Raw genomic sequence first — 72089 nt, 5'->3', positions numbered from 1 at the left:
GGGAACAGTTGAAATGTGGCTTTTGGTGGGAGGGAGGGGGTGGGGAGATAGATATTTCCGCAGTGGCAAAAAAGTTCGCTCGGTGCCGCGAGAAACTGGCACGCAAGTGTGGTTCAAGCGGGGGCGGTGGACTATAGACGACGAAGCTTCCTGCGTAAGCCAGACAAGACGGTGCACCAAGATATTTTATATCGCATCCCAGATGATTCTTTCTAGTAAACTGTTTGTGGTATACCTGATTTTTTTCATTATGTTTTGAAAGAGAAAATGGTGTTACGGAGGGAAAGGATGGTGTTTGAATTGCTAGAACATTTATGTATAATGAACATGCAACTAAATGAGTGTCGTGTTTAAATTTGGAATTATTCCAGGTTCGTTCAGCATTTTTATGGATTAATTGAGTTTCTCGGCATTTAATGTGCATAATTCAAATTTGAACTGCAAGCACATGCTCCAGTGCACCAAAGTTTGTTGAAAAATCACATGTGTGTCTTTGGGTGAATTTATAGGTCCCATGCAAGAAATGGGAATGAAATTCAAACATCTAAGCGTCGTGGCTCGGTCGGGAACATTGAGAAACTTGGTTTTTAAATTCCTGGAAATTCAAAACTCGCCTGAAAATCATGAAACCTGGCATGGTGTCATTTCATGCCACCAACATGCTGTGGTAAAAAAATTGGCCGCATTTCGACAAGTTTTTGGTATAAGCTTCTTGCAAACTGGAGCTTCTCTCGAGAAGACTCGTGGTTCCCTAGGGGGGACGTGTCACCTTTTGTCAGTGTACTACAGTAGGGGTACCCTAGTACCCCGAACTTGTGCACGGGCAGTTGCAGCGCCCCGCGGCAAGGGCTTGCCGGGTGACCGCCAAGATACTCCGTGGCTCCTTTGGAGCCATTCAAGAACAAAGTACTCAAGTAAATAAGACAAAACCCCGGCAAGAGGAGCTTGCCGGGAAGGCCAACCGAGGCATCTCAAGGAACTTGCCGTGACGCACCACGCGTCCCGGCAAGGCCCGGTGAGCGACAAGCTTCCGGGCGCGACAAGACCACGACCGCGGCAAGACGCTTGCCGCGGCAAGCGGCCACTCTGTGCCCACGCTCCAGCACATCCACCAACGTGTCGCCCTGGGGGCCTTTCCAGGCACGCGTGGCGGAAGGCTGTGCAGCCAGCGGTAAGCGGTGGCATGCGTTGCTGACAAGATCGCAATCGTGGCAGGCGGTGGCGCCCCTGGCGGTCCTTTTCTACACTGTTTGGGCGACACAGACGAGCATTTAATGCCCTTGTCCCCTGCCGTCAGAGTTAGGTAGAGTATACTGTACAGGTAGCTGTACCAACCACCTCTCTTTTTACATTTTTACCCTTCTCTGCATTGCCACCTGTCGGTGACCCCTTTAGCATATAAAAGGAGGCCCATGCGCAACATAGAGGGGGTTCGGAAGGTTGGAAAGGTTCGGATCATTTCGAGGCCAGAAAACACTTAGCTCTCTAGAGCAAGAACATAATACAATCAGACAAGCAGCAGTAGGAGTATTATCTCTCCGGAGAGCTCCGAAGCTGGGTAAACTGCTCGTGTGCTTCGCCTCGATCTGCTCTTCGTGCGACCTCCGCCCCCCGCCGAACCGAAAGGGGCTCGGTTCGCCGGTCCCATAGGTGTTCGTGGATCAGTTTCCCCGACATCTTTGGCGCGCCAGGTATGGGGCGTCGAGATTGTGTGAACCTGATCCGGCGTTCACATGAGCTAGATCTTCATTTTCTTCATCGACATGCCACCGAAGAAGAAGGCTTCGAAGGCAGTTGCTCCGTCCGCGTCGATCTCACTGCCACCGGAACAAACGGGTGGTGGGGTTGACATTGGTGGAAGAACAGACATCGACGAGGAAGCTCGCGGTGCTGCCAGGTCCAAGGACAAGGCTGCACAAACATTGGTGTCTTCGCATCCGCCGCGTCCCTCTCAGGAGGCGCAGGACCGACAGCGTCATGGTATTTGCAGTACCATACGCTTGTTGGACCAAGATCAAGCTGGTGGGTCTCGGGGCGCTCAAGACCAGCATGCACACCAACATGCTGGCACAAGTGAGGCACGGTCGCTCGAACGGGATACTGCTCCTTCTAACATAGTTAGGAGTCCGAGCACATCCCTCTCCTCGCGCCGTTCGCCACTGCCGCCCACCACTCCAGCGGAAGCTTTAGTGCGAGCTCAACTGCTCCTGGATTACCCCCCGACGTCGGACAAGATCGACGAATGGAGGGCCACCATTCAGAGCCTCATCGGCTATGCCAACGGCGACACTCCGCGGCAGCAGAATACATCGCTGCCACGGCAGGACTGCCAGGCACGAGCCGGTGGCGACGAAACTGGTGGGGGAGCAACCACCATGCACTCTCCACCCCGAAGGCCAAGATCGCCGACTCGCCGGATCCACCTCGACAACGACTCCACCGCATCGTCAGATCCACGAGCTCGTCGCGATCAGCGCCAAGTTCTTCACGAACGACAACAAGAAGATGCTCGAACCCGCATCGAGCGCCGAAGGGAAGTGCGACGTCAATCCGACAAGCGCGCTGGGCCCTCTGTTGACATGCATGCGCCAGGGGAACCAGGTGACTTGTCGTACGCGGTAGGTTGCCCTGCGTTCACTCGTGAGCTACGGCAAGTCCAGTGGCCCAGCACGAAGAATTTCAAACTAGACGTACTGGAGAAGTACGACGGCAAGACGCATCCGTCGGAGTTCCTCAGCATCTACACCATTGCGGTACAAGCTGCTGGGGGGCGAGACGACAAGATCCTTGCCAACTACTTCCCGCTGGTACTCAAACCCAACGTCAGATCCTGGCTCATGCACTTGCCGGACAACTCCATATCATCCTGGGCGGATCTATGCCATCAGTTTGTCGGCGCCTTCACAGGCGGCCACAAGCCTCATGGCCAAGAGAGTGACCTTCACCTGCTCGCCCAGAAGGAAGGAGAGCCCCTGCGCAAGTACATTCAGAGATTCAGCAATGTGTAGCACAACATCCCAGATATCCACCCTGTCGCGGTAATCAGCGCGTTCCATCAGAACGTGCGGAACCGCAGGATGCGGGAGGAGATGGCGATGTGCAAGATCAGAGACGTTAGTGAGCTATATGCCCTGGCCGACAAGTGTGCACGTGCTGAGGAAGGGAGGAGACTCCCCGGAGAGAATATAGGAGCAGGAGGATCTGACAGTGAGGATACTGCCCCGGCAAGGAAAAACCGGCGGCGGAATAACATAAAGAAGAAAGGTAAAGAGGTGCTAGTTGTCGAGCAGTCCGGCAGCGGAGGTGGCGCCAAGAAAGCCAAAGCTGGTGGCTCCGGCAAGGAGATTGCCGCAGAGGCTGTGGCGGTCGCCGACAAGCAGGACGGCACCAACAAGCAGTACTGCAAGATCCACCGCACCAAGGGCCATGACCTCCAGAGCTGCAAGAAAGTCAAGTAGCTTGTCGAGCAGCAAAAGGTTGAGTACAAGCGGCGCGACAAGGAGAAGGCCCAGGAAGGTGCTGGAGGATCCGGCAAGAAACGTCCCGGCCGAGGAGGACGCCGCGGCAAGGCCAAGCAGCGGCAAGGAGATAGACCTCCCCACGGCCGCGGCAAGGATGAAGATGACGAAGATGACGAAGACATGGATGATGATGAGACCGATGAGTAGGAGTTCCAGAAAGCCACCGAGGTCCTGTGCATTGACGGTGGTGCTTCTCTGCATACTTCACACCGCCAGCTCAAACAATGGGTGCGGGAAGTCAATGTTGCAGAACCACCCGTTGAGTCACGCAGGCCTCTGAAATGGTCCAGCACGCCTATCATCTTTGATATTGAGGACCACCCAGATCGCATAACTGCAGTCGGGTGCTTGCCGATGTTGGTTTCACCAACTATCCGCAACCTCAAGGTCACTAAGATGCTAGTTGACGGCGGGGCCGGCTTGAACCTGATCTCCTCCGCGCTGCTCCAGAAACTCCAGATCCCTGACAGCGAGCTCGAAGAGACCGGCGCATTTCAAGGAATCAATCCGGGAAGGAGCAAGCCGAAGGGAAAGATCACGTTGCCGGTAACATTTGGTAGCGAGCTGAACTTCAGGACTGAGAGGGTCACTTTTGACATTGCTGACTTTCCATTGCCTTACAATGGGATACTCAGCCATCCAGCACTCGCCAAATTCATGGCAGCCTCTCACTATGCATGCAACGTACTGAAGATGCCAGGCCCGATAAGCGTCATCTCTGTCCCTGGCGACAAGAAGGATGCTCTTATCTGCGCCGACAAGATCTACCGGGAGGCAACAGCTGCAACAGATCGCAAGTCACTTGCCGCTGAAGCTCCCGAGGGGAAGAAGAAGACCAAGTCCAGTAAGAGTTCTGATGCCCACTCCGGCAAGCGCACCTCTTCGGAGTGCTGCGCTATCGTCGAGGACGCACCATCGAGCTCCATCGGCAAGTGTAAGAAGGCAATGGCAGCTCCACCAGAGACTAAGAAGGTGTCCGCCAAGGAGGACGGCACTGGTGGTACCTTCACCATCAGTGCCACGCTCGACCCTAAATAGGAAAGCGCGCTCGTTGGTTTCCTGTGGGCGAATGTCGACGTGTTTTTGTGGCAACCGTCTGACATCCCCGGTGTTCCCAGGAAAGTAATTGAGCACCATCTTGTCGTTTGTCCTCATGCGCGGCCCGTCAAGCAAAAAGTCAGGAAACAAGCGGTGGAGCGCCAAGAATTCATTGCAGAAGAAATCAAGAAGTTGGAAGCAGCAGGCCTTGTCAGAGGAGTGCTCCATCCTATGTGGTTGGCCAATCCTGTTGTCGTACGCAAGGCCAATGGGAAATGGAGGTTTTGTATCGATTTTACAGATGTCAATAAAGCTTGTCCCAAAGACCCATTTCCCTTGCCGCGCATCAACCAGATTGTTGACTCCATAGCCGGATGTGACTTGCTTTCATTTCTTGATGCATACTCAGGATACCATCAGATCTTCATGGCAGAAGAGGATGAGGAGAAAACCGCGTTCATTACCCCGTGTGGCACGTACTATTTCGTACGGATGCCTTTCGGTTTAAAGAATGCTGGTTCAACATTTGCAAGGGTAGTCCATAACGCTTTTGAGCCGCAGATGCACAGAAATGTGGAAGCCTACATGGATGACATAGTGGTCAAGAGCGAGCACAAAGCGACCCTGATCCAAGATTTAGATGAAACATTTGCAAATCTGCGCAAGATCAACCTCAAGCTGAACCCCGAGAAGTGTGTGTTTGGAGTCCCCTCCGGCAACCTTCTCGGGTTCTTTGTGTCTCAGCGGGGAATTGAAGCCAATCCCGACAAGATCAAGGCCATTGAGCAGATTGAAGCACCAAAGCGCGTCAAGGATGTACGAAGACTTGTCGGTTGCGTGGCTGCTCTCAACATGTTTATCTCTAGATCTGCTGAGTGTGCCCTGCCGTTTTTCAAAATATTGAAAAAGGCAGGTCCAATGAAATGGACTCCGGAAGCGGAGGCTGCGCTGCAGGACTTGAAAAGATACCTGTCCTCCACTCCAACACTTGTCGCACCTAGGCCACAAGAGAAGTTGCTGCTGTATATAGCAGCAACCAATCAAGTGGTTAGTGCTGCGTTAGTGGCGGAGAGGGAGGCAGATGATGAGCCAGCAACCACGGCAGATGCATCCAGCGACAAGCAGGGGGCTTCACCGGCAAGCTCTGGTCCGGCAAGTTCTGGTTCGGCAAGCTCTGATCCGGCAATCTCTGGTCCCGACAAAGATGGATCTGCGCAGACGCATAAGGAGATGCAGAAGAGAATGGTGCAGCGCCCAGTTTACTTTGTCAGTTGCCTTTTGCAGGGGGCTAGGTCAAGGTACTCTGGTGTGCAAAAGTTGCTTTTCGTCCTTCTCATGGCCTCGAGAAAGCTGCGCCATTACTTCCAAGCACATGAGATCACAGTTGTCACTCGCTTTCCATTGAAGAGGATACTGCAAAATCCAAAAGCAACAGGCAGGATTGTCGAGTGGGCACTGGAACTGTCAAGCTTTGGCCTCAAGTCTGAAAGCACTTCAACTATCCAAAGCAGAGCATTGGCAGAGTTCATAGCAGAGTGGATGCCAACACCAGATGAAGAGATTCCAGAGACGAGCATCCCCGTCAAGGAAGCAAGTAAAGAGTGGCTGATGTACTTTGATGGTGCCTTCTCGCTGCAAGGCGCCGGTGCGGGCGTGCTGCTTGTCGCACCCACCGGAGAGCACCTCAAGTACGTAGTCTAGATGCACTTTCCCAAGGAGCAAGCAACGAACAATACTGAAGAGTATGAAGGTTTGCTTGTCGGTCTTAGGATCGCAGCAGACCTTGGGATTAAGAAGCTCATTGTCAGGGGTGACTCACAGCTTGTCGTCCGCCAAGTGAACAAGAATTATCAGAGTGTGTTGATGGAAGCTTATGTCGATGAAGTGAGAAAGCTAGAAGAGCACTTTGACGGCCTACAGATGGAACATGTTCCAAGAGCTCAGAATGACATTGCTGATGGCCTGTCAAAGTGCGCCGCACTTAAGTTACCTGTGGAACCAGGGGTCTTTGTGCTCAAGCTGACTCAACCATCCGTGACACCATCAACTGGACAGAGCAAGAATAGAAAGTTGATTTCTGGTGGCTACTTTCCGGCAGAGATCCCCGAAGCCGCCGCCAAGAAGGTCCCCAAGATCAACACCAAGAGTGCTGAGGAGCAGTTTGCTCCGGCAAGTCTTAGTGCTTGTTTCGTTGAAGCAGACGCTCCCGACAAGTTTTGCTCCGGCAAGCTTGCCGGGGAACATCAAGCTCCGGCAGAGCCACAAGTTCTCGCCGTAGAAGCGAATGTTCCCGCAGCAGCAGATGTGCCTTTAGTCCTTGTTGTCGAGCCGCAAGCTCCAGCATGGGCACAACAGATTGTCTGTTTCCTTCAGACAGGAGAACTTCCCGAAGAGCAAGAAGAAGCGGAAAAAGTAGCCCGGCAGTCAAGTATGTACCAGTTTCTCGACAACATACTGTACAGAAGAAGACTCAATGGTGTGAAATTGAAGTGTATTTGCCGGGAAGACGGACAGAAGCTGTTGGCAGAGATACATGGAGGCATATGTGGTCACCACACTGGCGCAAGAGCACTTGCCGGCAAAGCTTTCTGGCAAGGTTTCTTTTGGCCGACAGCCCTCCAGGATGCAACTGCACAAGTAACCAAGTGTGAAGCGTGCCAGTTCCATTCCAAGTAGATTCATCAGCCAGCTCAAGCTCTCCAGACGATCCCTTTATCCTGGCCATTCTTGGTCTGGGGGCTCGATATCCTCGGCCCTTTCCCCCGAGCTGTCAGGGGCTTCGAGTACTTCAGGCCAGAAGTGGCCGGATGTGGAACCAGTGAGGAAGGTGACAGCACAGTCAGCAGTCAAGTTCTTCAGGTCGATTGTTTGCCGTTTCGGGATCCCTAACAGGATCATCACCGACAACGGCACACAATTTACGAGCCGCACCTTCATGCAGTACGTCCAAGATCTTGGCACCAAGGTCTGCTTCGCTTCTGTTGCTCATCCGAGAAGCAACGGTCAAGCGGAGAGGGCGAACGCTGAAGTGCTGCGTGGGCTCAAGACCAGAACTTTCGACAGGCTGCGCAGGTGCGGAAGAAACTGGATCGAGGAGCTGCCGGTGGTTCTTTGGTCGATCAGGATGACGCCAAACCGAGCCACTGGCCAGATGCCTTTCGCTCTAGTCTACGGAGCAGAGGCAGTTCTCCCCACGGAACTCATATACGGGTCACCTCGAGTGCTCGCTTATGATGAGCTTGAGCAAGAGCAGCTGCGACAAGATGACGCGCTGCTCCTTGAGGAGGACCGTCTTCAGGCTGCTGTACGAGCTGCTCGATACCAGCAAGCTTTGCTCCGCTACCATAGCCGCAAAGTTAATGCCAGAAGCTTCGAGGAAGGCGACCTTGTTCTTCGGCGCGTTCAGTCCGCCAAGAATTCCAACAAGTTGACGCTGAAGTGGGAAGGCCCTTACCGGGTGAAACGAGTCACTAGGCCTGGCGCTGTCCGCCTTGAGACCGAAGATGGCTTTCCGGTGAGCAACTCCTGGAACATTGAGCATGTTCATAAGTTTTACCCATAGGGCGCGGTTGCCGGAACCTATTCCGGCAACCACCTTTTGTACAAGTCTTGCCGATGTTGCATGTAATCCTTTGTACAAAGCCGGGCGCAGATCCCGTGCATAAGTAAAGCTCATGTGCTCCGCACATCTTGTCAATTTCATGCTTTTTACTTTACATTTGCATGCTTTATCTGACACTTTGTGCAGCACTCACCCCCGGTAAGCAATAACGAGTCGAAAGGCTCCATGTCTTTATTTTCTCTTCTTTCTTTTTCTCAAACAAAGGAAAAGAAAGTTCCCTCGCACACAAGTTTGCCGGGGGGGAAGGAGAAGATACTGGTGTGGACCAGGCGTCGTTTAAGGAAGATTCGCCTTGCCGGGAAGCAAACGACAGAAAAGCTAAGTTGCCAAAGTTTGAGCAATTAGTTTTAATTTTTAAGTTATCTTCCTCGAACGACTGTGCTTTGTATGGAAAACCTATGCGCGGAGGAACCAACTCGTAGCTAGTTGCGCCCTTACTTTGTTTCAAGTCTGCTCAACAACTTAAGTGTGCTACAACTAGTCGCGACAAGGTTTCTTGTCGGAGCGGCACCGCCAGCAGGCTGCTGACGTCCCGCACTCAGCGCTCGCGGCTTGGGTGCCTGCGCCGACAAGTCCCCTAAAAGCGTAGGGTAAAACATACAAAGCAAGGGACCTAGTAAAGGAAATAACATAGCAATCACCATCCAAAATAAAGTTATATTACAAGATAACTTGTCGCAGCTGTAACACATTGTTCCCATGACATGACTAACAGCGACAAGGAAAAAGATAAAACGGGCGGCCTAGTCTACGCGATCGCCCTCAACCCTCTTGATCCCGCTCACCTTGTCCACAATGGGCGCGACAAGGGCCTTGAGCGCTTCTAGATCAGCGTTGGGCGGCAAGGACCTGAGCACGTTGGTAAGGTTGACGCCTGGGTTGCGGAAGGCCACCTTCACCAGCACCTTCTGAAGAACTCCCGGGCAAATCTTGCGTGACTCGTCGGCCAGCTGCTTTGGGATCCTCTCCCGAAGCCGCTGGAGGGCCGTCTCCACGCCCTTGAAGAACAAACTGAGCTTGGCGCTGGGTTGGAGATGCTCCTCGGAAGGATACCCGAAGTCCTCCATCCCCAGTTGCGCCAGCTCCCCGTCGATGACTGCGGCGATATTCACCAGACCCTCGGTCCAGTGCTCCACCGTCTCCCTGAACGAGTTCTGGGTGATGGCAATGCTCGCCAGCAGCGCCTCGTCGGCCTTGATCTTCACCGACAGGGTCACCTCTCGCTCCTTGGCGGCGTCCAGCGTTTGAGTCAGCGTGGCCAGCTTCAGTTCGAGATCTGTGTTGGAGTCCTTGGCGGCGCTGAGCTCCTTGCTCCTCTCAGCGAGAAGACCTTGCAACTCACCGTGGGCGGCAGCATCCTTATCGCGCTCGCGCTTGAGCGCGGCAAGCTCCTCGCCGCTCGTCCTGAGATTGGCCTCCAGCTGCGCCACTTTCGCCTCCAGTTCTTTCTTGGCGGCCTCGGTAGCCGCCGCAGCATCCCTTGTTTCTTTGAGAGCGCCGCCAATTGCTTGCTCCCGCGCGGCGATCTCTTCTTCGTGGCTATCAAAGTTCACCTTGCGCTGCGCCAAATCTCCCTCCCGCGCAGATAGCCTCTCGGCAGCAAGCCGCTGCTACTCTTCAACCTCAGCCTTCGCGAGGAGGAAGGCCTTCCTCTCCTCGGCGACTTGCTCCCGCTCCTCTGCCAAGCTCCGGAGAGTTTCCTGCTTGAGATCCCGGAGCTCCTCCACGCGCTTCTCGATGTCGACTCCCGCCTTCGCGACAAGCGCTTCTCGGGAGGCCAACTTGGCTTATCGGGCGTGGTAGAGCGACGTCAGCTTCCGCAGCAGCCGCTCCTCTTCAGGCTCGTCGATGCTGCTTGGCGCGTTAACCAACGTCAATCCGGCGGAAGCGAGCACCTCTCCGTCAAAAGTTTCTCCTTCGACCGGCGCCCTGGAGCTTGAAGCCCAGGGGAGCTTGATGAAGACGCCATCGCCGGCCTTCAAGTAGGCGCCGGGCTGGGGCTCCTCGGAGCCTGGCTCTGCGGCAGCGGCGGGGGGATCGGCGGTCGGTGCAGCGCCTGGCGCTCCTGCGGCCTCGGGGCCGTCAGTACGATCGCCGGATCCCTCGCCGGCTTCTGCGGCGGCAGCCTTGGCGGCCTCTTCACCGGCGGGTTCATCAACGCCGGCCTCTCCTCCAGCAGCCTCGGTTTCCATCGGCTCAGTGGCGGATGGATCTGAGGAACGAAGAAGGGAGAGAAGTCAAGCAAATGTGCAAAAAGAAAGTCAGAAGAAGAAAAACCCAAGGGCAAATTTTTAGGCAAGTGGATTACCTGTGCCGGGATCTGCGGTCGCGGTCTCAGCCGCCGGAGGATCACTGGTGTCATCCCTTGCCGGAGAATTGGCCCTTGCCGGAGAGTTCTCCCTTGCCGGAGAGCGCTCCCTTGCCGGGGATTCCTCCCTTGGCGGTGTAGTCGAAGCAGATGGCGCTTCGGGGGCGACTTCCGGGCCCTCCTGGTGGGGCTGCTTTGCTCCTACACAAATCCAACAATCAAGATATCAGTAAGAGAAAAGAGCACCCATGCACACCTGACGGCGGGAAGTGAATTATAAACTTACGCTGGGGGCTGCTTTGGGGAGTAGTTGCCAGGTCCGTCAAGGTGGGCTCAGAAACGCCCCCTGCTGACACGGTGGGATCGTCTTCGATGAAAATCACCGAGCCCTTGGCCCTTTTCGCCGCTCTCTGGGCCAGCGTCCTGAAAAGGAATGGATTCAGATCGAAGCAAGTCAGATACAGAATGAAAGCGACAAGATTGAACAACTACGAGGACAGCAAGAAAGCTTACTCTTCTTCTTCATCATCGGAGCTGAGCACGGAGAGATCGAAGTCCGGCTCGCCTCCGGTGCGACGAGGTGGAGGAGTAGGCTCCCTTGCCCGCTTGGCAGGAGCAGCAGCGGTGGACCGGGAAGGTCCCGCTCCAGTTGTTGCAGCGGCGTGAGGCGCTCCCGCGGCAACGGTGCTTGCCGCGGTAGAGCGTGTCGCGCGGCTCGGCGGCTGTTGACCCATCTGCCGCCCCGCTACGTCCCTGGCCCTGTGGAGGCGCCTTCTTGGTGCAGCCGGGGGCTCCGCTTGCGACAAGCTGTCTGAAGGTTCGGGCTCTTCCTCGCCGGGCTCGCTCGGCTCAGCTTCAGGGCCGGCAAGATCTTCCTTGCCGGCGAACTCCTCGCGCTCGGCAAGGCTTGCCGCCTCTGCTGCCTCTGCCTCCTCCTTGGTGAACCCGAACTCGCCCGCGGCAACTGCTGCCGCAGCCTCTTCCGTCCTAGTGGCGATGCGCTGCAGCTCCGCGTCGGTAGTGTCACGGGTGAGGCTCTTCTGCTTGTCGGCGCGGATCAGCACTTCCTCCAGGCTGTCAAAGAACGCCCGCACGACATCATCCGCAGGCTCTTGCCAAGTTGGGGCGATTCCGTGCGAATCGCACAACGGCATCATCACGCGGATCCGGTCGAGTGAAGAATTGTTTCACAACGGAACAACGCTCCTCAGCAACAGGAATGGATGCTGAGGATCGCGTTTGAACAGCTCCAGGAGCATCGCATCCAGCTCCAGGACGGTGAAATTGAAGTTGAGGCCCGGGCGCAGCCTCATGATGTCCGCCGAGTTCTTGAACTCCCAGGCAGGTCTCCCTCTCTCCTGCAGGGGGGCAATGCAGCGACGAAGGAAATCTGCGCCGACAGCGCCTACAGTGAGCCCGGCAAGCCTGAGGCGAAGGATTCAGGTGACTACGATCTTCAGCCTGTCATCTTCCGGGGCCACGTTGCTCCAATCGTTGCCGCGTACTATTGGGGCTTGGCGCACGGCAGTGAACGGCTGCGGGTTCTCCTCGACGATCCAGCACCACACCGCTCTCCACTCCTCCCATTTGCTGCGAAGCTCTCCCTCCAGATAGGCTTCTTTCTTGCCGACTCTCGAGATCCAGGCGATTCCTCCGGCAAGGGGCTCTCCTCTCTCGACTCGGGGCATGAAGAAGTGGCGGAAGAGGGCTACGTTTGGGTGGACTCCGACAAAGTTTTCGCACAGATGTGCGAAAACCGCCATGGTCAGAACAGCATTGGGGGTGAAATCCAGGAGGCGGAGCCCGTATGTGTTCATAATATCGCAGAAGAACTCCGAGAAGGGCGGGCAGAGCCCGCAATAGAAGAATAGCACGAAGAAGGGGTACCCGTTTGGAGCTAGCTCCGAGGCAGTGGCCGGGAGTACCCTCTTGCGCGGGTGCGCCCGCGTCTCCGTCGCCCAGAAGAGGTAGTAGTACTCCCTCAGCTCCTTGGCACCGAGGTGAGGGGGGAAGATGGCCCACTCCTTCCACAGCGCCGCGAGCCGCTGCGCCTCGGCCGACTTCACGCCCTTTCCCTTGTCGGCTTTCGGAGCCATGGCGGGAGTGGCGGGGGAGTTTGACGGCGTTGGTGTTGCTGGTGGCGACGGGGGGGGGGGCGGAGCGCTGCTCTCTGCGACAGAGATTTTTGGAGTTGAAGCAACAAATGGCGAGATGGGCAAACTGCCCCTGTTTCCCCTGCTTATAAAGAGGAAGGGGGCGGACGTTTCGCCCTTCCGAATAAAGAAACCCCCCATGATCTCTCCCACGATGCCGCATTCAACGCGTGCTGTTGGGGGAGGGCGCGGTGGATACGGAGTGAGATTCGGCGTTTCCCGGGCCGCGCGTGCCCGTGCCCTATTTTGGGCCTGGCCCAACAGCGCTCGGCACCGTGTGTGGCCCAGGCCCGGGGGCTCCTGTCGGTGTACTAGAGTAGGGGTACCCTAGTACCCCGAACTTGTGCACGGGCAGTTGCAGCGCCCCGCGGCAAGGGCTTGCCGGGTGACCGCCAAGATACTCCGTGGCTCCTTTGGAGCCATTCAAGAACAAAGTACTCAAGTAAAGAAGACAAAACCCCGGCAAGAGGAGCTTGCCAGGAAGGCCAACCGAGGCATCTCAAGGAACTTGCCGCGACGCACCACGTGTCCCGGCAAGGCCCGGTGAGCGACAAGCTTCCGGGCGCGACAAGACCACGACCGCGGCAAGACGCTTGCCGCGGCAAGCGTCCACTCTGTGCCCACGCTCCAGCGCATCCACCAACGTGTCGCCCTAGGGGCCTTTCCAGGCACGCGTGGCGGAAGGCTGTGCAGCCAGCGGTAAGCGGTGGCATGCGTTGCTGACAAGATCGCAATCGTGGCACTGTTTGGGCGACACAGACGAGCATTTAATGCCCTTGTCCCCTGCCGTCAGAGTTAGGTAGAGTATACTGTACAGGTAGGTGTACCAACCACCTCTCTTTTTACATTTTTACCCTTCTCTGCATTGCCACCTGTCGGTGACCCCTTTAGCATATAAAAGGAGGCCCATGCGCAACGTAGAGGGGGTTCGGAAGGTTGGGAAGGTTCGGATCATTTCGAGGCCAGAAAACACTTAGCTCTCTAGAGCAAGAACACAATACAATCAGACAAGCAGCAGTAGGAGTATTATCTCTCCGGAGAGCTCCGAAGCTGGGTAAACTGCTCGTGTGCTTCGCCTCGATCTGCTCTTCGTGCGACCTCCGCCCCCCGCCGAACCGAAAGGGGCTCGGTCCGCTGGTCCCATAGGTGTTCGTGGATCAGTTTCCCCGACACCTTTGTGTTCGAAACGATATACGCTGTCTCCCCCCTTGTTTTTTTACAAAGGCAACATAGAACTATATGAGTGACGTGTTAAAATTTGGAATTATTCCGGGTTTGTTTGGACTTTCTTATACATTAATTGAATTTCTGGTCAGTTAATGTGCATAATTCAAATTTGAACTACAAGCACATGCTCCAATGCATCAAAGTTGGTTGAAAAATCAGATGTGTGTCCTTGGGTGAACTTCTAGGTCCTATGCAAGAAATGGGAATGAAATTCAAACATCTGTGCATCGTGGCTCGGCCGGAAAGATTGAGAAACTTGGTTTTTTAATTCATGTAAATCCAAAACATGCCTGAAAATCATGAAACTTGGCATGGAGTCATGACATGGCACCAACATGCTGCGGTAATTTTTTGGGCCGAATTGGGACATACTTTGGTATAAGCTTCTTGCAAACTGGAGCTTCAATCAAGAAGGCTCGTGGTTCCTAGAAGAACGTGTCACATCCCTGTGCAAAACGACATAGTACACTGCCTTCTCCCGCCTTAATTTTTTTCACAGGCAGATTAGACCAAATAGAAGTATCATGCTAAAATTTGAAATTATTCTGGGTTCGTTTGGCCTTTTTATACATTAATTGAATTTCTGGTCATTTAATGTGCATAATTCAAATTTGAACTACAAGCCAAAGTTGGTTGAAAAATCATATGTGTGTCCTTGGGTGAATTTCTAGGTCACATGCAAGAAATGAGAATAAAATTCAAACAATTAGGCATCGTGGCTCGGCCGGAAAGATTGAGAAACTTGGTTTTTTAATTCATGTAAATACAAAACACGCCTGAAAATCATGAAATTTGGCATGGTGTCATGACATGGCACCAACATGTCACGGTAATTTTTTTGGCCGAATTGGGACAAGCTTTGGTACAAGCTTCTTGCAAATCGAAGCTTCTCTCAAGAAGGCTCGTGGTTCCGAGAGGGAATGTGTCACCTCCTGCTACCTCTTGAGCATGCGTTGGTTTTTCCCTTGAAGAGGAAAGGGTGATGCAGCAAAGTAGCGTTAGTACTTCCCTCAGTTTTGAGAACCAAGGTATCAATCCAGTAGGAGGCTCCTCAAAAGTCCCACGCACCTACACAAACAAACAAGAACCTCGCAACCAACACGATAAAGAGGTTCTCAATCCCTTCACAGTAACTTGCGAAAGTGAGATCTGATAGAGATAATAAGATAAGATAAATATTTTTGGTATTTTTATGATATAGATTGGAAAATAAAATATACAAATAAAAGTAGATGGAAAACTTATATGATAAAAGATAGACCCGGGGGCCATAGGTTTAGCTAGTTGCTTCTCTCAAGATAGCATAAGTATTACGGTGGGTGAACAAATTACTGTCGAGCAATTGATAGAAAAGTGCATAGTTGTGAGAATATCTAGGCATGATCATGTATATAGGCATCACATCCGCAACAAGTAGATCGAAACGATTCTGCATCTACTACTATTACTACACACATCGACCGACTCCTGCCTGCATCTAGAGTATTAAGTTCATAAGAACAGAGTAACGCATTAAGCAAGATGACATGATGTAGAGGGATAAACTCATGCAATATGATATAAACCCCATCTTTTTATCCTCGATGGCAACAATACAATACGTGCCTTGCTGCCCCTGCTGTCATTGGGAAAGGACACCGCAAGATTGAACCCAAAGCTAAGCACTTCTCCCATTACAAGAAAGATCAATATAGTAGGCCAAACCAAACTAATAATTCGAAGAGACTTGCAAAGATAACCAATCATACATAAAAGAATTCAGAAGAGATTCAAATATTTCTCATAGATAAACTTGATCATAAACCCACAATTCATCGGATCTCAACAAACACACAGCAAAAAAGAGTTACATTGAATAGATCTCCAAGAAGAGGAAGGAGAACTTTGTATTGAGAATCAACGAGAGAAAAGAAGCCATCTAGATAATAACTATGGACCCGAAGGTCTGTGGTAAACTACTCACAACTCATCGGAGAGGCCTTGGAGATGATGGAGAGGCCCTCCATGGTCAATTCCCCCTCCGACGAAGCGTCGACGAAGGCTCCAAGATGGGATCTCACGGATACAGAAGGTTGCGGCGGTGGAATTAGGTTTTTGTGGTGCTCCTGGATGGTTTCATGGTACGTAGATATATATAGGAGGAAGAAGTAGGTCGGTGGACGCTCGAGGGGCCCACGAGGGTGGGGGTGCGCCCACCCTTACAGGGCACGCCGGGCACCCGCGTGGCCGCCTCGTCCGCTTCTTGATGTCCACTCCAAGTCTCCTGGTTTGCATTTGTTCCAAAAAGATTGCTCCCGAAGGTTTCATCCCGTTTGGACTCCGTTTGATATTCCTTTTCTTCGAAACACTGAAATAGGCAAAAAACAGCAATTTAGGCTGGGCCTCCGGTTAGTAGGTTAGTCCCAAAAATGGTATAAAAGTGTAAAGTAAAGCCCATAAACATCCAAAACTGGTAATATAATAGCAAGGAACAATCAAAAATTATAGATACGTTGGAGACGTATCAAGCATCCCCAAGCTTAATTCCTGGTCGTCCTCGAGTAGGTAAATGATAAAAGCAGAATTTTTGATGTGGAATGCTACCTAGCATAATTCTCGATATAATTTTCTTTATTGTGGCATGAATGTTCAGGTCCAAATGATTCAAAATAAAAGTTCATATTGACATGATAAACAATAATACTTCAAGCATACTAACAAAGTAATCATGTCTTCTCAAAATATCATGGCCAAAGAAAGCTATCCCTACAATATCATATAGTCTGGCTATGCTCTATCTTCATCACACAAAGTATTTAATCGTGCACAACCCCGATGAAAAGCCAAGCAATTGTTTCATACTTTAGTATTCTCAAACTTTTTCAACTTTCACGCAATACATGAGTGTGAGCCATGGACATAGCACTATATGTGGAATAAAATGGTGGTTGTGGAGAATACAAAAAAGAGGAAGATAGTCTCACATCAACTAGGCGTATCAACGGGCTATGGAGATGCCCATTAATAGATACCAATGTGAGTGAGTAGGGATTGCCATGCAATGGATCCACTAGAGCTATAAATGCATGAAAGCTCAACAAAAGAAACTAAGTGGGTGTGCATCCAACTTGCTTGCTCACGAAGACCTAGGGCATTTTGAGGAAGCCCATCATTGGAATATACAAGCCAAGTTCTATAATGAAAAAATTCCCAATAGTATATGAAAGTGACAACATAGGAGACTCTCTATTATGAATATCATGGTGCTACTTTGAAGCACAAGTGTGGTAAAAGGATAGTAGCATTGTCCCTTCTCTCTTTTTCTCCCATTTTTTTTATTTGTCCTTTCTCTTTTTTTTGGCCTTTCTCTTTTTTTTTAAAGTCTGAAGTCTCATCCTGACTTGTGGGGGAATCATAGTCTCCATCATCCTTTCCTCACTTGGGACAATGCTCTAATAATGAAGATCATCACACTTTTATTTTCTTACAACTCAAGATTACAACTCGATACTTAGAACAAAATATGACTCTATATGAATGCCTCCGGCGGTGTACCAGGATATGCAACGAACCAAGAGTGACATGTATGGAAATCATGATGGTAGCCTTGCCACAAATACGATGTCAACTACATAATCATGCAAGAGCAATATGACAATGATGATGTGTGTCATAATAAACGGAACGGTGGAAAGTTGCATGGCAATATATCTCGGAATGGCTATGGAAATGCCATAATAGGTAGGTATGGTGGCTGTTTTGAGGGAGGTAAATGGTGGGTGTATGGTACCGGCAAAAGTTGCGCCGCATAAGAGAGGCTAGCAATGGTGGAAGGGAGAGAGTGTGTATAATCCATGGACTCAATACTAGTCATAAAGAACTCATATACTTATTGCAAAAATCTACAAGTAATCAAAGACCAAGCACTATGCACATGCTCCTAGGGGGATAGATTGGTAGGAAAAGACCATCAATCGTCCCCGACCGCCACTCATAAGGAAGACAATCAATAAATAAATTGAGCTCCAACTTCATCACAAAGCGGTTCACCATACGTGCATGCTAAGGGAATCACAAACTTCAACACAAGTATTCCTTAAATTCATAATTACCCCACTAGCATGACTCTAATATCACCATCCTCATATCTCAAAACAACTATCAAGCATCAAATTGATCATAGCATCCAATTCACTTTCTATGATAGTTTTTATTATACCCAACTTGGATGCTTATCATTCTAGGACCAATTTTATAACCATAGCAAATACCATGGTATTCTAAAAGGCTCCCAAAATAATATAAGTGAAGCATGAGAGATCAACAATTTCTACAAAAGTAAGCCACCGCCGTGCTCTAAAAGATATAAGTGAAGCACTAGAGCAAAAATTATCTAGCTCAAAAGATATAAGTGAAGCACATAGAGTATTCTAATAAATTCCAAATCATGTGGGTTTCTCCCAAAAGGTGTGTACACCAAGGATGATCGTGGTAATCAAAAAAGCAAAGACTCATATCATAAAAGATGCTCCAAGCAAAACACATATCATGTGGCGAATAAAAATATAGTTCCAAGTAAAGTTACCGATAGACGAAGACAAAAGAGGGGATGACTTCCGGGGGCATCCCCAAGCTTAGGATTTTGGTCATACTTGAATATCTTGGGGTGCCATGGGAATCCCCAAGCTTAGGCTCTTGCCACACCTTATTCCATAGTCCATCCAATCTTTACCCAAAACTTGAAAACTTCACAACACAAAACTCAACAGGAAATCTCATAAGCTCCGTTAGTGCAAGAAAGAAAAACCACCACATAAGATACTGTAATGAACTCATTCTTTATTTATATTGGTGTTAAACCTACTGTATTCCAACTTCTCGATGGTTCATACCACCCGATACTAGCCATAGATGCATCAATATAAGCAAACAACACATGAAAAACAGAATCTGTCAAAAACAGAACAGTCTGTAGCAATCTGTAACTTTTGAATACTTCTGGAACTCCAAAACTCCTACCAAAATAGGAAGTCCTAGGAAATTTGTCTATTGATCTACAGCAACAAGAATCAACGCAAAATCACGTAAAGTTTCTATTTTTCAGCAGAATCAAATTAACTATCACCGTAAGTTATCATATAGGTTCTACTTGGCGCAAACACTAATTAAAACATAAAAACACATCTAAACAGAAGCTAGATTGATTATTTATTGAATAACAGCAAGGAAACATATTGGGTTCCTCCCAACAAGCGCTTTTCTTTAAAGCCTTTTTAGCTAGGCATTGAGATTCCAATGATGCTCACGTAAAAGACAAGAATTGAAGCATAAAAAGAGCATCATAAAATATGTGACAAACACATCTAAGTCTAACATACTTCATATGCATAGGCATATTATAAGCAAACAAATTTTCAAGGCAAGCAAAAACTAGCATATGCAAGGAAGAAGAAAGAGACAATAGCAATCTCAACATGACGAGAGGTAATTTAGTAAGATAAAAATTTCTACGACCATATTTTACTCTCTCATAATAATTACATGTAGGATCATAGGCAAATTCAATAAAATAGCTGTCACATAACATATTCTCAACACGATCCACATGCATGTGAAGTTGACACTCTTCCAAAATAGTGGGATTATCATTAACTAAAGTCATGACCTCTCCAAACCCACTTTTATCAAAAATACCATAAGATTGAACATTCTCAAAATATGTGGGATCTAAAGTTGACACTCTTTCAAACCCACTTTGAGTATTATTGCAAACACTATTATCAATCTCATATTCATCATGGGGCTTAAATAAATTTTCAAGATTGTAAGAAGAATCACCCCAATCATGATCATTGCAACAAGTAGTAGACAAAGCAAAACTAGCATCCCCAAGCTTACGGTTTTGCAATTATTAGCGCAATTGACATCAAGAGAATTTATAGTAAAATCATTGCAATCATGCTTTTTATTCAAGGAGTTATCGTGAATCTCTTCATAAATTTCTTCATCACAATTTTCAGATTCATGAATTTCAAGCAAAGCTTTATAATGATAATCTAGTGCACAAAACTCACTAGCAATTGGTTCATCATAATTGGATCTCTTAAAAATATTAGCAAGCGGATGAGGATCCATAGATCTTAGGTTCTCTATTTAGCAATAAATAAACAACTATTCCAACCAAACGAGCAAACGAGCCAAGTAAGACATCAAAGAAAATGAAAAGACGAACAAAAGAAGGGCGAATAAAACGGCAAGGGTGAAGTGGGGGAGAGGAAAACGAGAGGCAAATGGCAAATAATGTAATGCGAGGGAGATGAGTTTGTGATGGGTACTTGGTATGTCTTGACTTGAGCGAAGACCTCCCCTGCAACGGCGCCAGAAATCCTTCTTGCTACCTCTTGAGCATGTGTTGGTTTTTCCCTTGAAGAGGAAAGGGTGATGCAGCAAAGTAGCGTAAGTATTTCCCTCATTTTTGAGAACCAACGTATCAATCCAGTAGGAGGCTCCTCAAAAGTCCCACGCACCTACACAAACAAACAGGAACCTCGCAACCAACGTGATAAAGGAGTTGTCAATCCCTTCACGGTAACTTGCGAAAGTGAGATCTGATAGAGATAATAAGATAAGATAAATATTTTTGGTATTTTTACGATATAGATTGGAAAATAAAAGATACAAATAAAGGTAAATGGAAAACTTATATGATAAAAGATAGACCCGGGGGCCATAGGTTTCACTAGTACCTTCTCTCAAGATAGCATAAGTATTACGGTGGGTGAACAAATTACTGTCGAGCAATTGATAGAAAAGTGCATAGTTATGAGAATATCTAGGCATGATCATGTATATAGGCATCACGTCTGCAACAAGTAGATCGAAATGATTCTGCATCTACTATTATTACTCCACACATCGACCGGCTCTTGCCTGCTTCTAGAGTAGTCAGTTCATAAGAACAGAGTAACGCATTAAGCAAGATGACTTGATGTGGAGGGATAAACTCATGCAATATGATATAAACCCCATCTTTTTATCCTCGATGGAAACAATACAATACGTGCCTTGTTGCCCATGCTGTCACTAGGAAAGGACACCGCAAGATTGAACCCAAAGCTAAGCAATTCTCCCATTGCAAGAAAGATCAATATAGTAGGCCAAACCAAACTGATAATTCGAAGAGACTTGCAAAGATAACCAATCATATATAAAAGAATTCAGAGGATATTCAAATATTTCTCATATATAAACTTGGTCATAAACCCACAATTCATCGGATCTCAACAGACACACCGCAAAAAAGAGTTACATCGAATAGATCTCCAAGAAGAGGAAGGAGAACTTTGTATTGAGAATCAAAGAGAGAGAAGAAGCCATCTAGATAATAACTATGGACCCGAAGGTCTGTGGTAAACTACTCACAACTCATCGGAGAGGCCTTGGAGATGATGGAGAGGCCCTCCATTGTTGATCCCCCCTCCGGCGAAGCGCCAGCGAAGGCTCCAAGATGGGATCTCACGGATACAGAAGGTTGCGGCGGTGGAATTAGGTTTTCGTGGTGCTCCTGGATGGTTTCGGGGTACGTAGATATATATAGGAGGAAGAAGTAGGTCGGTGGATGCTCGAGGGGCCCATGAAGGTGGGGGCGCGCCCACCCTTACAGGGCGCACCGGGCACCCTCGTGGCCACCTCGTCCGCTTCTTGACATCCACTCCAAATCTCCTGGTTTGCATTTGTTCCAAAAAGATCGCTCCCGAAAGTTTCATCCCGCTTGGACTCCGTTTGATACTCCTTTTCTTCGAAACACTGAAATAGGCAAAAAAACAGCAATTCGGGCTAGGCCTCCGGTTAGTAGGTTAGTCCCAAAAATGATATAAAAGTGTAAAGTAAAGCCCATAAACATCCAAAACAGGTAATATAATAGCATGAACAATCAAAAATTATTGATACGTTGGAGACGTATCACCTCCATGTGCGAAAGAACATACGTACACTGCCTTCTTCCGCCTTAATTTTTTTACACATGCAGATTAGACCAAATAAAACTATCGTGCTAAATTTTGGAATTATTCTGGGTTCATTTGGCCTTTTTATACATTAACTAAATTTCTGGGCATTTAATGTGCATAATTCAAATTTGAACTACAAGCACATGCTCCAGTGCACCAAAGTTGGTTGAAAAATCACATGTGTGTCCTTGGGTGACTTTCTTGGTCCCATGCAAGAAATGAGAATTAAATTCAAACATCTGGGCGTCGTGGCTCGGCCAAAAAGATTGAGAAACTTCGTTTTTTAATTCCTGTAAATCCAAAACACGCCTAAAAATCATGAAACTTGGCATGGTGTCATGACATGGCACCAACATGTTGTGGTAATTTTTCTATCAAATTTGCGAAGGCGCACACATTAACAATCAACAAAGTCATTTTGGAACAAGTGTTGTCACGTTACAAATCAGAAACACAACTATTATTGAAACCGTGGGTGTTCTACTTACCAATTACATGTTGCCACGTGTCCCCTTATTTTATTGGCTAGGAGGTGCCATGCGGGGTAGCTATTTGAGTACGAGAGGCGTGCGATCAGACCCCTGCGTGTGCTCACCGGGAGGAGAGCAATTTGACCTCTATCCACCGTGCACCTCCCTCCCAATGTCTCCATTAATGGAGCCCGAGCCCCTGTTTCACGGCGTGGCTATGTCTCACTGGACTGAGATTTAAGAGAGAAAAATGAAAATCTGAAAAGAAAGTTTTGCACGGACCTTGATGTAAGATCCGACGGACCTATATAGCATCGATTGTGACTTATAGCAAGCATGATGAATATAAGGACGATGACAGTGGATAATAATTGTCTTACATATTTAGGAACATAACTAAAAAAAGCCACATGCGGCAACGCCCGAAATTCACAAGGGCAAAAGAAGAAGGAAGACAACAATCTCGCTCGCTGATCTCTACTTTCTTAATGCATTGCTGCAGGCCGCGGGAACTAGTCTCCGCGGCAAGCGGCGATGAGCTCTTTCCTGTCTTCAATATGCTGCTTGAGAGCATCCATGGATTCCTCCACCAGCCTTTTGCGCTTCATGTGCAGCACAACATTCTCGTCCATAAGTTTCTCGACAATGACGTTGGTCCTCTTCAACAAGGAAGTGGTCTCCTCCTTCTGCTCCACACTTCTAACGATCTTCGCCCTCAGCAGGTCACGCTTGGCCTGGAGCTTCTCATTGCTCTCCCTTAGTTGCCGGATGACGCCCGTAGCCTGTTCAAATGAGGCTTTCATGTTGTCCTTCAACCTCGCCCAGCCAGAGATCTGATCCATCTGGCTATGGACGATCGCATGCATGCGCCTGTAAGAGTCCTTGCCTGCCCGTGAGACATTACTGATTCCGCGGCGCGGCTGGACATCTCTGTTGCTTCCGTGGTGTGGCCGCACCAGTATGCTGCGTCGATGGTGCGGCGGGACCTCCGTGCTGCCTCGGCGGCACGGCGGGACCTCTATGCTGCTACGGCCGCGCGACGGGACATGTCGGCGACTTTCACGGCGCGGCGGGACATCTCTCGTGCTTCCGCTTCCATGCTCGCCTCTCCCTGGTGGCAATCCCTCAACCCAAAACTCATGCTGGCCATGGCAGACACAAGGGAATGATGATGAATGACGTGTTTGTTTTTGTGGATGAGGAGTTGAGGAGGAATGTGCAGTCATCTTGGAGTAGTAGTATTTATAACCGAGTACTAGTATGCTCCTAAGTGGGAAACCGTTTAGGTTTTGATCGGCGTGAACAGGTTTGCGATTTGGAATGTGACAGGACGCATGCTCAAAATTTATTGATGGTTCTATAATTTCTAAGTGCGGCACTATTCCCGAACGGCGTAACGTGGGCATGCTTTCTCGGCCGCGTACGTGGCGTTTGCACCATAGGGTGCACCGCAATAGGCAATGTCAGCACACGTCGTGTTTCAAGAACCGTGCACACTCGTTATTACCATTATGCACACTTCTTTTACTTAGAATGTGTGCCCGTCTAGTGCATACACGTTGATCTGTCTAAGTGTTTCTGTTTGTTGTCGCTAATGGAAAACAGTTCATCCATGTGAAGTGTATGCCATCAATCACACACACCTTTGATCTGGCTGACCATTTCTATTTTGTTGCCTAATCGCAAACAATTAATCCTTCTGAAGCATATGCCCTCAATCGCACACACACCTTTATCTAGCTGTCCGTTTATGTTGTTCCGCCTCATCACAAACAGTTAATCCGATTGAATTGTATGCCGTATATTGCACCCGCCTTCATCTGGCTGCCCGTTTCCGTTCTTCTTCCTCATCACAAAAAGTTCATTGAACTGAACCATATGCCTTGAATCGCACACACAACTAAAATCTGAACCCTGTTTGATGCATCCGTCATCGCAAACATTTTGCACCTTTTTTGACATTTTTTTACACCACCGTTTGCGATTATTGCATACACACAGTTTCGTCGAAGGGTCTCTGATCGTAGTGTTGTGTTAGCAGCATCCCGCAGTAGTGTCCTGCATATCTTCACGACTAAGATATAAGATACCCCTCTTCTTCGGAGTGGGTTTAATCAGCATTTTAGGAGGAGTCCAATCATCATAATTCTTCAATATGTTATTCAATAATTCTTCAGCTTGCTCAATAGTTCATTCCCTGAAAACACAACCAACACAAATATCTAGGAAATCCCTAGAAGCATCGGTTAGTCCATTATAAAAGATATCAAGTATTTCATTTTTTTAAGAGGATGATCAGGCAAAGCATTAAGCAATTGAAGAAGCCTCCCCCAAGCTTGTGGGAGACTTTCTTCTTCAATTTGCACAAAATTGAATATTTCCTGTAAGGCATCTTGTTTCTTATGAGCAAGGAAATATTTTTCAGAGAAGTAATAAATCATATCCCGGGGACTACACACACAACCAAGAGCAAGAGTATTGTACCAAGCTTTAGCATCACCCTTTAATGAGAACGTAAATAACTTGAGAATATAGTAATAGCGAATCTTCTCATCATGAGCAAAAAGGGTGGTTGTGTCATTCAATTTAGTGAGATGTGCCACAACAATTTCAGTTTCATAACCATGGAAGGGATCAGATTCAACCAAAGTAATTAACTCTGGGTCGGCAGAGAATTCATAATCCTTATCATCAATAAAGATAGGTGAAGTAGCAAACTTAGGATCACATTTCATTCTAGCATTCAGAGATCTTTCTTTATACTTGCATAATAATTTGTCAAGATCCTCTCTATACTTACAAGCAAGAATATCTCTAGTTGCCTCCTCACTCATAGCATAACCTTTTGGTACCTTTGGTAATTCATATCTAGGAGGGCTAGTTCTAGTAGGTGATTCAAGATTTCCAGTTTCAAGCTCATCATCAGTCGCAACAATACCATGTTGTGTTACTCTAGCAATTTGTTCATCAAGAAATTCACCTAGTGGCACATCATCATCAAGCAAGGTACTAGCATCATCATGAGTAGCATTCATAGCAAAAGTAGCATCATCAATAACTTGCGACATATCAGAATTAATAGCATGTGGGGTGTTACAAGTTTACTTATAACAGAAGGTGAATCTAAAGCGGAGCTGGATGGCAGTTCCTTACCTCCCCTCGTCTTAGAGGGAAACATCTTAGTCTTAGTGTCCTTTAGATTCTTCGTAGTGATAATATGATAATAATCCCAAGTGAATCAACAAATATAGTGCTCCCAACAACGGCGCCAAAAAAAGGTCTTGATAACCCACAAGTATATGGGATCACAACAGTTTTCGAGGGTAGAGTATTCAATCCAAATTTATAGATTTGACACAAGGGGATCCAAAGAATATTTGCAAGTATTAGCAGCTGAGTTGTCAATTCAACCACACCTGGAAATTAATTATCTGCAGCAAAGTGATCAATAGCAAAGTAATATGATAGTTTTGATAATAGTGATAGCAGCAATAGTAACAGTGACAGTGATAGCATTGATTTTGTAGTAGTAATGATAGCAGCAGTAGTAGTAGTAGTAACTTAGCAAGAACAACATAAGGTAAATTTGTAGGCATTGGATCGGTGATTCGTTGGATGATATTCATCATGAGACAGTAATAACCTAGGGCGATACAACACTAGATCCTATTCATAAATATAATGTAGGCATGTATTCCGTAAATAGTCATATGTTCTTATGGAAAGAACATGCATGACATCTTTTGTCCTACCCTCCCATGGCAGCAGGGTCCTATTGGAAACTAAGGGATATTAAGGTATCCATTTAATAGAGAACCGGAACAAAGCATTAACACCCGATGAATACATGAACTCCTCAAACTACGGTCATCATCGGGAGTGGTCCCGACTATTGTCACTTCAGGGTTGCCGGATCATAACACGTAGTAGGTGACTATAACTTGCAAGGTCGGATCTAGAACATGAATATAATGGTGATAACATAAACGGTTCAGATATGAAATCATGGCACTATTGGAAATATGCCCTAGAGGCAATAATAAATTAGTTATTATTATATTTACTTGTTCACGATAATCTTTTATTATCCATGCTATAATTGTATTGATAGGAAACTCAGATACATGTGTGGGTACATAGACAACACCATGTCCCTAGTAAGCCTCTAGTTGACTAGCTCGTTGATCAATAGATGGTTACGATTTCCTGACCATGGACATTGGATGTCATTGATAACGGGATCACATCATTAGGAGAATGATGTGATGGACAAGACCCAATCCTAAGCCTAGCACAAAGATCGTGTAGTTCGTATGCTAAAGCTTTTCTAATGTCAAGTATCATTTCCTTAGACCATGAGATTGTGCAACTCCCGGATACCGTAGGAATGCTTTGGGTGTACCAAACGTCACAACGTAACTGGGTGGCTATAAAGGTGCACTACAGGTATCTCCGAAAGTGTCTGTTGGGTTGGCACGAATCAAGACTGGGATTTGTCACTCCGTGTAAACGAAGAGGTATCTATGGGCCCACTCGGTAGGACATCATCATAATGTGCACAATGTGACCAAGGGGTTGATCACGGGATGATGTGTTACGGAACGAGTAAAGAGACTTGCCGGTAACGAGATTGAACAAGGTATAGGGATACCGACGATCAAATCTCGGGCAAGTACAATACCGCTAGACAAAGGGAATTGTATACGGGATCGATTGAGTCCTTGACATCGTGGTTCATCCGATGAGATCATCGTGGAACATGTGGGAGCCAACATGGGTATCCAGATCCCGCTGTTGGTTATTGACCGGAGAACGTCTCGGTCATGTCTGCATGGTTCCCGAACCCGTAGGGTCTACACACTTAAGGTTCGATGACGCTAGGGTTATAAAGGAAGTTTATATGTGGTTATCGAATGTTGTTCGGAGTCCTGAATGAGATCCCGGATGTCATGAGGAGTTCCGGAATGGTCCGGAGGTAAAGATTTATATATGGGAAGTCCTGTTTTGGTCACCGGAAAAGTTTGGGGTTTTTCCGGTAACGTACCGGGACCACCGGGAGGGTCCCGGGGGTCCACCAAGTGGGGCCACCAACCCCGGAGAGCTGCATGCGACAAGTGTGGGAGGGAACCAGCCCCGGGTGGGCTGGTGCGCCCCCCACAAGGGGCCCAAGGCGCAAGGGAGAGTGGGAGGGGGCAAACCCTAGGGCAGATGGGCCCTAAGGCCCACCCCAGGCGCGCCTCCCCTCTCTCCCCCTCTGGCCACCACCCAGATGGCATCTGGGGGGCTGCCGCCACCCTTGGGGAGGGAACCCTAGAGGGGGCGCAGCCCCTCCCCTCCCCCTATAAATACTTGAGGTCCGGGGGCTGCCCAACAGACGAGTTTCTCCCTCTACTGGCGCAGCCCTACCTCTCTTACTCCTCCTCTCCCGTGGTGCTTGGCGAAGCCCTGCAGGATTGCCACGTTCCTCCATCACCACCACGCCGTTGTGCTACTGCTGGATGGAGTCATCCTCAACCTCTCCCTCTCTCCTTGCTGGATCAAGGCATGGGAGACGTCACCGGGCTGTACGTGTGTTGAACGCGGAGGTGCCGTCCGTTCGGCACTAGGATCTCCAGTGATTTGGATCACGACGAGTACGACTCCTTCAACCCTGTTCTTTTGAACGCTTCCGCTTAGCGATCTACAAGGGTATGTAGATGCACTCTCCTTTCCCTCGTTGCTGGTTTCTCCATAGATAGATCTTGGTGATCGTAGGAAAATTTTGAATTTCTGCTACGTTCCCCAACAGTGGCATCATGAGCTAGGTCTATTGCGTAGATTCTTTGCACGAGTAGAACACAAAGTAGTTGTGGGCGTTGATTTTGTTCAATATACTTACCGTTACTAGTCCAATCTTGTTTCGACGGTATTGTGGGATGAAGCGGCCCGTACCGACCTTACACGTACTCTTACGTGAGACAGGTTCCACCGACTGACATGCACTTGGTGCATAAGGTGGCTAGCGGGTGCCAGTCTCTCCCACTTTAGTCGGAACGGATTCGATGAAAAGGGTCCTTATGAAGGGTAAATAGCAATTGGCATATCACGTTGTGGTTTTGCGTAGGTAAGAAATGTTCTTGCTAGAAACCCATAGCAGCCACGTAAAACATGCAAACAACAATTAGAGGACGTCTAACTTGTTTTTGCAGGGTATGCTTTGTGATGTGATATGGCCAAGAAGAATGTGATGAATGATATGTGATGTATGAGATTGATCATGTTCTTGTAATAGGAATCACGACTTGCATGTCAATGAGTATGACAACCGGCAGGAGCCATAGGAGTTGTCTTTATTTATTGTATGACCTGCGTGTCATTGAACAACACCATGTAATTACTTTACTTTATTGCTAATCGGTAGCCATAGTAGTAGAAGTAATAGTTGGCGAGACAACTTCATGAAGACACGATGATGGAGATCATGATGATGGAGATCATGGTGTCATGCCGGTGACGATGATGATCATGGAGCCCCAAAGATGGAGATCAAAAGGAGCAATATGATGTTGGCCATATCATGTCACTATTTGATTGCATGTGATGTTTATCATGTTTATACATCTTATTTGCTTAGAACGACGGTAGTAAATAAGATGATCCCTCATTAAAATCTCAAGAAAGTGTTCCCCCTAACTGTGCACCATTGCGAAAGTTCGTCATTTCTAAGCACCACGTGATGATCAGGTGTGATGGATTCTTACATTCACATACAACAGGTGTAAGACAGATTTACACATGCAAAACACTTAGGTTGACTTGACGAGCCTAGCATGTACAGACATGGCCTCAGAACACAAGAGACCGAAAGGTCAAGCATGAGTCGTATAGTAGATACGATCAACATGAAGATGTTCACCGATGATGACTAGTCCGTCTCACGTGATGATCGGACACGGCCTAGTTGACTCGGATCATGTAATCACTTAGATGACTAGAGGGATGTCTATCTGAGTGGGAGTTCATGAGATGAACTTAATTATCCTGAACATAGTCAAAAAGATCTTTGCAAATTATGTCGTAAGCTCGCGCTTTAGTTCCACTGTTTAGAGTTGTTCCTAGAGAAAATATAGTTGAAAGTTGAAAGTAGCGATTATGCGGACAGTAGAAAGCTTATGTCCTTAATGCACTGCTAAGTGTGCTAAACCCCAAACATCGTTTGTGGATGTTGCGAACATCGGACAAACACGTTTTGATAACTACGTGATAGTTCAGTTAAACGGTTTAGAGTTGAGGCACCAAAGACGTTTTCGAAATGTCGCGGAACATATGAGATGTTTCGAGGGATGAAATTGGGATTTCAGGCTCGTGCCCACGTCAAGAGGTATAAGACCTCCGACGTTTTTTTTCTTAGCCTACAAACTAAGGGAGAGAAGCTCAATCATTGAGCTTGTGCTCAGATTGTCTGAGTGCAAAAATCACTTGAATCGAGTGGGAGTTGATCTTCCAGATGAGATAGTGATGTTTCTCCAAAGTCATTGCCACCAAGCTGCTAGAGCTTCATGATGAACTATAACATATCAGGGATAGATATGATGATCCTTGAGGTATTCGTGATGTTTGACACCGCGAAAGTAGAAATCAAGAAGGAGCATCAATTGTTGATGGTTGGTCAAACCACTAGTTTCAAAAAGGGCAAGGGCAAGAAGGGATACTTCATGAAACGGCAAATCAGCTGCTGCTCCAGTGAAGAAACCCAAGGTTGAACCTAAACCCGAGACTAAGTGCTTCTGTAATAAGGGGAACAGCCACTGGAGCAGGATTACCCTAGATACTTGGTAGATAAGAAGGCTGACAAGGTCGATAGAAGTATATTGGATATACATTATGTTAATGTGTACTTTACTAGTACTCCTAGTAGCACCAGGGTATTAGATACCGGTTCGGTTGCTAAGTGTTAGTAACTCGAAATAAAAGCTACGGAATAAACGGAGACTAGCTAAAGGTGAGCTGACGATATGTGTTGGAAGTGTTTCCAAGTTTGATGTGATCAAACATCGCACGCTCCCTCTACCATCAAGATTAGTATTAAACCTGAATAATTGTCATTGTGTGTTTGCGTTGAGCATAGACATGATTGGATTATGTCTATCGCAATACGGTTATTCATTTAAAGAGAATAATGGTTACTCTATTTATTTGAATAATACCTTCAATGGTCTTGCACCTAAAGGAATGGTTTATTGAATCTCGATCGTAGTGATACACATTTTCATGCCAAAAGATATAAGATAGTAATGATAGTACCACCTACTTGTGGCACTGCCATGTAAGTCATATTGGTATAAAACGCATGAAGAAGCTCCATGTTGATGGATCTTTGGACTCACTCGTTTTGAATAGTTTGAGACATGCGAACCATGTCTATTGGTGTATATGCATGAAGAAACTCCATGCAGATGGATCGTTTGGACTCACTTGATTTTGAATCACTTGAGATATGCATATCATACCACATGGGCAAGATGACTGAAAAGCCTCGTTTTCAGTAAGATGGAACAAGATAGCAACTTGTTGGAAGCAATACATTTTGATGTGTGCAGTCCAATAAGTGCTAAGGCACGCAGTGGATATCATTGTGTTCTTACTTCATGGATGATTTGAGTAGATACTGAGTATATTTACTTGATGAAACGCAAGTCTGAATTATTGAATGGTTCAAGTAAATTCAGAGTGAAGTTGAAGATCATCGTGACAAGAGGATAAAATGTCCATGATATGATCATAGAGATGTGTATCTGAGTTACGAGCTTTGGTAAGCATTAAGACATTGTGGAAATTGTTTCACAATTAATACCGCCTGGAACATCATAGTGTGATGGTGTGTCCGAACATCATAGTTGCACCCTATTGGATATGGTGCGTACCATGATGTCTCTTATCGAATTACCACTATTGTTCATGGGTTAGGCATTAGAGACAACTGCACTCACTTTAAATAGGGCACCACGTAATTCCGTTGAGACGACACCATTTGGAGAAACCTAAGTTGTCGTTTCTTAAAAGTTTGGGGATGCGACGCTAATGTGAAAAGTTTCAGGTTGATAAGCTCGAATCCAAAGCGGATAAAATGCATCTTCATAGGACACCCAAAACAGTTGGGTATACCTCCTAATTCAGATCCGAAAGCAATAGGGATTGTTTCTTGAATCGGGTCCTTTCTTGAGGAAAAGTTTGTCTCGAAGAATTGAGTGGGAGGATGGTGGAGACTTGATGAGGTTATTGAACCGTCACTTCAACTAGTGTGTAGCAGGGCACAGGAAGTTGTTCCTGTGGCGTCTACACCAATTGAAGTAGAAGCTTATGATAGTGATCATGAAGTTTCGGATCAAGTCACTGTCGTACCTGGTAGGACGACAAGGACGCGTACTGCTTCGGAGTGGTACGGTGACCCTGTCTTGAAGGTCATGTTGCTAGACAACAATGAACCTACGAGCTATGGAGAAGCGATGGTGGGCCCAAATTCCGACAAATGGTTAGAAGCCATGAAATCCGAGATAGGATCCATGTATCAGAACAAAGCATGGACTTTGGTGGACTTGCCCGATGATCGGCAAGCCATTGAGATAAATGGATCTTTAAGATGAAGACGGACGTGGACGGTAATGTCACCTTCTATGAAGCTCGACTTGTGGCGAAGAGTTTTTCACAAGTTCAAGGAGTTGACTACGATGAGATTTTCTCATCCGTAGCGATGCTTAAGTCCGTCGGAATCATGTTAGCATAAGCTGCATTTATGAAATCTGGCAGATGGATGTCAAGACGAGTTTCCTTACCAGTTTTCGTAAGGAAAGGTTGTATGTGATAAAATCAGAAAGGTTTTGTCGATCCTAAGTATGCTAAATGGTATGCTAGCACCAGCGATCCTTCTAAGGACTGGAGTAAGCATCTCGGAGTTGGAATGTACGCTTTGATGAGATGATCAAAGATTTTGGATTTATACAAAGTTTATGAGAAACTTGTATTTCCAAAGAAGTGAGTGGGAGCACTATAGAATTTCTGATGAGTATATGTTGTTGACATATTGATGATCAGAAATGATGTAGAATTTCTAGAAAGCATATAGGGTTATTTGAAAGGTGTTTTTCAATAGAAAACCTGGACTAAGCTACTTGAACATTGAGCATCAAGATCTATGAGGATAGATCAAAAACGCTTAATGGTACTTTCAAATGAGCATATACCTTGACATGATCTTGAAGGTGTTCAAGATGGATCAGTCAAAGAAGGAGTTCTTGCCTGAGATGTAAGGTATGAAGTTAAGACTTAAAGCTCGACCACGGCAGAAAAGAGAGAAAGGATGAAGGTCGTCCCCTATGCTTTAGGCGTAGGCTTTGCAGTTTGCTATGCTGAGTACCGCACCTGATGTGTGCCTTGCCACATGTCTGGCAAGAGGATACAAAGGTGATCAAGGAGTGGATCACCAGATAGCGGTCAAAATTATCCTTAGAGGAATAAGGATATGTTTCTCGATTATGGAAGTGATAAAGAGTTCGATGTAAAGGGTTACGTCGATGCAAGCTTTAACACCTATCCGAATGACTCTAAGTAGCAAACAGGATACGTATAGTGGAACAACCATTTGGAATAGCTCCAAGTGGAGCGTGGAAGTAGCATTTACAATATGACATAGAGAATTGCGAAGTACATACGGATCTGAATGTTGCAGACCCATTGACTAAAACCTCTCTCACAAGCAAAACATGATCAAACCCCAGAACTCATTGAGTCTTAATCACATGATGATGTGAACTAGTTTAATGACACTAGTAAACTCTTTGGATGTTGGTCACATGGCGATGTGACCTGTGAGTGTTAATCACATGGCGATGTGAACTAGATTATTGACTCTAGTGCAAGTGGGAGACTGTTGGAAATATGCCCTAGAGGCAATAATAAATTAGTTATTATTATATTTCCTTGTTCACGATAATCGTTTATTATCCATGCTATAATTGTATTGATAGGAAACTCAGATACATGTGTGGGTACATAGACAACACCATGTCCCTAGTGAGCCTCTAGTTGACTAGCTCGTTGATCAATAGATGGTTATGGTTTCCTGACCATGGACATTGGATGTCATTGATAACGGGATCACATCATTAGGAGAATGATGTGATGGACAAGACCCAATCCTAAGCCTAGCACAAAGATCGTGTAGTTCGTATGCTAAAGCTTTTCTAATGTCAAGTATCATTTCCTTAGACCATGAGATTGTGCAACTCCGGGATACCGTAGGAATGCTTTGGGTGTACCAAACGTCACAACGTAACTGGGTGGCTATAAAGGTGCACTACAGGTATCTCCGAAAGTGTCTGTTGGGTTGGCATGAATCGAGACTGGGATTTGTCACTCCGTGTAAACGGAGAGGTATCTCTGGGCCCACTCGGTAGGACATCATCATAATGTGCACAATGTGACCAAGGGGTTGATCACGGGATGATGTGTTACGGAACGAGTAAAGAGACTTGCCGGTAATGAGATTGAACAAGGTATCGGGATAACGACGAGCAAATCTCGGGCAAGTACAATACCGCTAGACAAAGGGAATTGTATACGGGATCGATTGAGTCCTTGACATCGTGGTTCATCCTATGAGATCATCGTGGAACATGTGGGATCCAACATGGGTATCCAGATCCCGCTGTTGGTTATTGACCGGAGAACGTCTCGGTCATGTCTGCATGGTTCCCGAACCCGTAGGGTCTACACACTTAAGGTTCGATGACGCTAGGGTTATAAAGGAAGTTTGTATGTGGTTACCGAATGTTGTTCGGAGTCCCGGATGAGATCCCGGACGTCACGAGGAGTTCCGGAATGGTCCGGAGGTAAAGATTTATATATGGGAAGTCCTGTTTTGGTCACCGGAAAAGTTTCGGGTTTTTCCGGTAACGTATCGGGACCACCGGGAGGGTCCCGGGGGTCCACCAAGTGGGGCCACCAACCCCGGAGGGCTGCATGGGCCAAGTGTGGGAGGGAACCAGCCCCAGGTGGGCTGGTGCGCCCCCCACAAGGGCCCCAAGGCGCAAGGGAGAGTGGGAGGGGGCAAACCCTAGTGCAGATGGGCCCTAAGGCCCACCCCAGGCGCGCCTCCCCTCTCTCCCCCTCTGGCCGCCACCCAGATGGCATCTGGGGGGCTGCCGCCACCCCTGGGGAGGGAACCCTAGAGGGGGCGCAGCCCCTCCCCTCCCCCTATAAATACTTGAGGCCTGGGGGCTGCCCAACAGACGAGTTTCTCCCTCTACTGGCGCAGCCCTACCTCTCTTACTCCTCCTCTCCCGCGGTGCTTGGTGAAGCCCTGCAGGATTGCCACGCTCCTCCATCACCACCACGCCGTTGTGCTGCTGCTGGATGGAGTCATCCTCAACCTCTCCCTCTCTCCTTGCTGGATCAAGGCATGGGAGACGTCACCGGGCTGTACGTGTGTTGAACGCGGAGGTGCCGTCCGTTCAGCACTAGGATCTCCGGTGATTTGGATCACGACGAGTACGAGTCCTTCAACCCCGTTCTTTTGAACGCTTCCGCTTAGCGATCTACAAGGGTATGTAGATGCACTCTCCTTTCCCTCGTTGCTGGTTTCTCCATAGATAGATCTTGGTGATTCGTAGGAAAATTTTGAATTTCTGCTACGTTCCCCAACAGGCACCCGGGCCCAAAGTGACAAGCATTAAACACGACAAAGTCATAGCAACACCAATCTCAGAACATAATGGATACTAGGGATCATGTCCTAACAAAACTAACTCGATTACATGATGATTCTCATCCAACTCCTCACCGACCAGCGAGCCTACGAAGGAATTACTCACTCCCGGTGGGAGCATCATGGAATTGGCGATGGAGAAGGGTTGGTGATGACCAAGATCGAAGATCCCCCTCTCCGGAGCCCAAACGGACTCCAGATCTGGCTTTCCGATGAAGAACAGGAGACGCGGCGGCTCTGTCTCATGAAACACGATAATTCTTTCTCCTTGATTTTTCTTAGAAAAATAGGGTTTTATAGCGTTGGTTTCAGGGTCTGCGGGGCCACCAGGTAGGGACAACCCACCTAGGTGCGTTTGTAGGGGGTGGCGCATCCTGGTGGGTTGTGCCCACCCAGGTGCCCCTCTTCGGTGGTTCTTGGCTCCAGAAATTCGCTTTTATTGTATAAAAAATCCTCGCAAAGTTTCTTTCCATTCCGAGAATTTTTATTTCTGCACAAAAACAACACCATGGTAGTTCTGCTGAAAACAACGCTAGTCTGGGTTAGTTTCATTCAAATCATGCTAATTAGAGTCCAAAACCAGAGGAAAAGCGTTAAGAAAAATAGATACGACGGAGACGTATCACCTCCCTCCATTACTCGCTTCCAATTCCCAAGCAATGACATTGTGTCAGAAACAGATTTGGTCCTTTGATGTTGAAGGGAACGCCTTGCGCACCTTCCCACACGTTCGTCATTGCGTTCAAAAGTGTCGAGTGGCTTAAGGGCCTCAAGATATGAACCCTAAACAAAGCTAGCCACCTCACGTCCCCGATCAGCTCATCTACCTCACCCGAGAGATCTAAATCCTATTCTTCCTCACCGTGCAGCTTTAGACCTTCAAACGCGTCCTCCAGGTACTGATCCAGGCCAAAGTGATCCCAACCGCCATCCTCTTCCTCTCCTTGATCCTCCATGTCCTGATCCCCCGTCGCGCCATCTTGCTGTGAACTACGTGGGCCAAAAGACCCTCCCGATCCCGCACCTCCATCTACAATCGCTTCCTTCATCTTCAACTTCTCTGCCACCGCTTCCTTCATGCCTCCATCACCATCAAACTGATCGAGCGCCGCCATGCAGCACCGAGATCGTCAACCGCACCCTTGTACGTCAGATCACCGGGTAAAACTTGTCGATCTGTAGTAGGTAACACGTGGACTCCGGCGGCGCCGTCAGAGGAAAAGGTGGAACCCTAGGAGAAGCCCTAGGGGAACGGCGCCAACGCTGCTTCCATAATTTTTGTTGTGGTTTTAGTTTAAATTAACTAAAATTGCAAAAAAATATAATTAAAGGAAAAAAACGACTAGATTCAGTTCACTGAAATGAACTATCTATTCCCGGCACAAAAAATGAACTACCTTTGTCTTATATCGCTCCTGCATGAGCAAATTTTTTTTGAGCACATCCTGCATGAGCAAATGGATTGGTTCAGAGTGTCTGGCCTATATGTCGGCCGTACTTATTACCTATGGGTGACGTCTAGTGGGCCAGCCCAATAGCAAGGTTTCGTTCGCTGCGCGTTGTAGGTTCTTGGTGTCTGGTTTTCTATGATTTTTTTCTTTGGTTTTATTTGTTATTTGTCAGTTTTCTATGATTTTTTCTTTAGTTTTATATTTTTCTTTAGTTTTATTTATTTTTCATCGGTTTACAAAAAAAACATTTTGCTTTGGCTTTTGTTTTTTTTCTTTCTTTGCTATACTTTGGTTTCTTTTCTCTCTTTCTTGCTTTTCCTCATTTTTTTTCTTTTCTTTGGTGGTTTGTGGTGGTTTTTATTTGTTTCCTTTTTCCACACATGTCTCTTTTCCTCAATACACAAATGTACATTTTTAGAGCAGATGTGAAAGATTTTATGATACACTTTGGACATTTTTTAAATAGATGATGTAACTTTTTTAAAAGTAGCTGTTTTGAACATTTTTTTAATAGACAGTAACACCATTTCCAAATACACATTTTACATTTTTAATGGAAAAATTATTCTTAACCTATGGGAACTTTTTTACATTGTATAAATATTTTCTAAAATGTCATGAACATATTTTTGAATTGCTAGGATTTTTCTTTAAAATTTCACATGAATATTTCTATTTTTTTATTGAAGTTGGGGAAGAAGAACTTCGTCCTCATGCATTGTTGATTGAAATTGAATGGGCAACCCAAGTGGAGTGTATTCATTGCCAACTCCGCCAAGACTGCCGGCATGGGCACCGTGGATGAAATGGGTGATCCAACCGTCCCAATGAAAGAGTCGCCGAAGAAGGTTAGGAGATGGTTCCAGAGAAAGAAGTGGGAGGAGGAGAAGGCGAAGGGAGATGGGGCGACGACCAAGCTGATGAAGAGGTTTGAGGACATCTTGGCGAAGGAGGCGGCATATGTCAAGCGCTCAGACACCAAGGTGGCATACCGGGAGGTTTAACATGTTCATGGCGGCGACCGAGAAGAAGTTCAAACTTGAAGAGAAGAAAGTCATGCTTGAATAAAAGAATACCATTCTCGAAGAGAAGAAGGTTTTGATCGCAGCCACTTCGAAGGAGGTGAAGATTTTGACCTTGAAGATGGATGATTTGGATGATGATGCAAGGATGATCGTGCAAGCCTTTCAAGATGTTGAAGCGGCATAAGGATCGGCTGAAGGCGGCGACAGAGTGGGCGTTTGCCGGTTCGGTAGGGCAGGAAATCTTCTTTTTTTTTTGCACGTACCGCTGAACTAATATTATTTTGTGATCGGGCATGTAAAATCTATGCATACTTGCCTCTTTTTGGTTGTGATCTGGCGCACGCTATGTGATCAGGTGCATTTGCATTTCAAATTAACCGGACCTGAGCGGACATTTAGGGGACAAGTTTGGACGGCTGGCTCCCGCATCACTATCTATGGATCAGTCCCACCGATCCGCGGACGGATATTGTGTCTGGTTTGATTTGGGGGTCAGCATCGGAGATGCCCTAAGTTGCTTCACATTTATTGCCTTCATTTCACGCTGAAAATGGATGGCCATACAATACATTCTTTGGCATAGCAGAAGGAGCTTCACATTTCACAGGGCGTTCATTGTCTTGACTCTGAACTCAAAAGATGATCACCAAATGTTCCAGGATACTACTTCCTGTGCTATAAATGCAATGCAAATTACATCTCTAGAGATATACATTACATTTAGTTTTAGACTTCTGATAACCTCTTGTACCAGTAAATGGGGTATACAAACGAAAACCCAATTCGGTGCCCAGACTCATGCACCCGGTCAAAAAAAATCAAAATAAATACTAAAAAAATTCAAAAAAATCTATTTTTTTGTGTGATTGGCAATTTGATGCATGAGGTTCGCTTAAAATTTCAACTTATTTGGACATCTGAGCAGCTCTCAGCAAAAAAGATAAATCGAATCAAAACAGTGTGTGAACAGTAAACACTTTTACAGACCCTGAATTTGTCTTTATTGCTCAGAGTTGCTCCGATGTCCAAATGAGTTGAAACTTGGAGCGCACCTCACGCATAAACTTATCTACCACACAAAAAAATATGGAATTTTTTGAATTTTTTTAGTATTTGTTTTGATTTTTTTCGTCAGGGCGGGTGCAGATGAGCTCGGGAGTAGAAACGCCGCACTCGTATACAAATTGCTACAATTACATATCAATATTGCTGCCCGAGTTTTCAGCCCATCAGTGCTTGCTGGTGGGAATATTTTCTGGTCTATTTGGAAGTTCAGCGAATGATGGTTGTCTCTGTAGAACGACTGATGCAGCACGGGTCAGAATGTGTGCGGTTAAGCCCCAAATGACATATTTTTTGCCCTCTGACTCGTAGTCAAAGAACTGCACCGGAATAGTCTTCCCCATCCAGTCCCTTTGTCTTGTTGTCCGGTTATCATCCTAGAGATTTTGATAGATGTGAGAATTAACCGATGCAAATACCCTACTGTATTTGACAACATAAGAAGCTGGGCAAAGGGAAAACAAAGAAATCATGGTTGCACCTTCAGAAACATCTCCAGAGGGGCATCAAAGATGTCTTGCACTTCAGCTTTATTCAAGACAGGATTGAATAGAGCTCTATCTGAAAGAATGCCAATTACAGGAGTAACATCAAGGCCATTCTGCAAAACAAAGACTACAGCATGAGCCCTGGCTGTTCTGCGGTTCTATTGAATGAGCGCAAAAGCATGTGCTCATTGCTTCAAATTATGCATGAGATTTTGATTGGAATTTTCCTTCTGCGAATATTCAAAAAGTGGAGCCGAGCTTAACAGCTGTAGATTACTTGAAAGTTACGAAGGGAAGTCAAGGTTCTAAAAAGCAGGCAATTTACTCTAGCTAGTGAACGTAATCAATTGGCTTGACTAAAGTGAATAGGTGTTGTATCATGTTAAAAGTCATATGTACCAAGCTTGAAAGATTAAAAGTAATTTGGATGGATCTAGGCATACTCATGCATTTGACTGATCAATATGAGTATCTATTTTTGAGAAACCAGCATTATTAGGACAGGAAAGGACATAATTATGAGAAAATTGGAGATGGCCAACGGCTAAAACAGTTCTAAATTTCTCATGAAATGATTATGCAGCATGTGCTTTGGATGAACAATGTCACTACAACAGATTTGCAATACATGCACCAGAGGTACTAAAATGGTGGGAAAATCAATTTATTAACAAGCAGGTTACTGTCAATCTCTACCTTGAGGTCCTGTCCCTTAATACACCAAAATTGAGCATTCACCCATGCTGTGACAGAAAATTAAGCTTTGCTTTCTATACGGTACAAAATGACAGATGCTGTGACAGATAAAATAATAAACGTCACATGCAGTCTGTCAATGACTCATTCACCAATTTAGACCAAGTATTAAATACAGCAGTTAACAGTAAAAGTCCTAAGCTTAGAAATTTCTCAGATGAATATCCATTCCACTAATTTGACTTGCAATATCCACTAACTCAATTCAACAACCAATCCTGTCTTTAAAGCTCTATACGATGTACTAAATCCATCCAACTAACCATTTACTATGGCAATATGGTGGCCAAAATCTACCCTACCAACTTTTTCATCATGATCAATAATTGATCTTTGTTTGGATGGGTGCCAAATTTTTTGGCATGTCACTGCCTCTTTGCTCACACTAAGTCATTGTCCTTGCCTACTTTTGACTAATTCATGGGCAAGCTAAACCTCGACCAAAATTTGGCTAGCTAAATATTCGGTACGGCAAGCTTTGGGCTCAAACCAAACATACACTAAAATGTCCACACAACAAAAGATTCAGATAAATCTGCGTTGCTCATCAGAACTTGATTTACTCTAGAATTCATAGGTAAAAGCTAACAGTAAGTGCCTAGAATTACAATTCCATATCATACCAGCACAAGATTTATTTACCTTGGACAAGAAGGGCTCAAGAACTGTCACGACAGATACAAGCGCCGGGTCCAGCCCAATCTCCTCCTCTGCCTCCCGCAGAGCCGTGGCCTTAACATCCACATCCCCCTGATCCACCTTGCCTCCCGGCAACGACACCTCCCCTGGAATATATTTTTGTTAAGAAATTAACTTAGTCTAGTGCCGGAATCGAGCGACATGGATCCCAAGAAGGTTCCGCCTTGGCTACCTGAATGGGACGAGAGGGTGGAGGCGCGTTTGGTGAGGAGGACGCGGGGGTCCCCGCGTGTGTCCTCGAAGATGCAGACCAGCACGGCGGCGAAGGCCTTGGATGCGGCCGCGCGGGCTGGGCCGGAGGCGGCGGCGGCGGGGCCGCCCACCGAGGAGAGCTCGCCGGAAGAGGAGGACGAGGAAGAGGCGAGGAGGTGGCGTGTGAGGTGGGCAAGCCGTCGGGACGGCGATGCGGAGGGGGCGGCCATGGCGATGTAACTGGGGGCGAATAGGCGGGAGAGCAGAGGCCTCATGACACCGGCGGAGCGGTGATATCGTGGTGCCGGCGGCAATGCCGAGTGCGTGGGGTTTGGACTTTGGAGGCGTCGCCGTCGATGGTGCCCGAAGATTTGCACTTCGCACCTACCGATGACCAGGCTCGTCGACATCGCGTGATCCGCGTGAAGAATAACGGCATGCTTTTTGTGCTGTCAATACGTGACTAGCTAGGTGAGCTGGCCGAAATGTGGTTTTTTTTTAGGGTAAAGCATTTATTAAAAGAGTAAAAAGATCCACAAGTTCACAAGTCGTAAAACTAGTCTCGGCTGCACAACTCGCAGCAAACCAAAATTAAACAAAATCCGGAATCTCATCTGCAACAATCTGCAGGATCGAATCTGGTGGCTCATTAAGCCGTTATTCATCTCAATGCTAATCCCCTCTTTTGCCAGTTTATGCGCTGCACCATTAGCGGTTTTTCTCACCCAACTTACTTTGTACTATGTAGTCCGAAGGAGTGCCTTCACTTCCTCCATCAGCAGCCCGACGCCAGAGAGATTCTTCCTTTCTGCATTGATCATTGCCACCGTCTCCTTGGTATCCAACTCGAGATTTATCTTCTGAAAACCTTGCTGGATTGCAAGCGAACTGCCCACCTATTGGTCATCACTTCTAGTAGATGAGGATCAGAGATGCCTGGGAGAAACGTCGTCGCCCCTCCTTTGTATGCACCATCGTGGTCCCGTAGGACCACGCCTCCACCCCCATTATAACCTGTCTTTGTTGTAGCTCCACCAGCATTGGCTTTTATCCATCCCGTGTCAGGTGGCTTCCACACCTCAACCACCTTCTGGACGCCTTGTGTGGGAGTTCTGCGGTGCACCTCCTTCCACTCCTTTATATGAGCGATCACCCTCTCCGCCACTGACCTTGCCTCTGCGATTCTCTTCCCATCTCGTGCCTCGTTTCGCGCCAGCCACAATCCATAGAGTGCCTGGATCATCGCCTCTCTTTCATCATCACCTGCCTCAGCTATCCACTCTTGCATCCATGCAGAAATAGCGGTGAAGGAATCCTCCATCTCCGACGGTGTGATAACCGGGGCATCCATCTCTTCTTTCATCAGGCGCCAAAAAAGTTTGGAGTGGGGCAACCCCAAAATCGATGGAAGATGGTCTCCTCCCTGACACACGCGGCACAAAACACCCCACCCTTGATCCTTCTCCGATGCAGTTCAGCTCCCATAGCAAGCCTATTGCGCATTAACCTCCACGTGTGAATTTTCGCTTTGCTCGGAGCGTTCGGGCCCCACAACGCTAGCCATGTACGGTGCTTCTGGATTGATGATGATGATCCTGGTTGTCCGGATTTAGCACCATTGATGCTCATTCGCAGGTGGTATGCCGATATGACCGAGAACTGCCCGTTCTTGGTAAAATTCCATGCTAGGTAGTCGGTCGTGCCCGGCCCTCCAACCACAATCTGTTTTATATCACATGTGTCATCAGGTGTAAACATCTCTTGTACCTTTTGTTCGTCCCGTCAATCTCCTTCTGCAACAAACAGATCGGCCACCTTTGTGACGTCCTGAAGGTAGATCTGTCCCAGCGGCTTAGGCTTCCTTGCCTCGGGATCCAGTTGTCATGGTGCACATTGATAGCAGTTCCATCACCAATCCTCCACACAAGCCCTTCTCGCAACAGGTCCCTGCCATATAGTATGCTTCGGAAGGTGAATGAGCCCCCACTTGGACATGTGGCTGACATGATAGACCCCTCTGGGAAGTAACGTGCTTTAATAACTTGGGCGCATAAGGAGGAAGGGGTCTGCAGAATCCTCCAGGCTTGTTTAGCGAGCAAAGCTTGGTTAAAAGCCTCTGGATCACGAAATCCCATACCCCCTTCCCTCTTTGCATGGCACATTTTATTCCATGACATCCAGTGTACTTTCCTCTCACCATTCGCTGCACCCCACTAGAATTTCGAAGAGATAGATTTCAGGTTCCCACACATCTTCTTTGTGAGTTGAAAACAGCTCATGGTGTGAGTTGGACTAGATTGAAGCACTAATTTAACCAGGACCTCTCTTGCCGCCTTAGAGAGTCCTTGACCCTTCCATCCAGAGACCTGATACGTCTTTAACGTATCTACTTTTCCTAACACTTTTCCTCTTGTTTTGACTCTAATTTGCATGATTTGAATGGAACTAACCCCGGACACGCTGTTTTTAGCAGAACTACCATGGTGTTGTTTTTATGCAGAAATAAAAGTTCTCGGAATGGAACGAAACTTTGCGAGGATCTTTTATACAATAAAAGAGAATTTCTGGAGCTAGGATGGACCTGAGGGGGGCACCTAGGTGGGCACAACCCACCAGGGCGCGCCAGCCCCCCAGGCGCACCCAGGTGGGTGCTGCCCACCTGGTGGCCCCGCTGACCTCCAAGCCGATGCTATAAAATCCCATATTTCTAGAAAAAATTAGGGAGAAAGAAGTATTGTGTCTCACGAGACGGAGCTGCCGCCAAGCCCTGTTCTTCCCCGGGAGGGCAGATCTGGAGTCCGTTTGGGGCTCCAGAGAGGGGGATCTTTGATCTTCGTCCCCACCAACACATCTCCATCGCCAATTCCATGATGCTCCCACCGGGAGTGAGTAATTCCTTCGTAGGCTCGCTGGTCGGTGAGGAGTTGGATGAGATTCATCATATAATCGAGTTAGTTTTGTTAGAGCTTGATCTCTAGTATCCACTATGTTCTGAGATTGATGTTCCTATGACTTTTCCATGCTTAATGCTTGTCACTTTGGGCCCGGGTGCCATGATTTAAGATCTGAACCGGTTATGTTGTCACCTTTATATCCATATTTTAGATCCGATCTTGCAAGTTATAGTCACCTACTACATGTTATGATCTGGCAACCCTGGAGTGACAGAAATCGGGACCACTCCCGGTGATGACCATAGTTTGAGGAGTTCATGTATTCACCGTATGCTAATGCTTTGTTTCGCTTCTCTATTAAAAGGAGGCATTAATATCCCTTAGTTTCCAATAGGACCCCGCTGCCACGGGAGGGTAGGACAAAATATGTCATGCAAGTTCTTTCCATAAGCACGTATGACTACTTACAGAATACATGCCTACATTATATTTATGAACTAGAGCTAGTGTCGTATCGCCCTAGGTTATAACTGTCTCATGATGAATATCATCCAACGAGTCACCGATCCAATGCCTACGAACTTGTCTTATATTGTTCTTGCTAAGTTACTACTGTTGCTACTCCTATCGTTACTGCTACAATATCACTTCTATCACTGTTACTGTTACCGTTACTACTGCTGCTATCATCAAAACTATCATACTACTGTGCTACTAATCACTTTGCTGCAGATAATTAATCTCCAGGTGTGGTTGAATTGACAACTCAGCTGCTAATACCTTCAAATATTCTTTGGCTCCCCTTGTATCGAATCTATAAATTTGGGTTGAATACTCTACCCTCGAAAACTGTTGCGATCCCCTATACTTGTGGGATATCAAGACCTTTTTCTGGCGCCGTTGACGGGGAGCATAGCTATATTTGTTGAGTCACTTGGTATTATTATCATATTATCACTATGAAGAATCTGAAGGATGCTAAGACTAAAATTTTTCCCTAGAAGACGAGGGGAGGTAAGGAACTGCCATCTAGTTCTACTTTAGATTCACCTTTTGTTAAAGTAAACTTGCAACTCCACAACATGCTACTAATTCTGATATGTCGTAAGTTATTGATGATGCTACTTCTTCTATGAATTCTACTCATGATGATGCTAGTACCTTGCTTGATGATGTGCCGCTAGGTGAATTTCTTGATGAACAAATTGCTAGAGTAAGACAACATGATGTTGTTGAATCTGATGATGAACTTGAAACTGAAACTACTGAAACACCTCCTAGAAGTAGTCCTCCTAGATATGAATTGCCAAAGGTACCAGAAGGGTATACTATGAGTGCGGAGGCAACTAGAGATATTCTTGCTTGTAAGGATAGAGATGATCTAGAGAAATTATTATGCAAGTATAAAGAAAGATCTCTGAATGCTAAAATGAAATGTGATCCTGAGTTTGCTACTTCACCTATTGTTATTGCTGATAAGGATATGAATTCTCCGTCGACCCCGAGTTAATCACTTTGGTTGAATCTGATCCTTTCCATGGTTATGAAACTAAAACTGTTGTGGCACATCTCACTAAGTTGAATGATATAGCTACCCTTTTTGCTCATGATGAGAAGATTCGCTATTACTATATTCTCAAGTTATTTCCTTTCTCATTGAAGGGTGATGCTAAAGCTTGGTACAATACTCTTGAAACAAGTTGCCTTGCAGGAAATATTTAACTTTGTGCAAATTGAAGAAGAGAGTCTCCTACAAGCTTGTGGGAGGCTTCTCCAATTGCTTAATGCTTTGCCTGATCATCCTCTTAAGAAAAATGAAATACTTGATATCTTCTATAATGGACTAACCGATGCTTCTAGGGACTTCTTAGATAGTTGTGCTGGTTGTGTTTTCGGGGAAAAAACTATTGAACAAGCTGAAGAATTATTGAATAACATATTGAAAAATTATGATGATTGGACTTCCTAAAGCACCTATTAAACCCACTGTGACGCCCGGATAATTAAGCTACAGTAAACCCCTGCTAATGGTGCCATGTCATCACATTACTGTTGCTAATCCTCACTTCTTCCAAATCACTGTTCCTATTCAAACTCAAATTTAAAGTAAAAAATTCTAATTTGCCAAACATGAAAACTAAAGTGTTAGAAGTCTGGGAAAATAATCTCTCGATATTTGTCATGTTGGAACCAACCTCTTTTGAATTCCCAAAATGCCCATGGGAATAAATTTTGGTCCAGCGGCCATTAAAATTGGCCTTTTCAATTTCTAAAATGGTTAGACAACTCCTTTTGACCCCATACTTTTTGTTCCATCTCAATATATTGTGTTAGATTTATGTGCCAAGTTTTGTTCAAAATAAAACTCATTTGGAACAAAAAGAAAATGCAAAAGAAAAAGAGAAAATGGAAAACAGAGGCAATAAAAAAAGGATATAACAAAGGGGTGGGAGAGCCCCTGGCCTTCCCATGGGCCTCGGCCATCCCAGCAGGCCGGCCCACGCCCTCCTCCCCGGTCGCTCCTCCCCTCCTTCCTGTTCCTCCGACCGGGCGGGACAGCGCGCGCCCGTCGCCATCCAACCACCTCGCCGGCGATGCCTTATGAGAGGATAAGGCCTCCACCGCCCCGACGCCTCGGCCCCCTCGCCTCCCACTTGCCCTGCCTCCCCCACTCGCGCCAGTCCCTATCCCCTCGTACACTCGCTCCCCCTCCTCCAGATCAGCCTCGCCGACGTGCCCTGCGCTGTCCGTCGTGTTGACCGCGGCCACCACTGTCCCTGTCCCTCTCCAACAAGTCCCCGAGCGCCGTCGTGCCCCGTGACGTCTTCCTCGACCACCGGACCAAGCCAGGAGCCCCACAGCGAGCGCGGTGACCTCTTCTTCCTCCTCTGCTCTGACGAACGCTGGTGTCGAATTCGACCACCTCGCGCCTCCCCCGAGCCCACTGAGCACATCTGCAGGCTCACTGTGAGCTACACTCCTCCCCCCTTTCTTTTGCTCCCGTACGCGCCCGGAGCGGCTGGACCTGCCATGGCCGAGACGAGCTCTGCCGTTGAGCTCATTGCCGTCGCCCTGATGCTCCTGTGCCGCGCTAACACCACCACCGAGCTCCTAGCTGGTCAACGCGCCCCTCCGCCACCCTTGTCGTGTCCTAAACGCTCGAATCCATCGACGACCGAACTTTGGCACCGCTCCGATCAGCGCTACCGTAGCTCTAGGCCATCCCAGCACGCGAGACCGCCGGCGTTGGATGTGTGTGGCTTCCCTCGTTCAAACGCGCGTCACATCGCTCGTTTAACCGCCTCGTAGGCTTTTCCCGACGCGCTCCCGAACGCCGCTGCTGCCTCCGCTCGCCATCGGCGATGCTCCGGTCGTCCCCGATGCCGATCGTCGTCACCATCATGTGCGCGGCGGCGGGCCGCACCCTTAGGTCCAAGCCGCAGGTCCGGAGGCCCCCTGTAGCGTGGCTCCGGCCAACTCCGGCGAGGCACCGCCATTGCTTTGGTCGTCGGAGCCGCTCCGTCGCCGGTGACCGACGTGGCATCGCGTGGCTTCCCCTGTGAGGCTGACGTGTGGGGCCATGGGGCCCTATTGAGTATGTTGACTCAGTCAACTCTTGTGACTGGGCACCCTTGTCAATGACACGCGGACCCCATCCACTAATTAACTTTGGTGTAAATTAAAATGTTTAATTAACCTAAGCAGCCACGAACACCCGGGGCCCACCCCCTTAATTAACTCTATTTAAATAAAATGAACTACTGTTAGCTCTAATGTGTATGACATGTGGGTCCCATTGGTCAGGTTTGACCCTGACCAGCTGGTGTTGACTGCTGACATCACCCTAACATCATGCTGACGTCATTATTCACTGTTTTGGTTAATTCAAGTTTAAATATTTAAATAAATCTAGGAAATGGTTTAATCTTTGAAAATTCATAGAAAATAACCCGTAACTCGGATGAAAATGTTTTCTATATGAAAGTTGCTCAGTGAAATCCAACGAATCCGAATACGCGGTCCGTTCATGTGTCACATGCCCCTAGCATGCTGAACATGGAACTTTCCCCCTCCAGTCATCTGTCTGACATAGGTCCGGAACCGGGAAAACATTCCCGGTTGAATCCCCTCTTCACCTATATTGCATAGTACTGTGTTAGAACACCTCTAGCACCGCTTATTATCTTGTTATGCTTATGTTTGCTTGTATTTACTGTTTCTTCCCCCTCTTCTCTCTGGTAGACCCGGAGACCGCTGTTGATGCCGATGTGTTCGACTACGTCACCGACGACCCTCTTCCCTTTCAGCGGACCTTCCAGGCAAGCCCTCCCTTTGATCATCCCGATATCGCCCATTCCATTCTCTCATGCTTGCATTAGATTTTACTACAGTTATTGATTGCTCCTATTTTGATGCATAGCCTGCTTTTGTAACGTGCTGTTGTACCTTACCTGCTTATCCTAAACAGCTTAGTATAGGTTGGTTAGTGATCCATCAGTGACCCCCACCTTGTCCTTGTTGCCCCTGCTTCATCATCAATGCCTCGATCCACGTGATCGATGACCGGAGCCCGACACCTCACATCACATCACGCCCCTTTTTGTTGCTCGACTCTGCAGAGTTACCATCGAGTGCCGAGGGTGATACCTCATACATCACTCCTGATGAGATCTCTGTAGTGTAGCTATTTGGTCGTGGTTAACGAGGATGGTTCCTCCTTCACCATTCCTGATACGGCTCTGTCGTGCAACCCCTCAAGTGTGAACCTCGAGGGTGGTTCCTCTTACGTTCACCTTGATGATTACATTGAGTGGAATTCACCGAGGGTGATTCCTCGGGTTTTCCCCTTGATGTTTGGACACACGGTTACCTTGACTTTACTTGAGACCATTGGTGAAGTCGGGTCGGCCCTGAGGGGTACCCGCAAGTTGATGTGAAAGACGGGCGGGCCCGTAGGGCACCAGCGAGTTTTCCACGTGGCACGGCCGGGCAGTCTGGGCCCTTGTCATAAGTCCATGCGACAGGGCGATGGGGTCACCTTATCATGAGTCTCTACTCGTTTCTGCGAGCCCCCAATGCACTAATAGGTTTGGGTATTTGTTCTGAGTTGGCCTCTGGCCTTTACGCACTAACCACCACGCGAGAATAGTTACGGGCCTCGACATTGTAGTATCAGCCGAAGCTTTGTCAGACGTCCAATTCAGCAGTGCGACACGGTCGGATCATGCTGGCCATCCGAGGCGGTGCTGGTATCCACCCTGCTCGCAATGACCCAGAGTGCTGCGGGCGATGGGCCCAAGACCCCGAAGTGCTTAGGATGTAGACCGACGGGGACCTCTCTGCTGAGCCTAGGTAGGGCTGCGACATGTTGATCTTCCGAGGCCGGGCATTGACCCCAGAAAGGTGTGTCCGGCCAGAGTGATCGAGCATGTTGGGTAACGTGGTGCACCCATGCAGGGAAGATATATATTCGAATACCGTGTCCACGGTAATGGGTGTTCAGACTTATATCCTGATCTTATATAACTAGAAATGGATACTCGAGATATGTGATGGATATGTGGCTCCGGGATTTCTTTCTTGCAGGGAGTCGAGGAAGGATCTCTGGGCGTTGTTGCTACAACATGTTTGTTTAATATTAAAATGCTATTCTTTTCTCTTCTACATGCTGCAAGATGTTTGGAGCTGCTTGAAGATGCTAGTCTTTGATAGGCTAGGCCTTCCCCTCTATTTTGGCATTCTGTAGTTCAGTCCACAGATACTAACCTTCCATTTGATACCAGTGCATACTTAGTATAGTTCTGATGCTTGCGAGTACTTTGGATGAGTACTCACGGTTGCTTTGCTACCCCTTTTCCCCCTTCTTTCTTCTTTCTGGTTGTTGCAACCAGATGGTGGATCCCTGGAGCCAGATGCCACCGCCGACGGATACTGCTACATGGAGGCCACCGAAGACTAGGAGTAGTTAGGAGGTCCCAGGCAGGAGGCCTTGCCTATTCGATCGTGTTGATTTTGTGCTAGCCTTCTTAAGGCATCCTTGTTTAACCTATGCATGTACTCAGATATTGTTGCTTCCGCTGACTCTTGTGTATCGAGCTTGTATTCGAGCCTTCGAGGCCCCTGGCTTGTAATATAAAGCTTGTATTATTTTTATTTGTGTCTAGAGTTGTGTTGTGATATCTTCCCGTGAGTCCCTGATCTTGATCGTACACATTTGCGTGTATGATTAGTGTATGATCGAATCAGGGGCGTCACAAGTTGGTATCAGAGCCGACTGCCTGTAGGATCCCCCTTTCCAACTCCTTGGCCAAAGTTGTGTCTAGTCTTTGAAAACTCGATTTACTAACATGGTTGTGCGGCTCGCCGGTCCACGTCGCCATTGGGTGGTATTAGGATCTTTTATTCCTCGTCCTTACTCTGGGAATATGATCTCTCTTCTATTCGACTTAAATGATTTTGCTAACAACTCTAGGTTCTCGTAAATACTTTCTCCTGCAGAGCCCCTCACTCTAGATGATTACTTGGTGCACCAGAAGATTCTGAAGATACTCTCCGAAGTTTTCTCGAGACTCTTGCACCCTTCGCCGTTGCGATCCCTACCACGGATAAATCCTTAGGTGCAACTACCTACATTGTCGCTCATACAGTCATTCCTCGTTGATCTTGTTATTACAAGATACCCTGATTTTCTCCTTATTTGATCCGGGAATGCCTTGTGCCTACTGCCTTGCAGTTCCTTGCCGCATGAATACCCCTACAGATAATTACTCGTTCTTATCGAGTATCCATTCATACCTAGTTATCCTTATGCTTCATAAGATACTTTGTGATACAATCCAAGCTTTCGATGCTCTAGAAGGTCTTACCTGCCCACACTCTGGTTAATTCCATATGCCTAGCAGTATCCATTGATGTCCTTTGTCATTATCATCTTGAGTCTTTTGATTTGATATGTTTGTGTCGCAATCATTATTTGATCCTTATAGATTATCTTTCTGGCTCAGATGTCTACCCGAACATCTTAAGTCTATTAAACTTATCCATCCTTGGTCAGAGCGTTTACTTCTGATCCCTTGATTTTGGAAATCATAATTCTATTACATTTGAGCTTTGAATTAGTCAGTTGTTTCTATAACCTGATCTCCTTGCATTCTTTCTTCTTCTAATTGAGTACCATTGCTCACATCAGATCCCTCGTGGACTACCAGATCCTTTGTTTGGTTTTATCCGACAATATCCTTCATATCCAGTAACCTTGTGAGCTTTTCCTCGGATAAATATTGCCTTTGGTAAATCGTATCCCCGCTATTGCCAACCATACTCTGCTTCCGAGCTTGGATTATTTATCCCTAAAGTTTGTGGCATATGCTCCTAATATGCCCAATGGGTTGGATCTATGTCTTCCGTAAATCCATGTGAACTCGAAGGTTATGCTGGTTTTACTCTACCAGCTTTTCGTCAGGTAAAATTTCAGCGCTACAACTTCTTCGCAAACGAGAAGTAAATGGAAGGTTATGCATTGATGAAGTGGTAGTCGACCTTGAACCTTTGTGTTCATGCCCATGGACCCGGTGTGGAACTTACCATGGAAGCTTCTTGAAATAATAATCCCCTTGTGTTGAGTTCATATTGTATCTATGCTTGGTCATTGGCAACCGTGGTTCAGACCATGGCTTTTATCCTTTGATTGCATTTCTTGGACGAGTTAAAGTACTTGTCTTCTTCAGATCATTTCACCTGTCAAGTCTCTACTTTGATCTACCTTCGAGTGTTACCCTCTGGTATCTCAAGAATATCACAGAACTACATAACTTCATATGAGTTTTTCATCAACTATTATTCTTGCCGATTCAAATTTTCCATGGGTTCTGCGTTGTTAGACACTCGAGAACACCGGTAATTGATTCAAGTCTCCATTGCTTTGTTTAACCTTTCTTGTAACCTAACATATCTGAGCAGTGATAATTCCCTGCTTATGTAAACACCTTGCTGTACAACTCTGTCAGTAAGACTGTTACTATTGAGGGTGATATTCTGGTAACCACCGATGGACGAGAACTTTGCCTATTGGTCTGCCTCGTCTTAACGAGCAGGAAAATGGTTCTCTTCGTCCCTCGCCCTTGGTACCAACGTTGTTGCCAACATAACTGACAGGCTATACTCTGACATGCCTTGCTATCATGACCGTGCAAAAATGATTAGCGCCTTCTTGCTGTTAACCCACATGGTGGGCCCATGACCCACAGTTCCACAGGATCAAAAATCTGACTGTCCTATATATCCCTGTTTCCCAAAATTGTTCCTCGCGCTTGGCTTCGTTTGTAATTCACGAGCCACCTCCTTGTGATCTGTTTTGGTATCAGATGCAATACTTATTCTCGATGCTCTGAACCCCTTTCACACTCTGTTTCAGATATCGAACGATTGTCCATCCACTTGAACCTTCCTATTGCACCTTCTAGCCTTGCTCTCGATGACCTTCTTGAATTTCAACTCGAGAGATGCCTCTATACCATGTTCATTGAGGTAGCCCCCACGTACCTATCTTGTGTTGAGCTTCGTCCTTTCAGAGTTTTTCCCTCTTACTTCACCCCTTAAATCTCGGGACGAGATTTCTTGTAGTGGGGGAGAATTGTAACGCCCGGATAATTAAGCTACAGTAAACCCCTGCTAATGGTGCCATGTCATCACATTACTGTTGCTGATCCTCACTTGATCCAAATCACTGTTCCTATTCAAACTCAAATTTAAAGTAAAAAATTCTAACTTGCCAAACATGAAAACTAAAATGTTTGAAGTGTGGGAAAATAATCTCTCAATATTTGTCATGTTGGAACCAACCTCTTTTGAATTCCCAAAATGCCCATGGGAATAAATTTTGGTCCAGCGGCAATTAAAATTGGCCTTTTCAGTTTCTAAAAATGGTGAGACAACTCCTTTTGACCCCATACTTTTTGTTCCATCTCAATGTATTGTGTTAGATTTATGTGCCAAGTTTTGTTCAAAACAAAACTCATTTGGTACAAAAAGAAAATGCAAAAGAAAAAGAGAAAATGGAAAACAGAGGCAATAAAAAAAGGCTATAGCAAAGGGGTGGGAGAGCCCCTGGCCTTCCCATGGGCCTCGGCCCATCCCAGCAGTCCGGCCCACACCCCCATCCCCGGTCACTCCTCCCCTCCTTCATGTTCCCCCGACCGGGCGGGACAGTGCGCGCCCGTCGCCATCCAACCACCTCGCCGGCGACGCCCAACGAGAGGATAAGGCCTCCACCGCCCCGACGCCTCGGCCCCCTTGCCTCCCACTTGCCCTGCATCCCCCCACTCATGCCAGTCCCTATCCCCTCACACACTCGCTCCCCCTCCTCCAGATCCACCTCGCCGACGCGCCCTGCACCGTCCGTCGTGCTGACCGCGGCCACCACTGTCCCCGTCCCTCTCCGATGAGTCCCCGAGCACCATCGTGCCCCACGACGTCTTCCTCGACCACCGGACCAAGCCAGGAGCCCCACAGCGAGCGCGGCGACCTCTTCTTCCTCCTCTGCTCAGACGAACGCCGGCGTCGAATTCGACCACCTCGCGCCTCCCCCGAGCCCACTGAGCACATCTGCAGGCTCACTGTGAGCTACACTCCTCCCCCCCTTTCTTTTGCTCCCGTATGCGCCCGGAGCGGCGGACCCGCCATGGCCAAGCCGAGCTCCTCCGTTGAGCTCATTGTCGTCGCCGTGATGCTCCTCGCGCCGCGCTAACACCACCACCGAGCTCCTGGAGCTCCTAGCTGCTCAACGCGCCCCTCCGCCACCCTTGTCGTGTCCTGGACGCTCGAAATCCATCGACATCCGAACTCCGGCGCCGCTCCGGTCAGCGCTGTCGTGGCTCTAGGCCATCCCACCACACGAGACCGCCGACGTTGGATGTGTGCGGCTCCCCTCGTTTGAATGCGCGTCACAACGCTCAGTTTAACTGCCCCGTAGGCTTTTCCCGACGCCTCCCGAATGCCACTTCCGCCTCCGCTCGCCACCGGCGATGCTCCGGTCATCCACGACGCCGGTCGTCGTCACCATCGTGTGCGCGGTGCTGGGCCGCACCCTTAGGTCCAAGCCGCAGGTCTGGAGCCTCCCTGTAGCGCAGCTCCGGCCAACTCCGGGGAGGCGCCGCCGTTGCTTTGGTCGTCGGAGCCGCTCCGTCACCGGCGACCGACGTGGCGCCGCGTGTTCTCCCCTGTGAGGTTGACGTGTGGGCCCGTGGGGCCCTGTTGACTATGTTGACTCAGTCAACTCTGCTGACTAGGCACCCTTGTCAATGACAGGCAGGCCCCATCCGCTAATTAACTTCGGTGTAAATTAAAATGTTTAATTAACCTAAGCAGCCACCGACACCCGGGGCCCACCCCCTTAATTAACTCTATTTAAATAAAATGAACTACTGTTAGCTCTAATGTGTATGACATGTGGGTCCCATTGGTCAGGTTTGACCCTGACCAGCTGGTGTTGACTGCTGTCATCACCCTAACATCATGCTGACGTCATTATTCACAATTTGGTTAATTCAAATTTAAATATTTCAATAAATCCTGGAAATGGTTTAATCTTTGAAAATTCATAGAAAATAACCCGTAACTCGGATGAAAATGTTTTTTATATGAAAGTTGCTCAGAAAAATCCAACGAATTCGGATAAGCGGTCCGTTCATGTGTCACATGCCCCTAGCATGCTGAACATGGAATTTTCCCCTCCGGTCTTTTATCTGACACAGGTCCGGAACTGGGAAAATATTCCCGGTTGAATCCCCTCTTCACCTATATCGTGTAGTACTGCGTTTGGACACCTCTAGCACCGCTTATTGTCTTGTTATGTTTATGTTTGCTTGTATTTACTATTTCTTCCCCGTCTTCTCTCCGATAGACCCCGAGACCGCTGCTGATGCCATTGTATTCGACTACGTCACCGACGACCCTCTTCCCTTTCAGGGGAGCTTCTAGGCAAGCCCTCCCTTTGATCATCCCGATATCGCCCATTCCATTCTCTAATGCTTGCATTAGATTTTGCTACTGTTATTGATTGCTCCTATTCTGATGCATAGCTTGCTTTGTAACCTGTTGTTGTACCTTACCTGCTTATCCTAAACTGCTTAGTATATGTTGGTTAGTGATCCATCAGTGACCCCCACCTTGTCCATGTTGCCCCTGCTTCATCATCGATGCCTCGATCCATGTGATCGACGACCAGAGCCCGACACCTCACATCACATCACGCCCCTTTTTGTTGCTCGACTCTGTAGAGTTACCATCGAGTGCCAAGGGTGACACCTCCTACATCACTCCTGATGAGATCTCTGTAGTGTAGCTATTCGGTGTGGTCAACGAGGGTGGTTCCTCCTTCACCATTCCTGATACGGCTCTGTTGTGCAACCCCTCAAGTGTGAACCTCGAGGGTGGTTTCTCTTACATTCACCTTGATGATTACATCGAGTGGAATTCACCAAGGGTGATTCCTCGGGTTTTCCCCTTGATGTTTGGACACACAGTTACCTTGAATTTACTTGAGACCATTGTTGAGGCCCTGAGGGGTACCCGCAAGTTGATGTGAAAGTCGGGTAGGCCCGCAGAACACCCGCGAGTTTTCCACGTGGCACGACCGGGCAGTCTGGGCCCTTGCCGTAAGTCCATGAGACGGGGCGACGGGGTCACCTTATCGTGAGTCTCTGCTTGTTTCCACGAGGCCCCAATGCACTAACAGGTTTGGGTATTTGTTCTGAGTTGGCCTCTGGCCTTTACGCACTAACCACCACGCGAGAATAGTAATGGGCCTCGACATCGTAGTATCAGCTGAAGCTTTGTCAAATGTCCAGTTCAGCAGTGCGGCATGGTCGGATCGTGCTGGCCATCCGAGGCAGTGCTGGTATCCACCCTGCTCGCAATGACCCAGAGTGATGCGGGCGATGGGCCCAAGACCCCGGAGTGCTTCGGATGTAGATCGGCGGGGACCTCTCTGCTGAGCCTAGGTAGGGCTACGATGTGTTGATCTTCTGAGGCCGGGCATTGACCCGAGAAAGGTGTGTCCGGCCAGAGCGATCAAGCATGTTGGGTAACGTGGTGCACACCTGCAGGGAAGATATATATTCGAATACTGTGTCCACGGTAATGGATGTTCAGACTTATATCCTGATCTTATATAACTAGAAATGGATACTTGAGATATGTGATGGATATGTGGCTCCAGGATTGCTTTCTCGCAGGGAGTCGAGGAAGGATCTCTGGGCGTTGTTGCTACAACATGTTTGTTTAATATTAAAATGCTATTCTTTACTCTTCTACATGCTGCAAGATGCTTGGAGCTGCTTGAAGATGCTAGTCTTCGATAGGCTAGGCCTTCCCCTCTCTTCTGGTATTCTGCAGTTCAGTCCATAGAAACAAACCTTCCATTTGATACCAGTGCATACTTAGTATAGATCTGATGCTTGCGAGTACTTTGGATGAGTACTCACAGTTGCTTTGCTACCCCTTTCCCCCCTTCTTTCTTCTTTTCGGTTGTTGCAACCAGATGGTGGATCCCTGGAGCCAGATGCCACCACCGATAGATACTGCTACATGGAGGCCGCCGAAGACCAGGAGTAGTTAGGAGGTCCCAGGCAGGAGGCCTTGCCTATTCGATCGTGTTGATTTTGTGCTAGCCTTCTTAAGGCATCCTTGTTTAACCTATGTCTGTACTCATATATTGTTGCTTCCGCCGACTCTTGTGTATCGAGCTTGTATTCGAGCCCTCGAGGCCCCTGGCTTGTAATATAAAGCTTGTATTATTTTGATTTGTGTCTAGAGTTGTGTTGTGATATCTTCCCGTGAGTCCCTGATCTTGGTCGTACACATTTGCGTGTATGATTAGTGTACAATCGAATCGGGGGCGTCACACCTACTCCAAAGAAGAGGGGTTTCTTATATCTCAGTCCTGAAGATATGCAAGAAGCAAAGAAATCTATGAAGGAAAAAGATACCACCTATCAAAGAAATACATGGGCTTGAAGAATAGCCACCACCTAAGGTGCTTGAGGTAAAATCTTTAATGAAATTCAATGATAGTGATGATCCTCGTAATAAACATAGTAGTCAATGCCTTTATGAGTTTGATAAGTACATTAGAAAGCAAGATCACTTCAATGCAAATGTTATGAAACAATTGAAATACAACTTTGATATGATTGCTCGCTTAAGTGACTTGTTATTTAGAATCTCAAATGATGTTAGAGGTGTAGGAAAACATGCCTCTATGGTTCAGACTCAATTAGAACAAGTTGCTAAATCCCAAAGAGAGTTACTTGATGAAATGAACAATAATATAAGTGACTTTGCTGTTAGAGTAGCAACTAGAGGAGGTAAAATGACTCAGGAACCACTTTATCCTGAGGGACACCCAAAGAGAATTGAACAAGATTCTCAAAGGAACAACACCACTACACCTAGTTCTTCTAAAAAGAAAAAGAAGAAGAAAAATGGTAAAACTTTGCCTCCCTCTAGTGAACCTTAAATAGAAAAACCTCTTGATAATGATAATCAAGTTTCTATCTCTGATGCTGAAACTCAATCTGGTAATGGACACTCACCTTCGAATAATGAAAAATATAAATATGAGGTTCATGAAAACACTCAACCTAATGATAAAGGACCAGATAATGATGTTGAGATAGAACCGGTTGTTGATCTTGATAACCCACAACCTAAGAATAAAAGATATGATAAAAGAGACTTTGTTGCTAGAAAACATGGAAAGGAAAGAGAACCATGGGTTCAAAAGCCTATCCCCTTTCCACCTAAGTCAACTAAAAAGAAAGATGATGAAGAGTTTGAACGCTTTGCTGAAATGGTTAGGCCAGTCTTTTTGCGCACTCGCTTGACTGATATCTTGAAAATGCCTCCTTATGCAAAGTATAAGAAAGATATCACCACCAATAAGAGGAAAATACCGAAAGCTGAAATCTCCACTATGCTTGCTAATTACACTTTCAAAGATGGAGTACCTAAAAAACTTGGAGATCCGGGGATACCAACTATACCTTGCTCCATCAAAAGAAACTATGTGAAAACTGCTTTATGTGATTTGGGAGCTGGTGTTAGTGTTATGCCTTTCTCTTTATATAAAATACTTGATTTGAATAAACTGACACCTACTGAAATATCATTGCAAATGGCTGATAAATCAACTACCATACCTATTGGTATTTGTGAGGATGTGCCCGTTGTTGTTGCTAATGTTACTATTTTGACTGACTTTGTTATACTTGAGATGCCCGAGGATGAAAACATGTCAATTATCCTTGGTAGATCCTTCTTGAATACCGCAGGGGCTGTTATTGATTGCAATAAAAGCAAGGTCACTTTTCATATCAATGGTAATGAGCATACGGTGCACTTTCCGAAGAAACAATTCCAAGTGAATGGTCTCAATGTTATTGAAAAATCTTCGACAATCACTATTGGAAGTTTTCAACTACCTCTACCTACTGCCAAAAATAAATATGAAATACTTATTGTTGGGGACATTCATATCCCCATTGACATAACTTAGTGATTTATGAAAGTTCTTCAGTTTCACATTAATCGAAAGTGGTTGTTAATAAGACTTGATCAACCTTATTAATGGATCATTTTTGAGAGGTATGAAGTTGATGAATTTAGTAAGCACTACCTTTTGTCCCTACATTTTGTTTTCTATTTGATTAGTTAATAAAATAAAATGCCATGCTTTGTCTGTTTTCTGCTTTTTCCATGCAATAAAAAAATGACCCAAAAATAAAAGTTCTCAGAATGCCCTGTAAACCTGATATGATTCTTTCTGAATATTTCTGAATTTTTGGTGCAAATAATACCTAAAGGAGGTGCACCAGCCCACCTGGGCGTGCCAGCAACCCCAGGCGCACCTTGGTGGGTGCTGCCCACCTGGTGGCCCCCCTCACTTACTTCTTCCTCCCACACCACTCCATTCACCCATAAAAAAATCACTACCACTCTCTCTCTCTCTCTCATGTTCTTGCTCCTGAGACCGCGGATTTCGATCTCTTTGCTCAAAGCTCCATTTCCAAAACTGTTTTGGGGATTTGTTGCTTGGTATGTGACTCCTCCATGTGTCCAGTTAGTTTTTGTTTTAGTGGTTTATATTTAGAATAATTAGCTACTCTTGGTGTTTGTCAGCGTCCTGGATATGGGGGTATCCAGACTTGCTTGCCTTCGGCCTGCGACATGGCTCACCAGTGTCCCAGTTCGGCCCGTCTTCATCAACCCAAGTTCAGGACCCTCGCGAGGGGCCAAGCCTCGCAGGGCGGACGATGTAAGCCCCCCTTAGGGGCGGACTCACCAGGCAGCCTCGCTAGGAGGCGGAGAGATCAAGGCGAGGAGCACCTCGCGAGGAGCACATGACACAAGCCATGACGATCGAGACCAGGTGGACGTCAGCCGAGCGCCGGCCGACGCAGTGTCCTTGTTTCCTCTTTGGTGCAAAGGGGGCAAGCGCAGGCGCGGAGTACCGAGGCATCAAGCAAAGGTTTCCATATCGGTGCAACAAGACTAGGACTAGGAGGACGACAAGACGGAGGTCACTGTGGAGCCCAAGACGGCATCATCACCAGTGCCTTTGGCAGTCGAAGACCACCTTTAGTCAGGATAGCCTGCACTGGCTGTCCCCCTTCAAAATCCCGCCATTGTGGAATCCCTTCCCGCTCAATATTTGGGAAGAGGACCAAGGCCTCTATAAATAGGACTAGCCAAGCCCAAGGCAAGGGGAGACAGATCGACCGATCGAACCTTGACCAGAACCACCCACACTAGCACAAGAACTCCTCCCATTGCAAGGCCGTTCTTCCCTTTGTACTGTTCATCATCAGCCCTAGAGGCAATCCACACACCACACACTGGAGTAGGGTATTACACCACAATGGTGGCCTAAACTAGTATAAATCTCGTGTCCCTTGTGTTATTCATCTTGTTAGCTTAGAATCACGGAGAGGCTATGGGAGCAGATCGGTAGGGAGAAGATCTTTGTGCGCACCCCAGAGTTCGAACCTTAAGGGTTTTGCCGGAACCCGAAATCCGACATTTGGCGCGCTAGATAGGGGTGCGCCGGAATCTTTTCCTCGCTCATCTGTGTCTTGTTACTTCGTCGCATCCATGGCAGATGCTCGTCGAGCTCGCGCCAAGCGTCAGGCTGCTCTCGCCACCCATGTCGCCCAGACAGCCCCTGTCGGTGGGGCTCCTTGTCGTTCTCCGTCGCCTGACGCACACGCCGCCACCGGCCTAGCGGGGAACGAGCAGCAAGCATCCTCGCTGCACCCATCGGTGCGGCGAAAAGGCTGCACCTCCACTCTGTCGCTGACCCCAGCCGACTCGTCGTCTCACGCTCGTCGCGCCCCCGCGGACGCGCACGCCGTGCTGCTCCTAGCACGTGAGCTCCTGCACTACCGCCCCGTCGACGACCTCTATGAGGAGTGGCTCGCTCGCATCACCGAGCTTGTCAGCGCAGCAGGGGGCTCCCCTACGCAGTCCCTCTTGTTGCCTCACCCATTGTCCTGCATGGGCAATGCGGCTCAGGGGGTGCCTCCACCACCTCCTCCCCAAGAAGGTGCCCTGGCTCCAAGGTGCGCGGCCCCTGGGCGTGACCCACCGCACCCAGCACCCGCGCGGCAAGAAAGAAGATGTCAAGAGATCCCTCGTCCTCAAGACTCGCGTGCTCCCTGCACCGGCGCGGCAAGACCGTGTCCCTGCACCAGCCCGCCAAGATCCCATGCTGCCATAGGCGGCAGCGCATGAGAATCATTAGGAGCAGGCCCCGCGTCTGCAAAAAGCTCCGGTGGCAGCAGCAGGCTGCCGTACCTTCATCACCGAGTTGCGTAGCGTCGCTTGGCCTTACAAGTTCAAGCCGGACCTGCCTCCTCGCTAAGACGGAACCACCGACCCCCAGAGTTCCAGCAGCTCTATGAGCTGGGCATCGAAGCGGCAAGTGGAGGCAAAAAGGTCATGGCGAACTGGTTCCCCATGGCGCTCAAGGACGGTGCCCGCACCTAACTCCCGGCTCGATCTCCTCTTGGGACGAGATGCGCAGCCGCTTCATCGCCAACTTCCAGGGCACTCGCGACTGCCCTCCGGATGTGGCTGACCTGCGCCGCATCAAGCAGCAGCCTAGAGAAACCCTGCAGAAGTACATCTAGTGCTTCAACAACGCTCGTCTCAAGATTCCCAGGGTAACATATGAGGCCATCATCTCAGCGTTCTCCGATGGCATCCGCGACGTCAAGATGAAGGAGGAGCTCGCCATCCACGAGGATCTGTGCACATCTCTGGAGCTGTTCAACCTGGCGACCAAGTGCGCAAGACCTGAGGAGAGACGCCTCTCCCTCCTCGAGCTTCCAGCTGCTGACCCAGAGGAGAAGAAGGCCAAGGCCAAAGATGTGAAGCATAAAGGAGCAGCCATGCTCCCAGCGGAGCCAGACATGAAGCGCGACAGAGACCAGCCGGAGTCGTCCAAGGGTAGTCGATTCTGCGCCTACTATAACCTCTACACTCACAACACCAACGAATGCCAGGAGTTCAGGGCTATTCGCGAAGGACGAGTCGGTCGACGCCTCGAGCGCAACGATCGGGGTTATGGCAGCGGAGGAGGAAGAGGCGGAGGACAATTGGAAGACCGAGGCCCTCGCCAGGAGTGGTGTGACCGACCTCGTGAGGATCGTTGGCAGGACCAGCCTTGCGAGGGAGCTTGGAGGGATCAGCCTCGTGAGGACCGCCCGCAAGGTAACACAGGCCTTCCTCCACTACTGCTGCCTAGAAGAAATGATGACCACCACCAGGACGAGGGGGCTAGAGGCTTCTAGGAGCCACGTGTCGTTGCTTGCATCTTGGGCGGTGCCTAGGCCCCAGCCTCTCAGCGCATTTTCAAGCAGTTTGCTCGCGAGGTGAATGCAGTCCTCCCCAAGCTCGAGGCCACAAACCCGCTCAGATGGTCCATGTGCACCATCACTTTCAGCCCAGCAGACCAACTCAAGTGTGCGGCCACAGCCAGCGTCCTCCCAATGCTCTACTCCCCAGTCATCAACAACATGCAAGTTACCAGGACTCTCATCGATGGTGGTGCAGGCCTCAACGTCCTGTCCGTCGAGATGTTCGACAACCTTCAAGTGCCCTATGATCAACTCCAGCCTACCAAGCCTTTTTCCGGGGTTACTGACGGCTCCACCACTCCAATAGGACATGTTCGCCTCCCTGTCACTTTCTAGCAGCGCAACAACTACCGCACTGAGCTCATCGACTTTGACGTCGCCCATATTCGCTTGCCATACAATACCATCCTCAGGTATCCGGACCTGGCTAAGTTCATGGCGGTAACCCACCACGGCTACAATGTTCTCAAGATGCTAGGAAGCGGCGGGGTTATCACAACCCCCTGTGAAGAGAAGGACGCCATGTGCTCGCTCGAGCGTGCCTTTCAAGATGCATCAGTTGAAGACCCAGACTGCAAGAGCGAGAACCCTTCTGAGGTAGCTCCCAAGAAGAAGAAAACATCGCCCATCCCAAGCACTCTGGAGTTCGGCAACTCCGGAGGTGTCGCACCCAGATCCGTGCCCGTGCAAGGGGCGCCTCCCTTCGTCGCATAGGAAGGCGCTCCCAATGCCTTCCTCGGGCAGGGCTCGGGGGCTCTCTACTAGAGGACCTCAGACTTTGCCAAGATCACAAGGGAGGTGCTCGGGCACCACTTGGAGACGTGGTTCACAGCACGTTTCCCTCAGGAAGGCATGAGGCAAGGGAGACCCAACCCTCAGGAGTTCATCACCAAAACCACTCAGGAGCTCCAGGAATCAAGAGTCATACGCGGTGATCGCCGCCTACCCGGTGTAGCTCCCCATCCAGGCGAGGATGGCGGGCTGCGTGTCTGCATCGACCTACCAGGGCTCAATCGAGCCGCGTCTCAGGAGCGCCTCTGGCCTTCGTATGTGGGACGTTGCGAGGGTCCGCCGCACAGCTAAGTTCGCATGCCTTTCGGCCTGCTGAACGCGGTTGCTTCTCACCAGCACCGTCTGCGGAGCATTCTGGTGACTCAGGAGGCCAGGCATCATGATGTTCTAGCGGAGATGGAGACGATCCTCAGGTATCCGCCTAGGCTCCCAGAGCCTCCTGAGGCTCGGGGCTTTGGTGGCTCGTGAGGTCCGGGCTCTTCACTGCGTGTCTCTAGCTACTCCAACACCCCTCCATATGCAACGGAATCAGGTGACCTCTTCCAAGTTCATTTCAGCTGGGAGCGCCCCCAGGGCTGCATCATTCCCAGGCTGCATGGGCCTGTCCTGCGGCATGTGACCCTTTTTGCTTATGTCTTAGGCTTACTTTCCTAGGGGCTGCCCCTCGGGCTGCATCATCCCCTAATCCGCTCGGGCATGTACCCTCACCTGCATTTCCTAAGCTGATTTGCCTTTCATGCTTAATCTACCCATGATTATCACTTGCCGCCTACTACGGGCTTTCTCTCTCCCATGCAAATCGCTTGTGCGTTAAAAGGGGGGCTCCTGAGCATCGCGGCTCAGGAGCTCTTACTGGCTCTCCAGCCCTCACCCCCTGGCCTTGACCACGACATCGCGACCTGGCATACCAGCGGCGACTGAGCTTGCTTGAGGGCCGCTGATACGTCTCCAACGTATCTATAATTTTTGATTGTTCCATGCTATTATATTACCTCTTTTGGATGTTTGTGGGCTTTATTTTATACATTTATATCATTTTTGGGACTAACCTACTAACCGGAGGCCCAGTCCATATTGCTGTTTTTTTGCCTATTTCAGTATTTCGAAGAAAAGGAATATCAAACGGAGTCCAAACGGAATGAAACCTTCGGGAGCGTGATTTTTGGAACGAACGAGATCCGGAGATCTTGGAGTGCAAGTCAAGAAGCTCCCGAGGACCCCACGAGATAGGGGGCTGCGCCCCCCTGTAGGGCGCGCCCCCTGTCTCGTGGGCCCCTCGGGCGGCCAGCGATGTACTTCTTCCTCCTATATATACCTATGTACCCCGAAAACATCCAGGAGCACCACAAAACACAATTTCCACCGCCGTAACCTTCTGTATCCGTGAGATCCCATCTTAGAGCCTTCGCCGGCACTCTGCCGGAGGGGGAATCAACCACGGAGGGCTTCTACATCAACATCCTTGCCCCTCCGATGCGTTGTGAGTAGTTTACCACAGACCTACGGGTCCATAGTTATTAGCTAGATGGCTTCTTCTCTCTTTTAGGATCTCAATACAATGTTCTCCCCCTCTCTTGTGGAGATCTATTCGATGTAATCTCTTTTTGCGGTGTGTTTGTCGAGATCCGATGAATTGTGGGTTTATGATTAAGTTTATCTATGAATAATATTTGATTCTTCTCTGAATTCTTTTATGTATGATTGAGTTATCTTTGAAAGTATCTTCGAATTATCAGTTTGGTTTGGCCTACTAGATTGATCTTTCTTGCCATGGGAGAAGTGCTTAGCTTTGGGTTCAATCTTGCGGTGTTCTTACCCAGTGACAGAAAGGGTTGCAAGACACGTATTGTATTGTTGCCATCGAGGATAACAAGATGGGGTTTATATCATATTGCATGAGTTTATCCCTCTACATCATGTCATCTTGCTTAATGCGTTACTCTGTTCTTATGAACTTAATACTCTAGATGCAGGCAGGAGTCGGTCGATGTGTGAAGTAATAGTAGTAGATGCAGGCAGGAGTCGGTCTACTTGTTATGGACGTGATGCCTATATACATGATCATGCCTAGATAATCTCATAACTATGCGCTTTTCTATCAATTGCTCGACAGTAATTTGTTCACCCACCGTAATACTTATGCTATCTCGAGAGAAGCCTCTAGTGAAACCTATGGCCCCCAGGTCTACCTCTTATCATATTTGCTTTCAATCTACTTTTATTTGCATCTTTACTTTTTGCATCTATATTATAAAATACCAAAAATATATTTATCTTATCATACTATCTCTATCAGATCTCACTTTCGCAAGTGGCCGTGAAGGGATTGACAGCCCCTTTATTGCGTTGGTTGCGAGTTCTCAATTTGTTTGTGTAGGTGCATGGGACTTTTGAGGAGCCTTCTACTGGATTGATACCTTGGTTCTCAAAACTGAGGGAAATACTTATGCTACACTTGCTGCATCACCTTCTCCTCTTCGGGGAAAACCAACGCTAGCTCAAGACGTAGCAAGAAGGATTTCTGGCGCTGTTGCCGGGGAGATCTTCGCTCAAGTCAAGACATACCAAGTACCCATAACAAACCCATCTCCCTCGCATTTACATTATTTGCCATTTGCCTCTCATTTTCCTCTCCCCCACTTCACCCTTGTCGTTTTATTCGCCCTCTCTTTCCCAATCTCCTCCTCTCTTTTTGCTTGCCGTTTTTCTGTTTGCTTGTGTGTTGGATTACTTGTTGCCATGGCGCAAGATAATACCAAATTGTGTGATTTCTCGAATACCAATAATAATGATTTCCTTAGGACTCTGATTGCTCCTCTTAATGATGTTGAGTCTTGTGAAATCAATGCTGCTTTGCTGAATCTTGTTATGAAAGATCAATTCGCCGGCCTTCCTAGTGAAGATGTCGCTACTCATCTAAACAATTTTGTAGATTTGTGTGATATGCAAAATAAGAAAGATACGAATAAAAATATTGTCAAATTGAAGTTATTTCCGTTTTCACTTAGAGATCGTGCTAAAGTTTGGTTTTCGTCTTTGCCTAAAAATAGTATAGATTCTTGGAACAAGTGCAAAGATGCTTTTATCTCTAAGTATTTTCCTCCCGCTAAGATCATCACTCTTAGGAATGATATTATGAATTTTAAACAACTTTATCATGAGCATGTTGCCCAATCTTGGGAAAGAATGAAATTGATGCTTCGCAATTGCCCTACTCGTGGTTTGAACTTATGGATGATCATACAAAAATTTTATGCCGGTTTGAAATTTGCTTCTAGAGATCTCTTAGATTCGGCCGCGGGAGGCACCTTTATGGAAATCACGTTAGGAGATGCTACAAAACTTCTTGATAATATTATGGCTAATTATTCTCAATGGCACACCGAAAGATCTTCTAGTAAAAAAGTGCATGCTATAGAAGAAATCAATGTTTTGAGTGGAAAGATGGATGAACTTATGAAGATGTTTGCTACTAAAAATACTCCTCTTGGTCCTAATGATATGCCTTTGTCTTCCTTGATTGAGAATAATAATGAATCTATGGATGCGAATTTTGTTGGTAGGAATAGTTTTGGAAACAATGCTTATAGAGGAAATTTTAATGCTAGACCGTTCCCTAGTAATTCCTCTAATAATTATGGAAATTCCTACAATAATTCTTATGGTAATTTTAATAAGATGCCCTCTGATTTTGAGAATAGTGTGAAAGAATTTATGATTTCTCAAAAGAATTTTAATGCTTTGCTTGGAGAAAAATTGCTCAAAGTTGATGATTTGGCTAGGAACATTGATAGACTTTCGCTTGATATTGATTCTCTTAAACTTAGACCTTCTCCTCCTAAGCATGATATCAATGAGTCTCTCAAAGTAATGAGAATTTCCATTGACGAGTGCAAGGAAAGAACCGCTAGATTGCGTGCTAAGAAAGATAGCTTTATAAAAGCGTGTTCTTCTAGTTTCCGTGAGAATAATGATGAAGTTCTTAAAGTTATTAATGCATCTCCAATTAGATCTATGTTTTGCAATATGAATTTTGATGATTATGGGACTGATGATGAATCAACTTTGCCTAAAAGGCGTCCCAAGAATTTGGAGTCTTTAGATCTTAATGCTAAATTCGGTAAAAGTGAGATTGGAGAATCCTGAACTTCTAATAATGTTGAACCCACTATCTCGGATTTCAAGGAATTTGACTATGCTAATTGCTCTTTAAAAGGTTGTATTTCCTTGTTGCAATCCGTTGTTAATTCTCCTCATGCTTATAGTCAAAACAAAGCTTTTACCAAACATATTGTTGATGCCTTGATGTAATCTTATGATGAAAAACTTAATTTGGAAGTTTCTATACCTAGAAAACTTAATGATGAGTGGGAACCTACTCTAAATATTAGAATTAAAGATTATTAGTGTTTTGCTTTGTGTGATTTGGGTGCTAGTGTTTCCACGATTCCAAAAACTTTATGTGATATTCTAGGTTTCCATGATCTTGAAGATTGCTCTTTAAATTTGCACCTTGCGGATTCCACCATTAAAAAGCCTATGGGAAGGATCAATGATGTTCTTATTGTTGCAAATAGAAATTTTGTGCCCGTAGATTTTATCGTTCTTGATATAGATTGCAATCTTTCTTGACCTATTATTCTTGGTAGACCTTTCCTTAGAACGATTGGTGCGATTATTGATATGAAGGAAGGGAACATTAGATTCCAATTTCCCTTAAAGAAAGGCATGGAGCACTTTCCAAGAAAGAAAGTCAAATTACCTTATGAATCTATCATGCGTGCTACTTATGAATTTAGTGCCAAAGATGGCACTAGTTAGATCTATCTTCGCTTTTATGCCTAGCTAGGGGCGTTAAACGATAGCGCTAGTTGGGAGGCAACCCAATTTTATTTATGTTCTTTGTTTTTGTTCCTGTTTAGTGTTAAATTTTATTTCTACTTTCTGTTTAGATGTGTTTTTATCTTTTATTTAGTGTTTGTGCCAAGTAGAACCTATAGGATAAACTATGATGATAGTTGATTTGATTCTGCTGAAAAACAGAAACTTTGCGCTCACGAGAAAAAATTCAATAAATCACAGAAACGTGATTGTGCATTGATTCTTTTTTCTTCTGATCAATAAACAAATTTTCCAGTACGTCCTATTTTGGTATAATTTTTAGAGTTCCAGAAGTTTGCGTTAGTTACAGATTGCTTCAGACTGTTCCGTTTTTGACAGATTCTGTTTATCGTGTGTTGTTTGCTTATTTCAATGCATCTATGGCTAGTAAATTAGTTTATAAACCACAAGTAAGTTGGAATACAGTAGGTTTAACACCAAAATAAATAAAGAATGGGTTCATTGCAGTACCCTATGTGGTGGTTTTGTTTTGTTTCACAAATGTAGCTTATAAGATTTCCTGTTGAGTTTTGTGTTGTGAAGTTTTCAAGTTTTGGGTAAAGCTTTTATGGACTATGGAATAAAGGGTGGCAAGAGCCTAAGCTTGGGGATGCCCAAGGCACCCCAAGATATTCAAGAATAGCCAAAAGCCTAAGCTTGGGGATGCCCCGGGAAGGCACCCCCTCTTTCGTTTTCGTTCATTGGTAACTTTACTTGGAGCTATATTTTTATTCACCACATGATATGTGTTTTGCTTGGAGTGTCGTGTATTATATTAGTCTTTGCTTTTTAGTTTACCACAATCATCCTTGCTGTACACACCTTTTGGGAGAAGCCTATTTGATTAGAATTTGCTAGAATACTCTATGTGCTTCACTTATATTTTTTGAGCTTGATAGTTTTTGCTCTATTGCTTCACTTATATCTTTTAGAGCACGGTGGTGTCTTAATTTTATAGAAATTGATAGTATCTCATGCTTCACTTATATTATTTTGAGAGTCTTTTAGAACAGCATGGTAGTTGCTATGGTTACAAAGTTGGTCCTAGAATGATGAACATTCAAGTTGGGTATAATAAAAACTATCATAGAAAAAGAATTGGATGCTATGATCAACTTGATGCTTGATAATTGTTTTGAGATATAAAGATAGTAATGTTAGGGTCATGCTAGTGGGTAATTATGAAATTGAGAAATACTTTTGTTGAAGTTGGCAAGTCCTGTAGCATGCACGTATGGTAAAAGTTGTGTGACAAATTTGTTGCATGAGGTGCTCTTTTGAGTGTCTTCCTTATGAGTGGCAGTCGGGGACGAGCGATGGAATTTTTTTCCTACCAATCTATCCCTCTTGGGGCATGCGTAGTAGTACTTTGCTTCGAGGGCATAGTAGACTTTTCCAATAAGTATATGAGTTCTTTTTTGACTAATGCGAGTCGATGGACATATGCACACCTATCATTTTACTTTGCTAGCCTTTATTATTACCGCGCAACTCTCGCCGGGATTGAACCCTTCATTTACCTTCCTCAAAACAGCCACCATACCTACCTATTATGGCATTTCCATAGCCATTCCGAGAAATATTGCCATGCAACTTTCCACCATTTCGTTTATTATGACACGTTTCATCATTGTCATATTGCTCTTTGCATGATCATGTAGTTGACATTGTATTTGTGGCAAAGCCACCTTCATAATCTTCATACATGTCACTCTTGATTCATTGCATATCCTGGTACACCGCCGGAGGCATTCACATAGAGTCATATCTTGTTCTAGCTTTGAGATGTAGTTTTTGAGTTGTAAATCCATAAAAGTGTGATGATCTTCATTATTAGAGCATTGTCCTGGTGAGGAAAGGATGATGAAGACTATGATTCCCCCACAAGTCGGGATGAGGCTTCAGACTTTATAAAAATAAAAGAGGCCAAAGATGCCCACCAAAAAGAAAAAAAAGAGAGAAAAAAAGAGAAAAAGAAAAGAAGAAGAAGAATAAGAAATAAAAGAGAAAAATAAAAAGAGAGGAAAAGAGAGAAGGGACAATTGCTACTATCTCTTTTTCCCACACTTGTGCTTAAAAATAGGACCATGATCTTCATGATAGAGAGTCTCATATGTTGTCACTTTCATATACTAGTGCGAATTTTTCATTATAGAACTTGGCTTTTATATTCCAATGATGGGCTTCCTCAAAGTGCCCTAGGTCTTCATGATCAAGCAAGTTGGATGCACCCCCACTTAGTTTCTTTTGTTGAGCTTTCATATATTTATAGCTCTAGTGCATCCGTTGCATGGCAATCCCTACTTACTCACATTGATATCTATTAATGGGCATCTCCATACAGCCCGTTAATACGCTTAGTTGATGTGAGAATATCTTCTCCCACTTTTTGTCCTCACAACCACCATATACCACCATAGTGATATGTCCATGGCTTGCGCTCATGTATTGCGTAAGAGTTGAAAAAGCTGAAGCGTGTTAAAAAGTATGAACCAATTGCTTGGCTCGTCATCGGGGTTGTGCATGATGGGAGTATTTTGTGTAATGAAAATGAAGCATGGCCTAACTATATGATTTTGTAGGGATAAGCTTTCTTTGGCTACGTTATTTTGATAGGACATGATTATTTGTTAGTATGCTTTGAAGCATTATTATTTTTATGTTTTATAAGCTTTTATCTTGAATCATTTGGATCTGAACATTCATGCCACATTAAAGAAAATTACATTATGAATTATGCTAGGTAGCATTCCACATCAAAAATTCTATTTTTATCATTTACCTACTCGAGGACGAGCAGGAAATAAGTTTGGTGTCGGGGAGGCTGATCCATGAACACCTATGGGACCGGCGGACCGGGTCCCTTTCGGTTCGGTGGGGGGCGGAGATCGCACGAAGAGCGGATCGAAGCGAAGCACACGAGCGGTTTGCCCAGCTTCGTAGCTCTCCGGACAGATAATACTCCTACCGCTACATGTCTGAGTGTATTGAGTTCTTGCTCGCGAGCCCTGAGTGCTACAGTACACATTCGCTGCTAACGAGACCGAGCGTGAGTGTTTTTCTGCCTTCGACCCCCCCCCCCCTCTACGTTGCGCATGGGCCTCCTTTTATATGCTAAAGGGGTCTCCGACAGGTGGCAATGTAGACAAGGGTAAAAATGGAAAAGGAATTGCGGTTGGTACAACTACCTGTACAGTGTATCATACCTAACCCTGACGGCAGGGGACAAAGGTATTAAATGCCCATCTACGTCGCCCAAATAGTGCAAAAAGGACCGTCAGGGACGCCACCGCTCGCCACGATGGCAATCTTGTCAGCGTCGCTTGCCACCGCGCACCGCTGGCTGCACAGCCTCTTGCCACGCGCGCCTGGAAAGGCCCCAGGGCGACACGTTGGTGGATGTGCTGGAGCGCGGGTACAAAGTGGTAGCTTGCCACGGCAAGCGCCTTGCCGTGGTCATTGTCTTGTCGCGTCCGGAAGCTTGTCGTTCACCGGGCCTCGCCGGGACGCGTGGCACGTCGCGGCAAGTTCCTTGAGATGCCTTGGTTGGCCTTCCCGGCAAGCTCCTCTTGCCGGGGCCTTGTCTCCTTGGCTTGAATACTTTGTTCTTGAATGGCTCCACAGGAACCACGGAGGACCTTGGCGGTCACCCGGCAAGCCTTGCCGGGGGGCGCTGCCACTGCCCGTGCACAAGTTCGGGATACGAGGGTACCCCTACTCTAGTACACCGACAGGAGCCCCCGGGCCTGGGCCACACACGGTGCCGAGCGTTGTTGGGCCAGGCCCAAAACAGGGCACGGGCACGCGCGGCCTGGGTTACGCCGTATCTCACCCTGTATCCTCCGCGGCCTCCTCGAACGGCATGCGTCGAATGCGGCGTCGTGGGAGAGATCGTGGGTGGTTTCTTTATTCGGAAAGACGGAACGTCTGCCCCCTCCCTCTTTATAAGCAGGGGAAACAGGGGCAGTTCGCCCATCTCGCCGGTCGCTATTCCAATCTCAAAAACCTCCGCCGCTCCCCCCTTCTTCCCAGAGCTGAAAGAGAGCCGCGCTCCGCCCCCCATCGCCACCGGCACCACCAACACCGTCGATCTCTCTCACCACCTCCGCCATGGCTCCGAAAGCCGGGAAGGTTGTGAAGTCGGCCGAGGCGCAGCGGCTCGCGGTGCTGTGAAAGGAGTGGACAATCTTCCCCCCTCAGCTCGCCGCGAAGGAGCTGAGGGAGTATTACTACCTCTTTTGGTCGACGGAGACGCGAGCGCATCCGCGCACGAAGGTACTCTCAGCTGCCGCTTCGGAACTGGCTCCGAATGGATATCCCTTCTTCGCGTTGTTCTTCTACTGCGGGCTCTGCCCGCCTTTCTCCGAGTTTTTCTGTGATATTATGAACACCTACGGGTTCCGCCTCCTTGACTTCACCCCCAACGCCGTTCTGACCATGGCAGTTTTCGCACATCTTTGCGAAAACTTTGTCGGAGTCTATCCAAACATAGCTCTTTTCCGCCACTTCTTTATGCCCCGAGTTGAGAGAGGGGAGCCTTTATCCGGCAGAATCGCATGGATCTCGAGAGTTGGCAAGAAGGAAGCTTATCTAGAGGGAGAACTCCACAGTAAGTGGGAGGAATGGAGAGCAGACTGGTGCTGGATTGTCGAGGAGAACCCGCAGCCATTTACCGCCCAGCGCCAAGCCCCAATAGCGCGCGGCAACGATTGGAGCAACGTGGCCCAGGAAGATGATAGGCTGAAGATTGCCGTCACCCGGATCCTACGCCTCAGGTTTGCCGGGCTCACCGTAGGCGCCGTTGGCGCAGATTTTCTTCGCCACCGCATCGCCTCTCTGCAGGAGAGGAGGAGACCCGCCTGGGA

At 47.2% G+C, this 72089-nt stretch overlaps 1 protein-coding gene across 1 annotated transcript; it reads right to left on the bottom strand.

The window, feature by feature from the left end:
• Window positions 1-38138: 38138 nt before the first annotated feature.
• LOC123068935 (nudix hydrolase 11) lies at window positions 38139-41180 on the bottom strand. Its single transcript, XM_044491631.1, has 4 exons — window positions 40723-41180; window positions 40494-40636; window positions 39089-39208; window positions 38139-38984 (listed from the first exon to the last, which is right to left on the bottom strand). Exons 1-4 carry the CDS (start codon window positions 41150-41152, stop codon window positions 38775-38777), a joined length of 903 nt encoding a protein of 300 aa, XP_044347566.1. The 5' UTR covers window positions 41153-41180; the 3' UTR covers window positions 38139-38774.
• Between the last annotated feature and the right edge of the window lie 30909 nt (window positions 41181-72089).

This window comes from Triticum aestivum, chromosome 3B, assembly GCF_018294505.1.
Source record: "Triticum aestivum cultivar Chinese Spring chromosome 3B, IWGSC CS RefSeq v2.1, whole genome shotgun sequence".
In the NCBI taxonomy this organism is placed as follows: Eukaryota; Viridiplantae; Streptophyta; class Magnoliopsida; order Poales; family Poaceae; genus Triticum; species Triticum aestivum.
This window is presented reverse-complemented; position numbering and strand designations above follow the sequence as displayed.

Coding starts and splice junctions, on each gene's coding strand:
- LOC123068935 (XM_044491631.1), bottom strand. CDS start 41,152: ATGTCGACGAGCCTGGTCATCGGTAGGTGCGAAGTGCAAATCTTCGGG. Junction 40,637..40,722: donor CACCCTCTCGTCCCATTCAG/GTAGCCAAGGCG, acceptor AATATATTCCAG/GGGAGGTGTCGTTGCCGGGA. Junction 39,209..40,493: donor TTGAGCCCTTCTTGTCCAAG/GTAAATAAATCT, acceptor TTTGTTTTGCAG/AATGGCCTTGATGTTACTCC.